Source organism: Citrus clementina, unplaced genomic scaffold (genome assembly GCF_000493195.1).
Source record: "Citrus clementina cultivar Clemenules unplaced genomic scaffold, Citrus_clementina_v1.0 scaffold_8, whole genome shotgun sequence".
Classification (NCBI taxonomy): Eukaryota; Viridiplantae; Streptophyta; class Magnoliopsida; order Sapindales; family Rutaceae; genus Citrus; species Citrus x clementina.
The window spans coordinates 23,840,135-23,908,073 of record NW_006262022.1 but is presented as its reverse complement, the minus strand read 5'-3'; the positions used below and the strand labels follow the sequence as shown (position 1 = coordinate 23,908,073).

The following is a 67,939-nucleotide window of genomic DNA, read 5'->3' as shown; positions in this document are numbered from 1 at the left end:
CAAATTTCCCAAAAGAAAAAGGGGCATTAAAGATCATACCTGAGAACAATAGCAAATAAGAGAAAAGCTTGAAGGAGATTTGAAGGGTCTGCTCTGTATATTATGAGACGGTATCAAATTGGGATTTGGGATATTAATAATAAAAAGAGAATTATGTCAAGAATTCGCATTGATTGTCATTGGCCCCTCACATAGAGAGGCTGAGACGATTCACACTTTCCATGTTTGTGCAGAATTTAAGGGAGGTTTTCAAGACGGCAGACTCCGTTTGACAGAAATGAGAAGACAAATTCGTCGTGCATGTTTGACCCATGCCACGCGCCTTTAATGCGAATGGAGCTATAATTCGGTTACCACTTTTCTTTTTCTCTTTGTTTTTTTGCCGATTCTTTAAGACAAGTCGACGCACACGTTTTGCTGTCTGGAGAGTCGATGGAAAAGGGGTAATAGCATATGAATCCAACAATTTTATAAAATTTCTAGGAGTATTTATGGTAGAATAGCCACGACTAAAAAGTCAAACATATGTAGATTTGACTATATAAGATATAATTGTGCGCCTAACACGATTAACAAGTCAAATAACATATTTTCGCATGAGTTTATATTATGAGTGAAAATCTCAAGCAAAATAAAAATACTATAGGTCACTCTAGAAAATTATTGAAGTTGAGAAAGTAAAGATCCTTTAGAGAGAGAAAATGAGGATTTTCTTTTCTTTTCTTTTTGAGAAATGAATATGTAGAAATATTTTTGTAATTAAAGTGAATAAGGACCCGTTTGGGATTACTTTTGGGAGGTTTAAAAGTGATTTTGAAAATTTAAAAATTAATTTTAGTGTTTGGTGAAAAAAAATCAAAATCACTCTTATTAAAATTAGCCCCTCCTACTACTAATTTTGAATAGTAGGGAGAGAGTAATTTTTAAATTCTGATTTTGAGAATTAATTTTATCATTCAATATAATTCCATAAATATTCTTATAATTATTACATAATCCCAAAATTATCCTTATTCAAATTGGAAAGAAATCAATAATTTAATTTTTTATTATAATTCACGCTTTTCTTTTTAACCTATTTCTTCTTCTATTATTGTTTCTTTTTGAGTTTTTGCAGCTCATTACATTTTTTTTATGTTTATTTGTTGGAGTACCTCGTTATACTTTGATTGATGTTATTTTAATGAAAATTGTAGTTGATTTTTTAATTATCAATTGTTTTAAGATAAAAAAATAAAAGAAATAAAATCAATATAGTATAAATTTTTTCTTTAGTTAAAATTATTGTAATATACAATTAAAAATATTGTATGTACATGTTTTTATATGTGTAAGTAAAATATATCATACATTACGTATATTTTAATCATTTGTTTTCTCTTAGTAGTTTAACAGTAAGATTTTAACAAACACCCATAACTGCTTTCAAAATTGTAGTTGATTTTTTAATTATCAATTGTTTTAAGATAAAAAATAAAAGAAATAAAATCAATATAGTATAAATTTTATCTTTAGTTAAAATTATTATAATACACAATTAAAAATATTGTATGTACATGCTTTTATAAGTGTAAGTAAAATATATACTACGTTACGTATGTTTTAGTTATTTGTTTTCTCATAATAGTTCAATAGTAAGATTTTACCAAACATTCATAACTGCTTTCAAAACTCACAATACTTTTGAAAATAAAACTTATCAAGCACTTAACTGATTCTCTTCACAGTTGATTATTTATACAGTACAATTAACAATAATTATTTTAAAAGTTACAACATTCCCAAACTGACCCTAAGAGATTTTATAAGAATTTTTTAGGGGGTTGGAATAACATCACTCACCTTAATATATGCAACATATATCATAAAATGCAAGGGGTAGTGCCAATGTTACATTTGCTGAAACAAACAGCCGGGCAATATGGATCGTTGGATTTGTAATTTCTCAAATCCAATAGATGGAAAGAGATTTAACACAAAATAAGGTATAGGTACAATGACCAAATGAATAATTTAAACAAAAGATGGGCAACCTGCAGAAAGGGTTCTGAGAAACCAACACTCAAGGGTAATGACTAATGGGTAACAATTTTATAGAGGGAAAAAGATAAGTGATGAGTGTGTACTCCGGGTATGAAAAATAGAAGAGAAAAAAATTAGAGTAATTAGGGATTCAAAAAGCAGAAAAGAAATAGTTGTTCGGTAGAGAATCTCAATTATCATACGATTATCTCAGTTTCCTTATTCAATTTTGTTGATTCACTTAAATTTGGGAATCCTAAAAAATTGCTACTCACCAGAGCCGAACCCAGAGCAACTTGAATTTCATTGAAATTGCAAAAATTTCAAACCTCATCTTGTCAAATTCTCTTGCCCAAATAATTTCCCATACATCATTCATTGTTATGGCTGGTTCCTTTTTTATTTTGACACCTTTAATTGGAAAACTCCCATATTCGACCCTCATGAAAGCTGATCTTAAGAGTATGGGTTAAGGCTATGATTGAAAATCAGTGGAGACGCATATCAAAAGTTAGAAATGGAAAGATGAATGTATGAAATTGGTTTGTTTCTTATGGCGAAAAGAGAAAATGACTTGCAGATGGAAAGAAATGATAGAGAAAAGGGACATAAATTTATGTGAAAAATGTGTCAATGTATTGACTAGTGAAACGGACTTAAACCAGATCATTGATTGTGAAGAAAAGAAAGCTAAGGCCAAAACAAATGAAGATGATAAAAAAAAAGGGAAAAATTTTATTACAGTTTCATTTCTTATTTATAAGTATGATTTTGGAATATGTTCAAAACAATATATTGGAGGTTATTGGTTATATGGTATTTAGGAAATCTAAGTCATGGGTACAATTGATATTTTGAATGCAGTAACTGAAGTAAGATGAAACATAGTTAATAGTTAAGTGGCATATGCAATGTAGTTTAATGTTGTTTACTATATTGTTGTTAACACTGTGATGATAGGGAAATATGTTCAATGATATAACAAAAAATTAATTGAAAAAAAAATTCAAATAAAGAATCAAATTTGCAATTTTCGAAACACTTCCTCATTTCTCAAACCGCAGCTCCTCCTCATTTGTGTAATCACTAGCAAGAGACGAAACCTGTAAACAATTTCTTTTTTCAACCTTTAATCAATAAATTCCAATATAAAACTACGAATATTTCATTGATTATATTAGAGAGGGGCGATGTTGCTTCCTTTAATAAACGGAGCATGAGATAGTGGATTCTAAATTTTTGACAGCCGCATTTCCGTCGGGATGGAAAAACAAATTTTAGGTTCCAAATTTTCATTTGGTTTCTGAAATTTTCACTGACTTTGCCGCTGGCGTTTAACCGGCTATTCTAAAGAATGAGACATTGAGTTTGACTTTGACACTTTGCAACTGGCTTTTCAACCGGTTTGAACAAGCTTTTAATATTGCCCCCCCTTACCGCCACGTGCTCCTTTTACCAAATGTAACATACGCAATGTATTAAAAGCTTGTTCAAACCGGTTTGGCCTCCTTACATTGGTCACGTCATTACTGTTACTTACACCAAATGTAACATAAGCACGCGCAATGCAAGGAGGCCCCTTTGCTTTCATGAAAGACAATAATTGAAACAAAAAAAGGGAGGATTTTGAGCCTTAATGGGCTTGTTTTAGCCCAACTTTAAAACTGGGCAACTCAAAAACTGTCTCTTTTGTTGTTTAATCTTGTTTCCAGAGCTAAAAGTAACAAAGAAAAGAAGCATGTCTTCTGTAATCATTATGATTACTCGGAAGATGTAAGTTTTGAATAAATTATTGTAGATTCTCATAACAACCCATTCAAAGTTTTATAGCTATAAGAACAATAATGTTCAAAATTTCTTGAAAGTCTTTGAATAAAAAATGTCGATGACATCAGGAACTTGTGAACATAATATGTGAACCCAGCATTTCATGTTAGCTTCGAACGACTACACTATACTAATTACTAATGAAGCAAACCCAAACCTTCCTTGTAAGCTAATAATTTCCCTTTGAGTTTGATTGGCATATTTCAATTTCATTACAAGTTCTACTTATTAAATAACCATTCTTTACGTTTTTATTTTAAAGAAATATAATTATCAAAAGCGACCAAAAAAAAAAAGAAAAAAAAGAAGGAAATGTTTATCAATAAAAGTATAAAACATTGAGGGGGAAAAAGGAACCAACAATGTTGACTTAAAGAATGCATCTCGAACAAAAATGAAAAAGAAAGAAAAAAAGATTGAACAATGTTGAATTCAACAATATGTTTATAAAAAAAATAAGGGGAGAATAAGGCATGAGATATATAGAGCAATAGCATTCCAATCCCATCGTTTATACAATATGTTCTTTTATAATAAGCTTTTGTGTTAATGGGTAATTTACGGATTTGTACCGGATTAGCCCCTTAAATAATTGATAATCATTGAAATACTCAAGTTACTTATCTTTATACCTTTTCAATACGTAAGACTGATGTTATATATATCTGCAAAACTCATGTAAAATGAAATGCCACTTATCATGTGAATTTTAAAATTTATCTAATGTTTAGTGAGAATTACATTATATTCTGTTTGGTTTACACAATTTTTTATATTTTCATTAATTAGTTTCCAATACCGGTAATGACTTTCCGATATCGAAAACTAGGGGACTGGTGTTCGGGTTGGATTTTTCTGAAAACTTCGGAAGTATAATCGACTATAATCTACTCAGAACTCATTGTTGTCGAGTTGACCACGTAAGTACAACCTGAGCCTATGTTGGCGACCCGGTTCACGAGTACGACCTGAGATTTATGTGAATGACCTGATTTAAGAATACAACCTTAAACCTATATGAGCGACCAGGAAATTCACCGGTCCAACCTCGAAATTTATTTGTCCGACCAAAGAATTAGCTTGACATAGAAAGCTATTGTTTAAGATAACGTGGCATAATTTCTAGGAAAGTTGTGTGCCACGATCTATTTAAACCATTTCCAACTGATGACCACGTGCAACTGTTGAAGAAAGTGGGCAGAAGTTAAAGGTGGTAACCATCCACGACCATGGGCCTATTTAAGCTGAAAATGGCAACTGAGGAGGGGGTTAGTAAAAATAAACCAAAAACTCTAGAAGTGACCTATCTAAGGGCCTTAAGAGAGCTCACCAGATTTTTAGTTCCTTGATCGAAAAAGTCATTTCTTTTGAACTCATTCACAATTCTTCCCTCTCATTTTTATCTCTTTATACACAATTTCTGACTTAAGCATCGGAGGGTCTGACGCCAGAATCTCATCGGCGTATCCTAACCGTATTTTCTGGTTGATAGGTACAGAAAATTGCGGTCATATTAGCATTTGAGCTTGGATTCGCGCTGTAATTCCTCAAAAGAAACAAATTCAGCTGTTGAGGTCATTTTTTGGCATCAACATATTCCACCTTATTTTTAGATGAATCTCTTAGGTTAATTTTTATTTATATTATAATAGTATTTTGATCATTCGAATACGGTTAACCGATCTCAGCCTCAATAACCTAATTTATAACAAATGAATAAACAATATCTTTGATTGCGAACATTTAGAAGTTAAAGGATTGGGATGTTATTAGCCAAAGAAAAACAATGGACGATGTGGAGTGATAGATACAAGGGCATTTATGGAAGAAAATTATGAGCTAAAGCAGCTGATAAAAGTATTTAAGTCACCTCCGCCACATCGGAGCTGCAGCCGTCACCATCGCTTTGCAGTTCGCTCTGCATCTCCATTTTCTTTTAAAATCATTCAGTAATATAATATATTTTTAAAATTTAAAAAAAAGGCCCTATTGCTAAATATTACTATTAATTCATAAAAAGCAACAGAGACTCAATTTCTCAGGAGGTTTCATTCAATTTCTGCATTTGTTTGCTTCAAAGATATAGAGAGAGTGAAAAATGGAGCCTGCCGTTTTGGACGACATCATAAGTCGTTTATTGGATTTCAAAAACGGTAGGGGAGGAGGCGGCAAACAAGTGCAGCTTAGCGAAAGCGAGATCCGTATGCTCTGTACGGTCTCCAGAGAAATCTTTCTTCAACAGCCTAATCTTCTTGAGCTTGCTGCCCCCATCAAGATCTGCGGTCAGTTTTTGTACTTTTAACTTTTATTGAATTTTTGTGATGTGGGTTTTGATTGTGATGAGAAATTAGTTTGAAAGTTCGTGGCTTTTTTAGGGAATTTTTTTTTTTTTTTTTTGTGGGTTATTTTGAGTATGCGTTGAATTGGGTTTTATTGATTTGGCTCTTTCTTGGGATGGTATATTCCTATGGCTTTCTAGTAATAATCGTATCAAAAATCTTAAATTCAATAAGCGGAGATAATGGGTTAGTTAGAAGATATGAAAACCAGGCTATGTGAAGAGCATTTTGGATCGTTGTTATTGGCCGATGTGTTCATTTGGAATGGTTCAATGGTTATTGTTAAAGTTAGCTCTGTATTAAGTTTGTTTATTGGTATTGGTGTTTCTGTTATATGGCATATTGTTGTCTGTTAATTTGAATTCTGTCACTTGGTCATCTATATATGGTAAATGTATTATTATAACTTACAGCATTATTTATGTGTGTTGAGTTATTCCCCTGATGTTCAACTTGGTTTGTTTAAGCTACTGACCTTTTTTCTTTTTAAATATTTCCATTGTCTCGTTTTAGTCAGTCTGAAGCATGTGCTCTTACTGTTCTCATTAAGTATCCAATCGGATAGATTTAGATTGCTTTGGGAGGCAGGGATGGACTTGTCATTTTATTTAGTGAATCTGATGTATGTTAGTATTGTTACAAGGTGGAACTTGGATCTTCAGATTGTCAAATTGAAGTAGTTTAAATTAATGAGTTCTGAGGTTACTGTTGTTTTTAAAGGATACTATTGTGGTTCCCAAAATGTTGTCCAGAAAGTATTGTGGTCAGTGGTCGGGATAAGTTAATTATTTGGCTATCAGATAAAGTTAACTATCATTAATCTTTGTGTTTCCGTTTTGTATTTTGTGGATTACCAGGTGACATTCATGGGCAATACTCAGATCTTTTGAGGCTCTTTGAATATGGGGGTTTCCCTCCTAAGGCTAATTATTTATTCCTAGGAGACTATGTGGACCGTGGCAAGCAGAGTTTGGAAACAATATGTCTCCTGCTTGCCTATAAAATCAAGTACCCTGAGAACTTTTTTCTTTTAAGAGGAAATCATGAGTGTGCCTCTATTAACCGAATTTACGGATTTTATGATGAATGTAAACGCCGGTTCAATGTGAGACTGTGGAAAATATTTACTGATTGTTTTAACTGCCTTCCTGTGGCTGCTCTCATCGATGACAAGATATTGTGCATGCATGGTGGCCTTTCCCCTGACTTAATTAACTTGGATCAAATTAGGAAGCTACCTCGTCCAACTGATGTTCCAGATTCTGGTTTACTTTGTGATTTACTATGGTCAGATCCTGGCCGAGATGTCAAGGGTTGGGGAATGAATGATCGGGGAGTCTCATACACATTTGGGCCAGATACAGTGGCAGAGTTTTTGTTGAAGAATGATATGGACCTGGTTTGTCGCGCGCATCAGGTTGGCGACAAACTGTTCTCTGTTTAGTTATTTGTCTTTTGAGGAAGCCCTTATATTGATGATACTTTTTCTTTCAGGTTGTTGAGGATGGGTACGAGTTCTTCGCTGACAGACAGCTTGTTACGATATTTTCTGCTCCCAACTATTGCGGGGAATTTGATAACTCTGGTGCAATGATGAGTGTTGATGACAGCTTAATGTGCTCTTTCCAGATCCTTAAGCCTACGGATAAAAAGCCGAGGTTCTCATGAAAATGAGATTATAACTACATTCCCAGTTACCTATTAAAATTGCTAATGTAAGTTTCTTGCTGCTTCGCAAACTGCATTCTAAGATATAATTCCATTAAAAGAGATATACCAAACTACTGAATTTCATTTGTGTAATTGTCCTTAGCATTTGGAATGCTTTTGTAGGAGATGCTTATGAGCAAAACTATTTTCTTCAAAAGCACTTTCTGGAAAAATGCATCCAGTAGGTCATTTGAGAATGGCACCTATCAGGTGCTTCTCTGAAAAGCACTTGGATTGTTCCTCCCAGAAGTTAATATAGTTTCTCCATGCCGTGTAGATAAAGAGAAGCCATCTTATTTATGTGGGCCATTTGGATTCTAGAAAACTTAATAAACTTTTTCAGCTTGCGTGTTTAAGTTTATTATTAACATTCCTGTTTATCAGTCTCATTTTTATGATGGGATAGATCTGCTTAAAGCTGGGCCGTGGAGACTGTATTACATGTACAACTGAAATTTTTTAATATTCATCAGTGTAACTAATCTGTTATTGTTTGCTAATGTCGCCACCTTCCTTGCAGTCCATTTGTGATTTGAGGAAAAGCACTTGAAGATAATCCTGTTTTTGTTTCTCCTTCAATATATGAAGTTGCAGATCATCATGCTCTGTTCAGTGTTGAGGGCGTTAGTGATTTTTTGAAATATTGTGTTAAAGCAGGAGCCTTCCAACTTCAGTCTGGAGCTGAACTATTTCACAGAGGGCCAAGAAAGGCCAGGATGTTCGTTTTTGTTTTTAATTTAAGCTTTCACACGAGATTGTTATGGCCGTTCATATTCCTAAGGTTTTTGTAAATGACGCAACTTGTAGAATATAAAACCCCATTGGATGATTGTCTTATTCAATGCAAGAGTTTCTCTACCTGTCTCCAAATTAGCTTATCGCGTCATATTGGAAGTGTCTGAGGCTGTCTTAAGAGTAGAGTTGAATGAATTAGCAGATGTTTTATGCCATCTCTAGACTACTTAATTTGAATTAAGCCAGTTGAATGCATTTCAGTGGCAGCTAATACATTCACTTACCTTGTAGAGAGCATCTCAATCCCAAATAAACACTGCTTATTGGCTACCCATACCCATTTATCAGAATGAACTATACTTTGATTTCAATGTGTGAAATGCATACTCATATTTCACTCAGAATTTTCAAAGAAATAGTAGATTTTGCACTTAGGTGGCGTTTGTTTTTTTATCTGAAATCTGAATAGACCTGAATTAATCTAAATTCTAAATAGATCTGAATGTCTAAATCTGAATAATATGTTTGTTTTTTTGTCTGAATCTCAAAAAATAAGTATTAAGTTGTTTGTTTTTTTCAACTTAAAAAGCTGAAAATATGTATTTTTATATTTGTATTCTTATTAAATTTGAATGTCAAATAAATAATAAATTAAATACCATAATATTTTAACATTTATAAGTAAAATTATATTCAAGTGAACACATAATTATTTTAAAATTTTAATATATAAAATATCATAAATTTTAAATTTTATCGAATATAATATAAGAAAGAAAAAATATGGATATTTTTATGTGGGGTAAATATTTATGGGTGAGTTTTGGGATAGACATTAAAAATAAATTATAAAGCAGGGATATTTTTGACATTAACAAGTAATTGACTTAATTCAGATTTCTTCATTAAGTAAAAAGTTAAAAAAATTGGCTTATTTTATTAAGTCAAAATTATCTAAAAAGTCTCATTAAGTTATAAAAACAAACACATCTAATTAACTTAATTAATTAAATTAAGTCACTTTAAATCATTAAGTTAAAAAATAAACACCAGCTTAGTCATCGTGTTAACGGCGCTTGAAATGTCAAACTTGGGGCGTCACTACTCAATAGATCCAAATTCTCTTCTGTACTTGGGAACGTCTTACGTAAATGAACCGACCAGCTTTGGTAGCTAGGTTAACGTGGAGGCTAAACCGAGCTACCGTATGCATGTTCATGTGCTTAAGCCAGCTCTGCAACAATGGTTGTTATCTGCACATTTACAAAGTGACAAAGATCTAAAGCCTATTTATACTCTTGTTGTTTATTCCTCCCCATTGCATCAAAACCCGAACAAAAACTTCCTTCACTGGCAATGAGAGAGAAAATGAAGATGCTCGCTGCTTTATCGGTGCAATTTTTGCTGCTACTAGTAGCGGTAGCAAGTGAAAGCAATACCAATACCAATAGCATTCCCCTTGCCTCCATTAGTACTAATGAAGAAGAATCACATTTAGCACACTACCAACCATCACCACCACGAGGGCCAATCTACGGCCATCCTCCGCCTACTCACAGATACCCGCCTCGCTGGAGGCATCATCCTCCACCGTCTCATGGGCCACCAATCAAATATCCACCTCCCTCTCATGGCCATCCTCCACCAACTCAATACCCCCCACCATCTCAATCCCCTCCACCGTCCCATTATCCACCACCCACTCCAAGTTATCCTCCGCCTTCACAGCCACCCCCATCCCGTTATCCTCCACCCACTCCCAGGCATCCTCCGCCTTCGCAACCACCACCAACTCCTAGGTATCCACCACCTTCCCATTATCCTCCACCAACTCCAAGGTATCCACCACCTGCTGTCAGCCCACCACCTTCCCATTACCCTCCGCCAACTCCAAGGTATCCACCACCTTCCCACCCTCGGCCCACTCCAAGGTATCCACCACCTACTGTAAGTCCACCACCTTCCCATTACCCTCCGCCCACTCCAAGGTATCCACCACCTTCCCATTACCCTCCGCCAACTCCAAGGTATCCACCACCTACTGTAAGCCCACCACCTTCCCACCCTCCGCCCACTCCAAGGTATCCACCACCTACTGTAAGCCCACCACCTTCCCATTACCCTCCGCCCACTCCAAGGTGTCCGCCTCCTACTTCAAGCCCACCACCTTCCCATTACCCTCCGCCCACTCCAAGTTATCCACCACCTTCACATTATCCTCCACCCACCCCAAGGTATCCACCACCTTCACAACCACCTCCATCCCATTATCCACCACCCACTCCAAGGTATCCACCGCCTTCTCCTAGGTATCCTCCTCCAGTAACAACTCCAAGATATCCCCCACCAGCTCAAAAGTATCCTCCGCCAGTCCAAAGGCATCCACCGCCGCCTTCTAGGCAATACCCTCCACCAACGAACTACACTGGATCACCGCCTGCATGGAACCCTCCGCCTTATACAAACCTGCTATCACCGGTTGCCGTTTGAGTCTTCGATGGATACCATATAACTGATCAGAATAAACTATATAGACCGATATATAAAGTGTGTATTGTGTATTCTGTAGGGTGTTTGTTGCTAATAATAAGTGAAGAAAACGTACGTTCTGTTTAATCCCTCTTGTTTACTCTTTTTACGTACGTTCCTGCTATCCAACATTTTAAAGCACATGACTTTGAGATAGCATTATGTGATAACATTAATAGCAGTAATTTTCAGATAAAAGAATTAGACACAAGTTTCAGATAAGAGAGTTAGACACAACGATGATTAAAAATGACAACAAACTATTGTGATGGTGTCGAATATTTACTCACTTAATCGGATCAGTTTTCATTTAATATGAGTTGTACAACATACAGTTTTCAATTTAATTTTACCCCAAAAAAAAAAATTGCTTGGGTTTTTTTTTTTTTTAAAAAAAGACGATAATCTGTAATTATTATGATCCCATATGTTGAAGGAGATTTATCCTTCCATCACTATGAAATTAACGGATAAGTGTAGAGAGGAGAGTGTCAATCTTCCTTATTTTGTTGACGAATTATCTTTGTGCCGCCACTGAAAGATCAGCATAATGCCGTGATTTGATTTCTCCAATTAAATACCTTCATGAATTATGATGATCGAACGATTACGAGACGACTAGTAGAGTAATAATCAATTCAGTGTGTAGTTGGTACTTGGTAATTAGCACATATACTTAGCGACACAAATTAAAAAGTATACATTAGCATTGCCAATCCAACTACAATTTCATCAATATGTATATATATATATATATATATACACATAAAAATATAAATTTTAATAAATTAGAGATTATATTTTTTTAATCTGATAGTGGCATCCTCATTTTAACAAAATGAAAATGTGCTCACTAGAGAATTATTATTATTATTATTATTATTATAGCATATTTTTAAAATTAAATACGATTATACAGGATACAAATTGTGATGGCGATCAGGAGGATGGCAAAGAGGGTCCATGCGAGGCATTTGAGCCACAACGGGAGCGGAATTATGACGGCTACAAAAATGGCTGTCACAGCAAATAGAAGCCCGAGTCCCTCGAGCACCTGGGCTGCTATAGGAAATCTTGTACGCGTGAGTTTGCCGAGGAAAAGGAAAGTGAAGGAAAATATGACGGCAAGAGAAAGGAAATGGAACATGAGAGACAGCTGGGATTGAACCTGCAAAGGTTGAAGAGCAATTTCAATGGCCGATGGTAAGCAAAAGCCTATCATTATTATTGCCCAATCTAGGTTTTGCTGATCAGCAGCCGGTGCTTGTTGTGGTGGTAATACAGGTGGGGTAGTTTTGGGCAAGAGTTGTAAGATTTTTGTGAATATTGATGTAAACGAAGCCTTGAAACGATTTACAACGTCCCTTAATATTTAGGTTAGGACTATGTAAAGTATATATGCTTCCTACTTTGTGTATGAGTAACGAGACATTAAGACGGTGAGATTAGCCATGTGTTTAAACTAACAAACTTGTCACTGTACGGGGACTTCATGCAAGACGCCAACTTAAAACCTATAGCTTTTCTGATTCTGGGAAAGTAAGTGTAATAAATAAATAATTTGAAGAGAAAAGCAGAAAGTGGGGATTAATAGTAAAAGTCATCATGAGAGTTGTATATGTTTAAAAAGGGAATGTCTTTCCAAGGGAAAAATAAAGCTGTTGGATTTCATCGTTGAGTTAACTTATTCTCAACTCTTTATAAGTTTAACTTATAATAATATGTAGTTAAGACTTGATTAGTTTTATATTTTTATTGGATAACTATCAATTGTATGTTTCTAGAAAACTAGTGAATAGGTCAGCTCAAGACTAAATTTAAATTCATTATATTTAATCTAATTGTCAATAGATGATAAATAATAAGTTGCATTGTTTGATTTGTTGGTAGGAAATCATAACCTACAAATTTAAGGAAAAAAAAGAAGTAATACTTTGGTCGCTGATTTATTTAGATCTTTGTGAAACTTTCAACAAAGAATATATAGAGAGAATGAATTACTTCCCTTCTTTGTTATAAATTCAATTAATTCAAATAAGCGTCATTAGAGTTTTGATGATGGCCCAATTGATCCCGGACATAATGAATCTCTTGAAGGCCAATAAAATGAACACGTCATATAAAATGCATCCTAATCTCAATTATGTACTTGTAGCTAGGGGTGTTAGCGGATCGGATTTTACGGATTGGATATCAATCCATATCCAATCTACAATTTTACGGATTATAATTTTTCAATCCAATCTAATATACAGATTGATTAAACTCAATTCAAATCCAATCCATGCATCTGCGGATCAGATGCGGATTTGACTCAATCCATATCCAATCTATACGTCTGCGGATTGGATGCGTATTTAACTTAATCCATATCCAATCCACCATTTTATGCATTAGTTTCCGAATTAAAAAATTTTAGTTCTCCCCAATCCATGAACTAATGAAATTTTAAAAAAAATCTAATATAAAAATAATTTTACTACCAATTAAATTTAAAATTGAATAAAATTTAAACAAATTAATTATTTAAATGAAACTAAAATAATACATTCAAAGTTTCAAAATATAACATATCGAGATTAATTGTTCAAATAAAGCTATAATGATACGTTTAAAGTTTCAAAATATAATACACTAAGATTAATTGTTCAAATAAAACTACAATTAATTGAAATGACGAAGTTTCTGAAACCAAACATAGTCTGATCCTTCACCAGGGCTATTGTACTTATCAAAAAGTGGTGATTACGGAGCCGTCAACGATGGGAACCAGGAGAAGTACGGGTGGTGATCTTGAAGGTTTTGATAGTGCAATTGTTTGGTTGGAACCAGTGATTGTGAAGTGGCTCGATGGCTTGCTCTCGTTGGAATCATGCGGTCGACGTCCTTTAAATTGGTGTCGAGAGTGTATCGAACCAGTATTGGCTGTTGCTAGTGCATGTGACGGCGGGGAAGCTTAGAGTTTTTTGTTTGTAAATTGTTAATGACTTGATGTTATGTTACTTTACTTTTAGGTGACTTTACAAATTGTTGGTAACTTGGTATTATGTTACTTTGCTTTTGCTAGTGCGTGTGACTTTACTTTTATTTTGTTTTATAATTTTTACAAGTTATATTTGTATATTTGTATATTTGTATATTTGATTATTTAATTATTTTATATTATTATTGGGTAATGGCTAAGATATGTTATAGTACTTATGTAACTATGTAATGTCACATTTATAATATTCTTTAATTAAATTTATAATATTTTTGTAACTATATATATATATATATATATATATATATTTTTTTTTTTTTTTTGGGGATTCACAGATTTTTACGGATTTACAGAAGTAAATCCATATCCAATCCATGGACTGCGGATTTTTAAATTTTCAATCCATATCCAATCCACGGATCCACGGATCGGATTTATATGGATCGGATTTTTACGGATCAGACGGATTGAGCGGATCGGATTGGATTATGAACACCCCTACTTGTAGCATTATTATTCGCGTTAGTTACTTGTAAAAAAAAAAAGAATGAAAAGAAGATCAATTTAATTGGATTAATGAAATCATAAGCCACAAGTGTACTTTGGAAATATGTACTTGTTTTATAAAGACTTTGTTTGTAATAAGAATTCTTTAGAAATCTGACGGCTAAAGAAAGAGGAGTGTTGGTACCCTAAACGCCGCCGTTTAGTCGCGCCCCAGACCAAAACTTCTTTCATCGCATAAAATAGCCGTGTCGGGGGCGAGTGTGATGACAGAAGGCAGTTCCGAAATTAAAATTATCAGACGGGAAGAGAGAGCAAAGGAAAAGAAAAGATGTTCTTTCACATAGTGCTGGAGCGAAACATGCAGCTGCATCCTCGCCACTTTGGTCGTAATCTTCGTGAACATATCATCTCCAAGCTCATGAAAGATGTTGAGGGCACTTGCAGGTAATTTTCCAATAGCTTTCTTTTTGGAATCTTTTCTTAGAATGATCTGAACAGAATACTACTCTACTTCGATGGATTTTTTGGGTATTCATTGAAAAAACGACAGCCTAATAATAATTATTTGCTCCTTTAAAGTGCTGTTTTATTTTCAAAGCAAACTGTTTTTTTCTTCGATTTGGACTGGTGATTTAATTGCGATGGGTTTTGTGCAGTGGACGGCATGGATTTGTGGTGGCGATAACGAGTGTGGAAAATATCGGGAAGGGCCTGATTCGGGATGGGACAGGGTTCGTGACTTTTCCGGTGAAGTACCAGTGTGTTGTTTTTAGACCCTTTAAAGGGGAAATTTTGGAAGCTGTTGTTTCCATGGTTAACAAGGTACTACTACTACTACTTGTTTCTTGGTCTCTTTAATTATTAATTAGTCATGTTGTTTCTTTCTTTCCCCCCCTTTTTTTCTTAAAAAAAATTAATAATCATTGTACTCCTTGTTTTTGTGTCTGTTTCTTTCAGATGGGGTTTTTCGCTGAAGCTGGACCTGTTCAAATTTTTGTTTCAAATCATGTAAGATCTCTCTACTTCTGATTTTTCACTCAAAGGATGGGCATGCTTTTGTTTAGATCATAAAATCTCTTGATTGCTTTCGAGTTTTTTGTTTTTTTTCTAGGAGACTTAGGTTTTGTAGGGAGGGTTGCATAAATAATCTGTTCTCTTCTTTCTGTGTCTCAACATTCAGTGACTGTTTCTCTGAATTCTATACTCCAGTATGTTAGAGATAAGAAGGCTGAAATTACTTCTCTATTAATACTTTTTGGTGTAGTGTGGTGGTGTTTAAATGTTTCTTGGGATCCAATATGTTTCAGCCTTCCTACTGAAAGTGTAGTCTAAAATTTAAATTTTGTAAATGGTTTAACTGTATTTTCACATATCTAACCTGCCCGTTTGGTTATATAAAAGAAGAAATCCAAGTTTCATCGTCTAAGTTTGCGGCATTCGTTTTTTTGGGATTTAAATTTACATCATTCATTTTGGTTTTATGTGTTTATGATGTAAATAGTAAGTTATGCTTCATTTGGTGTCTTATCAATTACTTTCTTTCATTTGGATTTTTCTCGGCTTATGTGGTTACTTTTTCACAGTTCATTCGGTACAATATGTTCTGACTTTTGATTTGTTGGCATTTCTATTTGTTTTAGTTGATACCGGATGATATGGAGTTCCAGTCAGGAGATATGCCAAATTACACTACCTCAGATGGATCGGTATGCTTCTGTTTTAACTTATTTACAAAAGAAAATATTAAATTTTCTGTTATACAAATATAAGCTTGAAATTGATTTCTTGGGGGGTTTTGCAGGTGAAGATTCAAAAGGATAGTGAGGTTCGGTTAAAGATAATTGGGACTCGAGTTGATGCCACTGAAATTGTATGCCCTTAAATCTCATTTGCCCTGATTATCCAAAATCTTGACTAGTACTTTCCATTTAGTAGCCACTAGCCTTTGCTTCAACCTAAATGTTCATTGTGCATCAGGATCTTCTCTAAGGGTTTATTCATGGCAGTTTTGAGTGCGATTTGGAAGCTTCACCTGACTAAGGAATTGATAAAAACTAATTTAATACCAGCTACGTACATCCTTTCTTAGTACATGGTACTGGGACCTGATTGGCTTCACATCAATGCTACAATTGTGCCAATTTGCATAGGACGAGTAGAAATATTATATATATATACACCTTTCATGTTGATGCCCCTTTACTGCCATGGTGTTGCCTGTTGTGTGTTAGGTTAATATGGTTTGGAAATCCTCTAATGGCTTCTCCCCCCCCCCCCCCCCCCCCCCAAAAAAAAATAATTGACTAATGAATAGGGTTGGCACCTGTATATGCAAGTGGGATAAAAAAAAAAGTCCCATTCCCACCCTTTTATTTTTCTTAGGACAAAAATATATCTCAATCTCGTCCCAAACGGGATCGTGCAGGACCCCATCCCAACAGATTCGTAAGTATTTGAAGTTTTGCACCTGCAGGCGAATGAGCATTATTGGCAATATGTGCAGCCAGAATATGATAATTTAGCTATTCATGCTTGCTGCTTATGTTACTTTTTGGCATATCTTTGCAGTTCTGCATCGGTACCATAAAGGATGATTTCTTGGGAGTGATCAATGATCCTACAACGATCTAGTGAGGGAATAGCTCCAAGATCAACTTCACACATCTCGCTTGCTGTTCCTTGTTGTCTAGTTTTGTAGGCCATTGATCTGCCTTCGAAGTGTTCATTAACGTACTTATTGCTCCGCGAAGAAGATCTTAGCTTTGTGGGTTCATTTAGTGTAACTATGTAGTTGTACAAGATTTACTGAATGTAGTTGTGTTGAAGGTAGTGGCAATTATTTAATGAATTTTTGGTAATTGTTTCTTCTTTTTTAATAAATGTTTTTCAAAGATTAACATTAATTGAAAAACTTAAGTTATTTTGTCTCTATTGTAAAAATTTAAATTTTACATTTTGAGAGTAGAGATTGAATTTTTTTTTAAATATTAAAATATTTAAAATATCTTTTAATTATTTGATTTTTTTATGATATATTTTTAAAAAATTATCTATTAAAATGATTTTATAATTTTTAATAAAAAAATTTTATTGATAATTAAATAACTAAAATTTTTGAATGAGTTCTGTTTGTAAAAATTTTATTAATAAAAATTTTATTTAAATAAAATATACTTGAAAAGTTGTACCAATTGCAAACATACTAAGTTGAACGGAAAATGTTACTTACCCCGAGTCAAATCCCGAAATTAATCCAAATAACATCGTTTGAACTTTTTTGTTTTTTTGTTTTCAATCTCATTAAAACGACGTCGTTTTAACTTAGTTAAGGCTAAAATCGCCTTCTCTTCCTCTTCATCTCACAACCTTTGGCGTTGTATTCCCCTTCCACTTCGTTTCATAGTTCACAACCACCACCATTGACAACCACCACCGACAGACAATGGCAGATACCATCACACATACCTAGCCATCGGCACCACCGCCATCGACAGCCATCACGCCTGGCAGCCACCATCACACGTACCCAGCCATCATCACCACCACCAACAGCCATCGTAGCAAAAAAAAAATTATTTATAAACAATAATTCTTTTCAGCCACAATCCCTGCAATCTCTCTACTGGTTTTGGAAAAGGAAAAAAATATGTGCTTTGAGAGCATTATCTTTGGATTTTTTTAACTAAAAAATGATTGTGTTCAGGGACCAAAATTTGTGATGCATTGTTTTTAGAAACATATTTGGAGGAATGAGAGGGGGCTGTGAAGGAAGATAACAGTGCTCTGTACTTGAGAAGAAAAAGGAACGAAATGAAAAGAGAGAGAGAAACGAAGAAGTTGGTGTTTAATTTTAAAATGAAAAAAAATTAATTGTCAAAACGGCGTCGTTTTACAATCTTCGTGGCTTGACCCGGGGCAAATAGCAGAACTCAAGTTGAACACTGAAACTCGAATGTAAAAAAATTAAACTCTAAACATTGAAAAAAATAATGCATAATATCAATGTCTGAGCCCGGGTTCGAACCGGGGACCTCTAGTGTGTGAGACTAGCGTGATGACCAACTACACCACCCAGACGGTGACGAGCAACGTTTTGAAGTTGAACTTTAAAACTATGTAATTGAAAGACAGCAAGCACTCCAGTAAACAAATCTCTGTATTTGTTGTCATTTCCGTGCAAAAATTGAAGAATTGCAGAGAAAAACACCAAAACAGAGGACAAATAATTCTCTGCAATTCGTCAATTCTCTTACCATGGACGCCCGTCATGCATCTTTAGGTCGACGAACGGTACTAATCACATCATCACCTCGGGACCCAGTTTCTCATTCTCTTCATTTGTTTTAAATTTCATAGCTTTGATAAAATCTCACGTGATTTTTTTTTTTTTTAATGTTCCCGGTGAATTAGTTGGAAGATATTCGTCAAAAACGAGCCGCAGAGCGACTCAGCAAGACTTCCTCTGCAGATCTCATTAAATCTTCCTCAATTCCTATCAACGGTTTCTCTCTGTCTCTCTCTCTTTTAATTTCCAGTTATCCTTTTATTTTTATTTGTTTATTGAAGTGTTATTCTTCCTATTTATGTATAGATGCCTCTGGAATGACAAAATCAGAGAGCGCGAATCGACTCTCCGAGGTAAAGCTTTATTTATTTATTTTTTGGATTCGCAATTATTTCCGCTAATTTTGATTCTCATATATGTTGATTATTGGCTTAGACCGATGTTAGTGGCCTATTATCTCAACTAAAAGACTTTCAAAAGAAGAATGCAGAATTGGAAGAGAAAAACAGCATTTTGTCTTCGAAGGTATTATTATTGTATCTGTTTTTGTTGGAATTATGAGTAAAGGAGACTTTTTGGTGTTGTTACTATTGCTAAAAGATTTTTTATGTTCTCTATCCAGCTTCAAGTGAAGGAAGTTGAGAGTGAAACCCTACAGACGAGGATTAATGAGTTGGTTAGTGAGCTTGACCTTGATATCTTGTTGCATCCGGTTGCATTGTGTGTGTTATTATTGGAGTTGTTATTTGTGCACGAGCAAATTGCACTTTTCCTTGAATGGTGAATTTTTTTTTTTTATTGGAGTAATGATGTTTTATGGAAATGAATTAATCAAAATTGTTTTCATTGAATTTTCTGCTTCAATCTTTCAATTTGAAGCATAGGAGGAATGACTTGGGAGAAATATTTTGTTGTGTATGACTGGTTTATGAAGCTTTTCTGTATTGATACTTCGTATAATGTAGTGTGAGAAATGTAATGGAACATTCTAGAATGTGATGGAAGCATTCCGGATTATTGTTATAGCATTTTTCTTCTCTCTGTTTGAATTCTTCTTGAAGTCAGATAAACTATCCCTTTTTCACTGTCATTGCGTTTGACATGCATTGCGTGAAATTTTTGAAATAATCTTGTAGCCGGGTTCTGCCAATTTATTTGTTTGTTTTACATGTGGTAAATTGTAGGAGCAAAACACTGTCCCATCTTTGAGAAAAGCTCTCAAGGATGTTGCAATGGAGAAAGACGCAGCTGTCGTTGCACGGGTATACTCTATCTGAACATTATTGTTGTGGTTTCACATCACATTTTCATTTCATTTCTTTTTGTTCATCACCAACAAAGTCTTATATTTTAGTGTAGGAGGATCTTTCAGCTCAACTTCGCACGCTTAAGAAGCGTCTGAAGGAAGCAGAAGAAGAGCAATATCGAGTATGCAAATAATTACTGTTTCTTATATAGGATGCTTCTGTAGCTTTTATTCTCACTTTTACCTTTTGTCTAGGCTGAAGAAGACGCTGCAGCCTTGAGAGCGGAACTAAACTCATTACAGCAACAAGCAATGGATGGTTCTCTTGGTGGAATATCATCTATGGGAATTTCACCAGATCACGTCCAAACCTTAGAAAAGGAGTTGGCTACTTTAAAATCTCAACTACAGGTTAGAGTGTGTATCCTGGTTTCTTTTGCTTTTTTCTACTGAGGCTTTTGTTTATAGAATCTCATGGTAATTGAAATTTATAGCAAGAGTCACAGTTGAGGCAGCAAGAACGAAAACAGTTGACAGAAGAGCAGGCCCGGATTTCTGTGCTTATGTCTGAAAAGCAGGAATTGGAAGAGAAACTTGTGATGTTCTCTAGAAAAGCCTCAGGTATTACTTATAAAAGTTTTCTAGTTTTTCTGGATTCCTTTGCCAATTGCACTTTTTCTATAGGCGTTGATTGTTCACATGCTGATTGCTAAGTATATCTCTCTTTTCTTTTGGTTTCCCCTGTAGTTGCAATTGCAAAGGTTGTTCCTCAAACTCTTAGATTAATAGACCCTTTGACATGTTAAATTTTTCTGCTGTGGCCTTGTACAGTATTTTAATTTTTTTGGGGTTCATTTTAAGTCTTTGATCTGCCCTTTGCTTGCAGAAGAAGTCTCAAATGCAGCAGCTTCAAAAGCATTTTCAGTGGTAAGATATCTTTTTTGAAGGCCAATGTACATTGTTTTTTCTCTTATAGTTTATTAATTACATATGTTGGTGAATAGTTTGCCAGCATCTCAACTTCATCTCCTCATTTCTGTTATTTCTTAATTTACTGGTTATGCTTGATGCCTTCTTCTGCACTGCTAGAAGATGTTAAGTGACTTGCATTTCAGAGGTTTCATGTTCTGTGGTAATGATCCATTATATTCAGTTTCCAATTGTTTCCTATCTTTCAGGAAGACAAGGAAAAACTTGAAAAGCAATTGCATGATATGGCTGTTGTGGTTGAAAGACTTGAAAGTAGTAGGCAAAAGCTTCTAATGGAGGTGTAGTCATTGCTTGCATGGTTATCTTTGTACATTCAAGTAAAATATTTTAGTAAATCTATTCTTAAGCATAGTAACTAATTTTTATTTGTTTGACAGATTGATAACCAATCTTCAGAGATTGAGAGGCTATTTGAGGAGAATTCTAGTCTCTCATCTTATTATCAAGAGTCCATGGGCATAGCGAAGCACTGGGAGAATCAGGTAATTATCTGTAGTTAAGGTTTGTTAGAATTAGCTTATGCATTTTGGATTCTAGCAACAAATTTTCACTTCACGTACGTATCAAAAAGTCAATTGTGGCATGCCAGTTTTCCCATCAGTTAATAATATCATATTTTAACTTACACAAAAATATCCTTAGAAGTTGCTATTCTGCCTGAGCTCAATTCATCTGTCGGTCGGTTGAGACATTACACTTCATCGTCGCTGGGGGTGTTTAGAATCCGATCCATCTGGTCTGCAAAAATCCCATCAATAAAAATCCAACATGTGGATTGGATTGGATTGAAACTTTTAAAATCTGCAGTTGGTGGATTGGATATGTATTTGCAAAAGCAAATCCTTAGAATTCCGTGAATCTGCAAGATAAAGTTAAAATTTAGTTGGAGGTGGACATTGACAGCAATCATTCAAGCTTTCAATTTCAACTTTTGTGTTGATTTAATTCTAAAATTTTAGTTAATTTTCATGTATTAATCTAAAAACTTCAGGATTTTTTGATTTCATTGTGTTAAAGTTTGAAATTTTGAATGACATCTTTAGACGAAAGAGTAGTCTTTCAGGATTGGCTGTTGTGTCACTACCTCCCACCTATCCTACACGCAAGATGAAACCACATTAGTTCAGTATTTTCTCCACCTATCCTACGTGGAAGTTGAAACTATATTACTTTAGTATTTCTGTAGCTTTATTTAAGAGAGAATAGGGAATAAGGCTAAAATGGTATATGGCTTTCAAATTCTTTTTGTTTGAAACGTATGTCAATTGAATTGTTAGATGCTGGATGAGGGCATAAAGACCCTATTAACATAGTGTTCCTGAATACATTTAAACTATTGATTTATTTAGATCTTGTTTAATTTTGAATTTGATTGGTAGTAAATTATTTCTGTATTATATTATTTTGTGGATTGGATAGCAAGAAAAATTTTTAATCCACATCAAATCCGCAATACGGTGGACTAGATGTGAATTATGTCTAATCTGCATCTGATCCGTAGATGTATGAATTGGATTTAAATTAATTTTACAAGTCCTTAGATTGGATTGGATTGGATTGCAAATTTGTGGAATGGATATGGATTGGTGTCCAATTTACAGAATCCAATCTGTGAACACCCCTACTTGTTGCCATCAAATAATGCATCAGAGCTATATGCCCGATCTGGCTAAACTGAAGTTAATTAAGTCATCTTTCTTTCAGCTAGAGATGATCATTGTTTCTGCATATGCTATATTCATCCAGTTCTGTGGAAGTTGGCATTGTTTCTATTAGTAATTGCAATGTCTATGAAAGTACTTATATCTAATACTCTGCCTGGCTTGTGATTTTCCAGGTGAAAGACTGTCTTAAGCAAAATGAAGAACTTCGAGGAATTTTAGAAAAGTTAAGAACAGAACAGGCTAGTTTCATGTCTATGAATGACAAGGATATCCTGAGAGACTTCTCAGAACCATCTAAAGATGCTGTCAGCCAGAATGGTTCAGAAACACATAAAAATGAATTCCTATCCCTTAAGGTTAGTTTATTACAGTAGGAGGTTTTGTTCTTCTTGAAAGGAGTTTCAGATATTCCATTAGCATTCTGTTCATATTCACCATGAAAAACTCAAATCGTAATTCATTGATTTTTTTTAGAACAATAGTGCATGTATTTATCATACCATTCTTTATTGTTGTTGTCTTTGTTATAGGGTCAACTTGCAAAAGAAACGGGCAGAGCAGAGGCGCTATCAGCTCAGGTTCTGCAACTCTCAGCCCAACTTCAACAAACAACACAAGCTTATAATGGTCTTGTACGCCTGTAAGATCTACAACCTGATCATTGTTGTTCCCCCCACCCCGCCCTTCTCTTTCTGTCCCCCTTGCTTTTTATCAATTTGCAAAAAGTTAGTGTTGCTCGAGCTGATTTTATTCAAATGCTTGCAGTTATAAACCAGTGCTACGGAATATTGAAAGCAGTCTAATCAAAATGAAGCAAGATGGTTCCGTTACCGTACAATGATCAAAGAGGGAAGGGATGCATCAACCCCTTTCATTGATACCTTTTTGCAACGAGCAGATGCAATGTGTAACATGCTTAAATTTGTTTAGGCATTCTTAATTCAAAATTAAATGAAAATTGAGCTGCTTTTGTATTGCTTGAATTACGGCTTCACATCAAACCCAATTTGAGAACAGTTGCTGCAACTTGACTCGTAAATAGAAACTAGTGGTGTATGGCATTTCTCTGTTTGTAACACAAACTTTTTTAACATAATATAAGAATCATCACTCGTAAGGCTAATGGAGTGGAGTTTGGGATTTGATCGTATGGGCTGGGTCACATGCACCACGACGCTATATTAATACAACGAAATGATGCCATCTGCCGGCTTATTCGGAGCAAGAGCAACCCAGAAAGTAGGAAGGGTTTCAGTTAAATTATGGGTTATATCATCCTTGCTTTAGCGTGTTAGGGTATTATCGTAATTTACTAAGAGATCGTCGATTATCGTTGCAAAATACATCTTCATATGCATGATGAGAGGTAATTGACAATTGTTAATTTATTAGTGGATGGCGTCCAACCCTCCGTGATACATGCTTTGTGATTCTTCTTCAATGAAATCAATCTTCTATAAACAACTTTTCTAAGGAATCTATTACTTTATTACTCGTTTAAACTAAGCCTATGCCATGGATCTTAGCTTTATTTTAGTGTTAAATTAAATATTAAACATGTGACCCAGACGTTTGGTGTTTTGTTTATGCTGGCTTGCAATCATTGGTTAATGCATTGATGGAAACCAATAGTGAGGAAGTTTAAAGCAAGCAATTGGGGCCGGTGAGAGGAAGTGAAGATCACAAAAGAAAAGGTCTTTAGAACTGTTAATAATGCTTAGAAACTAAGCAACAGTTCTTACGATTAATTAAAGATTGTTGAGCTCTTTTTTTAGGGGTTGCTTACTTAAAGAGTTAAGGATGTGAGTGTTACTGAGAGAGAAGTGAGCAATGAAGGGCAAGAGCTTTTGTTTTTGCATTCCTGGCAATAAGAAGAAGGATACAGGGGATGAAGAGGAATCGCAGAAACCTTCAGATTCCCCTCGGAAGAATGGCAAACGGGGGAAGAGCAGAGGAGATGTTGCCAAAGCTCCTGGTGATGATCACAGTGAACCCAGTCATCGTGGGACTGGCAATAGTGCTAATGATGCTGGTGCAGGTGTTGCAATGATGGGTGCTGTCCATGGCCATGCTGCTGCCATGGAAGGCGGTGGTTGCGGGAGTTCTCATGGTGGTGGGGGTGGTGATGGTGCCTGATACGTTGATGCTTTTTCATGCTCTACTATTACTAATTATGAATTGTTTGTACATTTTTGTTTATTAAAAGGAGGAGGATCTTTTACGATATATATAGAGGTTCTTGTTCACTGTGTGAAATTGTGGAGTATGAAGACTGAAGTGGAATTTATAAGCTGATCGCGAAGCTTGATGATGATCAGCATCCATTAAATTTGGCATTGTGTATAACAACAATGGATTTGGGTTTTGTTTTCTTGTACTTATTTCTTAAATCAATGATTTGAATTGAGATTGAAGTTCTCTTTTCCTCACTCAATCCTTTTCTTAAACATCTATAAAAAAATTAAAAAAATATATATTAACAGCTCAAGATTTATATTTACGTAAGTGCCATGAAAAGATATCAATGATGATCGGATTGAAGAAACATCTAATATTTGTGATTTCAAACGTTTGAGCTTTTGTTGTGTAAAACGTTAGCCACTACTAATTTTAACAAAGAAGTGCGTTACAAGAAATGATTTAAGATGTGTTTTCTTTAAAAATTCTCTAACATTATATATTCAAAAGAAAAAAAAAATGCACCTTTTGATATTTACATTTATTATATTATAATTACAAATCCCACTACCTCGAGTTTCTTTTCAAATTGACACATATAGAAGTTATAATTGATACAAACTATGTAAGTATAGTTCCCATTAACAATTATCTCATTATGAAAAAATAATAAGATAAGGATTTTTGAATGATGTTGTATGAATTTTTACAATATTGATAATGAGATCATTATAGAACTTTGATTTATATGTTTTAATCTCTACCATTGATTTAATTTAATGGATAAATGACTAATTACTTAATGATTAATGGATAATATTCGAGTTCACTGACATGATTTTAATATCTATAATTTGACAAATATTTTCTAAATCACTAACAAAATAAAAAGTTAAATATGTAAATATATTAATTAATTTAGATGTGTAAATAACAGGTATGAATTATTCAATCTTTAACGACACATGCTAATTAAATTCTTTTGTCATTTATAATTGGAACAATATAATTTTGTTGAAAAGGAGATAATAATAAGAGGATAAACTAAGATTGAGATGTGTTAATATTAAATAATATTTTTTAAAAGAAAATATAGAAGTTTCAATAGATTATGCTTACTTCTTTTTTATTATTTAATCTTTTTTAAACAATGCAGTAAGTTTAAATTTTAAGTAATTGAAATTCAAATACTATCCTAACTAACTTTTAATTTTGTGAATTGTTAATTAAATCTAACTGTAAATATTTATACCATTATGGATGCTGTAATTGAAAAAAAAAAAAAACTGAAATGCGAATATGCCATTAGTCAAAAGAAATAAAAATTCATGTCACTGAGTTTTAGAAAAATCAGAAATTGAAGACATAATTATGTACCGAAATGAAAAACATTATAAATTCTGTCCTCACATATGGTTAGGTTACATTAAAATACATTAAAAAAAAAACTGAAAAAGGTTATTTCACAAATAAACGAAATAAACGACACCGTTTGAGTTACAGACACTCACACCGCCTATAGCCCATCTTTTTTAACTTTCACAAAAAATCGAAATCGCAAACCCTAAAACGCTTTGTCTCGCATCCTCTCCAACGCTTGTGTTTTTCTTAATCTGATTCATTCGAAAAAGATGTCGGTTTCGACTCAAAATCCGACCCAACCAAAGCTCCGTTGGAGCGAACTGGACGAAGAAGACGGCGAGGATTTGGACTTCCTGCTGCCGCCTAAACAAGTGATCGGCCCCGACGAGAACGGAGTCAAGAAAGTTATTGAATACAAGTTTAACGATGACGGCAATAAGGTCAAAATAACCACCACCACGCGCGTGCGCAAGCTCGCTAACGCTCGTCTCAGCAAACGCGCGCTGGAGAGGAGAAACTGGGCCAAGTTCGGCGACGCCGTTCGCGAAGACGTCGGTAGCAGACTTACCATGGTCTCCACCGAAGAGATCTTGCTGGAACGGCCTAGGGCTCCTGGTCTGTACACACCTATTTTCGTAGTTATATATATCAATTTACGTCGTTTTAATAACTTTATCTAGGTTTTTTTTTTTTTAATGTTTCAATTAGAATTGGTCGATAGAGAAGATAATTTTTTTTGCTAGGGAAGTTTATATTTCTAACCCAAATATCTAACATTTATTTTAGAATAAACGGATTTGAACATGAAAGTTGCCAAGCCTTACCTTACTTATTGGAAATTAACCTTGTGAAATATGATAAAGGGCTATTTCTGTGTTGTTAAAATGTGATTGTGAAATAATTAAGGATCCCTGGAGTGACTTTGTGGGTTTTCGTTGATCGTCTTAGGGAGGCTCACTTCATATATCTTCAAAATGCTGCTTTTCCAGCACAGGCATGGTCAATTTAGCTCAAGTTTAAAGTGCTGTGGATTTTCTTTGATAATTGTCCCTTTGGCTGCATTACCGCATCTTGTTTCTAGATCATTTTTTGTTACTTTTGTTTTGTAATCTTGTTCACATGTTTCTCTTTTTTTGTTGATAATCATCTTATTGTAGAGACGTAAAATAGCACATACAGTATGGTCTGGTTTCTATGTGTAGTTTAGAGTGGATGTCACTGATTCCAGGGTGTACATGCTGGTGGCTTTAGATTTTGAAATGTAACCGCACAACTTCCATTCAGTATCTCATGAAATTCTGACATCCGTCATTCATTTTGCATTTTTTTTAAAGGTATCAGATCATATTGGAGTCAGGTTGATGTAAATAATTCCCATTGTAGAACTATAGAATCCTGTCAAGAGTGGTTTGGGCTTGTAGTTTGTTTCCAGCCTGGTGCATATGACTGTCTTTCTGATGTCATTATATGGACTTAAATTGACATCACTGCATTTGTCTTGAGTCATTTCAACTCTTACTATTGTTTCACATAGACACTATACCTAAAGTAGTTTGTAATACATTGTGTTTTGTTGATCACAGTGACCCTTATTGTTTTGACCTTCTAATGAATCGGTAACAGGTAGCAAACCAGAAGAGACAAAGGCTGCAGGAGATTCCTTGGCGCAACTTGGGAAAGGTGGTGCTGTTCTCATGGTGTGTAGGACTTGTGGTAAGAAGGGTGATCACTGGACGTCAAGGTGCCCTTTCAAGGATCTTGCTGCTCCAGCTGAGACATTCATTGATAAACCAGCTGCATCAGAGACTGCAGCTGCTGCTGCTGGCGTGACCAAGGGAACATATGTTCCTCCTGGCATGAGAGCAGGGGCGGAGAGAACTGGAACCGATATGAGACGCAGGAATGATGAGAACTCTGTTAGGGTCACCAACCTATCGGAGGACACTCGGGAACCTGACTTGCTTGAGCTCTTCCGACCTTTTGGTGCTGTTAGCCGAGTTTATGTTGCTGTTGATCAGAAGACTGGCATAAGCAGAGGTTTTGGTTTTGTGAACTTTGTGAACAAGGAAGATGCTCAGAGAGCTATCAACAAACTGAATGGCTATGGTTATGACAATCTCATCCTCAGAGTTGAATGGGCCACTCCAAGGACTAACTAGATCGATCTATTTATCCTTAAGCTTTAACGGGATACAATATCAATTTTGTGTATTATTTTATACTATCTTAAGTTTTGAATGATCTTGGAGTGTTTTGTTGAGAGACAATGGTTTTCCTACAAGTACTTTGTATTCGAGATGATTTAATTTATGCCGTAGGTTCAATGTTTTTCAATGTTATTTGATTTCTAATAAGATACCAGGCAACACTTATGTTTCCTTGCACGCATCATCCTGTCTTCGTACAAACACAATGAAATTGCACTGATGGTGATGGTGGTGGTGATGGTGATGGTGCAAAGGCTGGGAATAAGAAATCAAAATGAATTGCATCAGTTAAAATACAAATAAGGAAGAAAATATGCTATAAAATATTTAAGATTTTTTAACAATACATATGTACATATGTAAAATTTTTTAAAATAAATTTTAAACTTAAGACTTTGTTAAACGTCTTAAGTCTGAAAATTTTAATTTTTTTTTTCAAATTTATGTTTTTGATTTTTGTAATTTATGTTTGATTTTTAGATACTTATATCTGAATATAAAAATAAAGTTCCGTGACTTTTATTTAACTAAAAAAAAAAGAAATAAATATTATGTCTCAAAATATCCTTATTAAATAATAAATATACATATTCCCCATATTATAAAACCATATTCCCCAAGTTCTGTGAATGAAGCTCCGATCACAAACCAAAATTCAAAATTGTGCATGTACATGCGCAGATGATTTTAGGAAATAGATATACTATTTTGTAGATACAATAAAATCGAAACCAAGAAAATTTTCAGTAATTAAGTAAATATTAATTAATTGAATTATAAATTATAATATAATAAGTTGACACATAGTGGAGTTTGAAAAAATTATTAGTCATTCAAGGTTTTGCCAATTTAAATTTCAGCCAAATTCAAATACATTTAAATTTCAGACTAGAAAACAAATGCCACCTCGTTATTTTTAATTAGTCAAACGAGGGCAAATTCATAATTTAGTTAAGCCATAAAAAAATGTTGTCTTCCTCAGTGGCTTCGCCACTGAATTGCATTTACTCCGGATAAAAATTTCACTAATTAAAACCCGAAACCTCCCCCACGATCCCACTGATTTTCTCAAATTTCTTTGAGTGTTTTTATGCACACACAAACCATTTCACCGAAAACTCCAAAGACAACCCATTAATTAAAAAACTCCGAAAACAACGTGAGTATTTAAATTAGGCAAGGCAAATGGTACAATTGATAAGGACCCATATGGGTCAAATGAACAAGCAATAACATGATTAGCCAGTGGGATCAGATTCACAAGATTTGAGATTCTTGCATTTTGGGGTTAAAAATTAATAAAGAAAATGGTCAAGACTCAGGCCACGTGAAAACATCATGCACCATAACATCTCATGCATTTGTTAGTACTGCCTGTTCGAGCAAAGACAACATTCTGGTCAAAAAAGGTTGAGTTCATTGGCTAAAAAAGAAAGAAAAGCCACGACAATGAAAGCCACGACAGGTAATCTGTTAAAGAGTATACGTGTCATATTTTATTACTAGTTATATATATATTTCAATTTTTTTAAGGTTGATTTATTAATTTGTGTAATAATATTATACAAGAGGGCCCAAACTAAGCCCAGATTCCTTTCGACAGACTGTCTAATCCGGTGGGTGGCCCTTGTTGCTTCTCAATAAAACTTCCACTCCTCCAGTCTTACTCTCCATTGACAAAAAAGCATTTGAATTACTCAGCCACATTTGCTGTCTCTGCCAGGGATCGAGTTTCATGGCTTCGATCATTGAATCTGGTTGGAGGGTATTGGTTTTGTCGCTCTTTCATTCAATCTTTTCCCTCAAGATTTGATTTTTCCTTTTTCACTGCCCATTGGTGTTTGTGGATCTGTTTGTGCGTTTAATTGCTTATTTGTTATAAAATGATAGTAATAATAATAATAATAATAATTTTTTTCATTGGTTTCTGTGATTTTCTTTTGTTTCAAGCTCTTGCTTATTGAAAGACAGTGACTTTAGAATGTGTGTTTCAGTACTTGTTTGATTCTTGATGTTGATGGCGGGGTTAAGTGGTTAGATTACAATGACTCGCGTATTGGGTATTGAGCTGATTAGACTAGTGACTTGTGAAATCGAATCACCATTAGTTAGATCTTTGTTTATTGCAAATAGTTGTTTGGGCAATTCATGACAACTGAGCAATCACAAGAAGATCAAGAATTTCTAGTTAATCCTTTTGTTATTGCCGGTGTGCATGGCTGCATGTGTAGAATTTATTGCTAGTTGAAATTATAATTTACTCTTCTTAGATGAGAAAAAGGGTTATGTGTGATTTAGCAGCTTGGTACTTTTGGTATTGATTGATTTTCGTCGAATTTCTTTAGTGTGATTATGTTCTTCTCCATTTCTCAGTACTGTTTATCGTCTTGAGTTATATTATAATTCTTGCAACTCTGTCTTTGTCTATGACGCAGTATCTCATCACACATTTCAGCGATTTTCAACTGGCGTGTCTAGGAAGTTTCTTTCTTCATGAAAGCATCTTTTTCTTAGCTGGACTTCCTTTTATATATCTTGAGAGGGCAGGATGGCTGAGCAAGTACAAAATTCAGGTTTTGTTCTTTCTTTTTTGCTGTTCGAATTAGTGGTGTCTCATTTCTTATTATGTTTGTCAAGTATATGAAAGCAAGACATTGTAATAATTAATAAAACAATTAAAAAAAAATTGAACTGTCACGGTACTCTTTAGCTAGCTTATGTGATGACAGCACCACTGACTTTAGGCCACTAAAAATAGTGTAGGTATCACTTTTTTTTTTCAATTAAACTCATGTTACAACTTGTTTGATGCTTGCTTCTTTGTTAAATGGCTAACCTGCTTATGTTAGAGATCTTCGCATAGGTAATGTACCTCTCTTTTTTTTTTTTTTAATGCTCTTACTAATTTCTACTTCTATTCAGACAAAAAATAATAGTCCTGCAGCCCAGGAGAAATGCATTACTCGGCTACTGCTGTATCACTTTGGTGTGAATTTACCTGTCATGATTTTCTCCTATCCTGTCTTCAAATACATGGGGATGCAAAGTAGTCTTCCTCTGCCGTCCTGGTATTTTCAGGTTCTTTATGCACTAAAGCTTTTTTCATTTAGATATTAAAGAATTAGATATAATTTTGGTTGTAGATTTTTATCAATTCCTCTGCGCACATGAATGAATTTCATCTTTTGTAAAGGTTACTTAGCTTGATCCTACTTTTGGTTCTGCAGGAAAGTGGTTCTATCACAGATAATATTCTACTTCATCCTGGAAGATTTTGTTTTCTACTGGGGACATCGCATACTACACACGAAATGGTTGTACAAACACGTTCACAGTGTCCATCATGAGTAAGACTGTGTATTAAGTACTTTTGTCTGGGCTAACATCTGTGCAATATCATTTGCCTGGTCTTTCTTGCAAGAACTTGTATGTGTTTTCTTATCTGTATGCAGATATGCAACACCATTTGGGCTCACATCTGAATATGCTCACCCTGCTGAAATACTGTTCCTTGGCTTTGCTACCATTGTCGGTCCTGCCATCACTGGGCCCCATTTGATGACTCTCTGGTTGTGGATGGTGCTCAGAGTATTGGAGACTGTTGAGGCACATTGTGGTTACCATTTCCCATGGAGCCTCTCAAACTTTATACCTTTGTATGGGGGGTGAGTTTGTAAAATTTCTCTAGATAGTCTTGTTGAGCTTGGTTATTTTGTTCAATGGTTTTTTCTCATCTGTTCCTGAAATATTTGTTTCATAAATCTCCAGTGCTGATTTTCATGACTATCATCATCGTTTGCTCTATACCAAATCTGGCAATTATTCATCAACTTTTGTTTACATGGACTGGTGAGTTTTTGGGATACATTGTTTTGATCATATGTATATTTCTCTTGTGTTGCTAGAGTGCCTTCTGCAACTATTTAAGTGTAATAGGATCACTTTTTTTCTCTCTCAGGTTATCTTCATAGGTCATGCTTTTAAATTCTATGGCCATGCCTGGTTTTCGAATTTTCTGAGGTTGATATATTTTGGTTAGTTGACGTCATAGGAATAATTAAATTTTCTTTCAAAGTTTAGTCAAATGAATCTGTTGCCGGAGCATCCTAGATTTGACTTGATGTTCCACCTGCTCGTTTGAGGCATGACCTTCCAATAATAAAGTGATATAGCAAGGTAGAGTTCATATGCCTACAAAAAAAATATTTAAAGGCTAAGAATTGTCAAATTTGATTAGTTGTGAAGTTGCAGTTGAGCATAAGAGACTTTTAGCGTCTTCTCGTACACCACAAAAGAAGATTGATGTTTGTTGTCGTGTTGCTTGTGTTATTTTCACCCCTAATGTGGGTATGGCCATGGGTACTCATACAGAGAATGGACGTTAATTGTATTTAGTCCTTATTTGAGAGAAAACTCATCAATTTAGTTAAAGTTCTGGTTGTACTTGATGAGGTATATAGAAAGATACTTGTTATTAGATTTTATTATGATGTCTTTGGTCTCCTCAATAAGAATGTCTTTCACAGCTGCCTACCCTTTGTTTTAGATACATTACCTTGCCAAGAATCTGATGCTTTTTATTGTCACATACTTATTCTCCATATCTTGCTTGCTTTTCCATTTTTTCTTTTCTTTGGTAGATGTTTCTTATTGTGAATTTTCTTTTCTCTTTGGTAAAAGTTGCTTAAAGGCATTACCTGTCCAACAATCAGACTGTCTGAATTAAAGTTTGAAGATCAAGCTTTGTTTGACATAGTAATAAAATTTCTGAAAACAGGAAATCATTTCTTTATTGGTATTTTTATAAAAATGGAAGGGGCATTAAGATAATAATGCGTGGAACTATGCTCTGACGATCCTTTTGTACATTCTTTCAGGATATTTGGTACTGATAAGGGTTATAGAAAGCTGAAAGCACTAAAGAGTTTTGGAATTGAAGATGACCCCAAGCAGATGTAACGGTAGAAAATTCTTTTTTTGGTTAGATTCAAAATTAGAAAATCGGGTTCCTGGCTAAAGGGCATCTTGGAAAAGGTTTTGTCTGTCCCTGCCTCATCTTGTGTGAAACCACCTTTTAGTTGTTTCTTGCTGTTAATGTTTTCAGCTTGTAGTAGTCTGTAATCATCGGAAAGATTTCTTTGGATATATTTTTTTAATACCTTCTTGTTTCTTTCGTTAGTGTGAAATTCCTGTGCTATATTTTCAACAAATGGGGTTATGCTGTAGATCCTTTTAAACTCCCTTGATTTCTTAATGATTTTAAGCCGTGAACTCAATGCTGTTTAACATATCCGGGACTTGCTGTACCCACTGAATTTTTATTATTATTATGACTAATGAGGAGGATGATAATCATCGTCATCATCCATACAAAAGCATGTTCCGTAGAAATTGCAAACTTATTATATAATTAATTGCCTGATGATGCAAAAAGGGAAAAGCAATAGAGATTACAACTTAGACCTGTCATTCTAATATTTCTTTATTGAGGGTGATAAGAGCATCATTCTGTCGGTTTCCAGCTAGATAGTGCATATCGCTCAAGTTTTCCATCAATATTGTGATGTTGTGAAAGAGAGAAATGAGTTGATTGATGTGCAGTTTCTACAAACTTGTCACTGCAACCGCAAAAGAGTTTAGATTTTGGACTGGAGCTGGGTAACTGATGCCCAAGTGTAGGAGGACAAATTATATGCATTCCTCCAATGCAATGATTGTGTTCTAATGTTCTTGTAGCATATTATAGTTAAAAAGATTTTTTTTTTTTTTTTGTTACTTCGCAATTTGGGTACAACAGAGATATATCTGGCTTATATTCCGTTTGGGATTGAGCTAAACCAAAGAGTTTGCTAAATATTAATTGTTGTAATTAAAAAGATTATTTTATTTTATTTTATTCTTTTATTATAAAAAAATTTATTATATCTTTATAAATTTTGTTAACTTTAATATTTAAAAATTATATTTATTATATGTGATTATTATTTTTTTTTCACAATAACAATAACCTAAGAACTACAGTATTGTAATACTAAAGTGGAACTACAAAATATGAAGATAAGAGACAGGTGTTATTTCCAGAGGTTGGGTGTAGACCAAGACCACGGAGCAGTCACCCCAGTTGCGAGTTTTGTTGGAACTAACAACAATTTCACTGGAGACACGTAGAAGACATTCATTTACTTTTTCTTTTTAGGTCATGCGCACGCACGAAGGGACATTTCTTGCAGCAAAAAAAAAAAAAACACATGCAAAAAATCAAACCACATTAATAATAATAAACAGAAAGCTTGACATTTGACACACGCAAAGAGATACCACCATATCCTTTGTAATTCTCTTAAATCCAATAAGCAAGACACAGGTATTGATTCTGGATATCAATCCGTCAAAGTCTCACCGAACAAAATTTTCAGGAATACTGTTTTGAACGGACACTAGAACTAGAATCAAACCAACTTTTTTTTTTTGGTTTTCCAAAGTACACCTGTATATGCCTGGTTAGAGCTTAAAAGCATTCCTCTGTCCCTCGTGATCGTGTTTTGGCGTCCTTCCTCCTTTCATTCCCACCAAATCTCTCTTGACCCCACCCACCCACAACCATGCACGAGTCATTTCCTCCCTCCTCCAACAGTTTCTTCGAATATTGAAACGTGATTTTCTAGTTGAACTCTCTCTCTTTTTCAATTTGAGAATTGAGAGGAGGTGTTCTTATTTTTCTTTAATGGACTCTCGTCACGCAATGTGGACGCACGCACAGAAAACTTCAAAGGTAACTACCAAACAGAATTCTGTTTCCGCCGACGCCAAAACATCACTCACCGGCAGCCTGCACGTAATCTTGACGGGCTAAGGATGCATTTAACTCTTATATCTGCAAAATTATATTTTCACCCATAAAATAAAAAAATTCATTATATCTCATTTAAATTATTATTTAAAATTTATATTTAAATCATATTATTAATTTTTATTTTATAATTATAATTTTCTTAATATTATTAACCTTTAATTCATAATTATATATTTTTTTTACGTGAGTTCCGAAGACCTAAATTTTGGATAGGTGCCTCATCTTTTCTGAATTTTTTATTTTCCATTTTCAACTCACGTGAAAAACCCGTTTCGAACATTGGAGTCATCATCATCATCTTTCTGAATTATGTTCAAACAAATAGAGCGTGCATTTGATAAGTACGGGAAAGCAGAAGCTCCTATGCACAGGTTCTATCAACATTATAATATAATATAATATAATAATATAATAATAATCATATTCCCTTCTCACTTGAACGAAATAAAACATCATCTGTTATAAAAAAAAAAAAAAAAAAACCAGCAAAACCACAAGCTTTGTGATTTTGCCATTTTCGTTTCTTCCATTTTTTCGAGTCACTTCCAAACACAACAACCAATTAATTAACCTTAAACGGAAAGGGCCACACATGTAGAAACCAAGAGCTGTCACTACGTGGCCGCTTTTCTGAGATCCACCACAACCACGCTCACGTTATCCGTACTGTGCCTGGCCAATGCCAGCTTCGTCAGCAACAACGACGCGTCCGAGCAACACTTGTCCGTCGTCTCACCGCTTCCGTTGTTATTACTAACATCCGGTACAGCACCCGGAGCGGCCGCCAGGGGCGCCCGCCCTTTTCCACGCAGGCACATACGCGCTACCCCACATGCCGTCTCGTTTGACACCACGTCCCACAGACCGTCCGTTGCTAGTATTAGGCAGTCGTCCGCCGCCGTCCGATCCACGACCGTCACCTCCGGTTCACAGGTGACATAAGGCTTCAAGTAGTTGTCGCCTATCGCTCTGGACATGGCCAAAACCCCAAGGACACGCGGCCCGTCCCAGTAGATTACCCTCCCTCCCGCTTCCTGGATCCGGTTCAATTCGTCCGGTCGGTCCGGCTGCATACACCGAAACCACCAAATGAAATTGAGTCAACTTTTGAATTCTATTAATTTAATTTTCATCTCCTCAGAAAAAGAAAAAAGAAAAAGAAAAACACCACAATAGCAACCTTGTGATCAGACGACAACGGTAGAGCCTTGCCGTTACGACACAAAACGGCTCTCGAGTCACCGCAGTTGGCAATCACTATTTTATCTGGGGTTACTATGGCGACAACAGCAGTAGACCCAACGGCATCGCATTCAGGCGTTTGAAGCTCACACCTACAGGTGGCTTTCACCACCCCTTCGTTAAACTCATTCACCTCCTTGTCCATACGCGTGAAGCTTCGCTCCAACGCCCCTCTACATCCCGCTACATCCGTTCCCTTGTTTCTCTCCAGTTCTTCCTTCACCAACTCATGCAACCTTTCCCTACATCTCATCGCCACCTTCAATAAATATGAAATAAAAAATGAGTTCAGAAAAGTGATCAACATTCACCCAAAAAAAAAAAAACAATAATAAAATAAATGAAAAAAAAAAGATTTTCAACTTTGCAAAGTGAATTACAATTATTTTTTTTGGGGGTTTCGATTTTGAACTTACATGAGAGCAGCCGTGGCCATCGTAAACGCCGAAGTAGTGCAATTCATCAGCGGCAGTTTCGAAATTTTGGCGAAAAAACGACGGGTGAACAGCTACTGCATCTTCCATGTCTCTTCTTCTTCCACAAACAGAAGAGACGCCGTATTTAGGATTCGAGTTTGGATCCAGTGAAGCAGTTGTTAAGGGTAACGTGCTCAAAGACTCACTCGGTAAAACCACATCTTTTCTTTTCGATCGTCCATTTTCTATCTTCGTCTGTTGTTGCTCTTGCATTTCGCCTTCGTCTGAAACGCAGTTCTCCAGCGCGTTTTCCCAGTCACGAGAAAACGACGTCGGATAAGCCTCTAGCTTCTGCCGTTTTAGTCTCTCATTTTCCTCAGTATCCGAGGGGATCACGCCTGAAACGAACTTGAACCGTCTGATCTCCATTCGCCTACGCCTCGCCGTACGTGAGCTTGTCTCGCACGACGTCGTTGCCTCACTCTCGCTCACCACTCCACAGCAGATCTCCGCCATCACACTCTTTAATGTCAAGGAAGTTCGTAACGAAATTCAAGATTCTCTTTATGTTTTGTCTTGCGAGCTTAATTTGTTAGCAAAAATGGTTTCGTTTTTTAATGAATCACGCTATATTATTGATCGACATGAGAAAATGAAAATGGAACGGGTAAAAGAGAATGTTTGCGCGCTCAAGAGGAGTCTTTAAAAGAGAACCCATGGGGTTTGAGAAGAAGGGAAAAGCCTTTTACGTAGGGTCCTGCTAATGAGGTGGTTGGTTGCTTTTGTTGTGCCGTTTCATGCTTCTTTCGGGCAGCCTGCCCCAATTCCGTCACGGGGCTGACCGAACAGGTGCTAGTGTGCGTGACGCAGTGCGTCTCTGCCTAAATCGACACATCTCAGCCGTTGGCTTGCTGCTGCTAGCATTTCTGCCTCCGTTAAGATCCAACACGTGTATCTATTAATCTGGTGGGGACAAACGTGGCCCTATGGGACAGAAACAACGAGATAAGAGAGCCTTCCTTTTTCTGACACGCATATGGTCCTGGTCCACCTCTAAGGCGTCGTTTCGGTTTGAATGATAAAAACTTTTTAAAATTTTTCCTTCTTCTTTTTTCTTTATTTATTAATTTTCACTTTCTCGTTGATAACACGTGTCCCTGCATCGTGAAATACGAGAATTAAGCCAAGATTATTTTTTTTCTTTTTCCTTTTATTTTTAATTTTAAGTTGAAGGCTCCAACTTTATTCGGCTTGGCTTGGGTGTTGTGGTCCAATCAAATGCTAGTACGTATCACTTATGATGTTGAAACGTGGGTCCACCTGTCAACGTCGTTGACACCCAAGGAATATCTAGGCACCCCATTTCTTCCATCCTCAAACACGTGTAAAAATCACACTGCACTTCCCTCCACCCGGGACCCCTTCCCGTTTGTTAAAGTGTTAAACCGACCCCACATGATTTGTAAATTCATGGTTTGGCCCCAGTATTGTTCACATAAATTCCTGAACAACCCTTAATCGTACTCAAATTGTTTAAATAAGGTTGGCAGCAAACACAATCACCAAACTGGATTCGTATATGAACGTGGAGGGCAACGATTGGACAACGTGCTAATGACAGATACGAATACTGGGGCGTCGGGACCACTTGACCCCCCCTAAAGCCTAAAGGCTAAAGAGAATAGGGCTCCACGCGCTATGATCTGGCTGGCAGGCAATTGTACTACTATATATGGTGCGTGAAGTTGACAAGAGGATAAAGTGAAGTGACACGTGCCAGACAAGGCAATCACGAGAGTAACCCTAGTTAGAGCAGTAAGTGAACTAGGGTTAAGTACTGAAGTTAGGTCATCTTCGTCTTACAAAGTACAAAAACTGGGGTCCCGGGCGTTGGTTTTCATTTTTCCTCCTTTCCTAGGCGAACAATATTGCGGGAAAACCAGAACGAAAAGATTAAGTAACGGAACCCGAAGCGGGGACACGCCGATAGATCACATGGGTTAATGAAGGACACGTGGCTGGGAAGGGTGGCGTGAGGTTACGTGGCGGAAGGAAGAGGACACGTTGAGAGAGTAACAGTGTGGCAGTGACTCGTGTTCAGTGTATAGGCATTACGTGGGTGAAGTTGATTTTGCATGAGCCATAATTTACATGGCGTGAAGTCTCCTTTAACCTTTAGGCCTTTCACTCTGAATAACATTTGGCTAAATGCATGTAATGAACAACAACGACAATATGTCTTGGGCTCTGGATGAGTGACACTTGTTGGGGATACGGCTGTGTTTTGGCTCTGCATGCGTGAAGGGACACCCTAGCAGATTTTTGGGTTTTGCGTTTAGGGTTAATAAAATCCTAACTTGGGTTTGTAGGAATAACTATTGTAAGTGTCTTTGTTTTTTCCCCCCCCCCCCCCCCCTCCTCTCTCTCTCTATCTCGGGAATGAAATTAATGCAAGTTAAGAGGCTAGAAATGACACGTTTTACGCAAGCAAAATGATGATGGGGCACGATATGATATTTGGTTAGAACGTGAGATGTATCCAAGAACTTCAATTATTCAGCCATGGTTTGTTGCCTGTTGGATAATGGATGTGAGAGCTTGAGAGAGACTGCTCAACTTTATTTCCTTGAACTAGTGCTCAAATAACTAATGATTCATTGGAAAAAAACAATACTATCAATTTGTGTTTCAATCTTTGAGTAAAATGCACACAGCATATTGATAAGATACTATTGATGGTACAATAAAATCGATGCGGTAGTTTTAACATGCAAAATAAGAGAAATTTTAGAATACATTTAATCTACCGTATCAGTCATATAATAAATAAATAATATTATAATATAGGTATATTTATTTTATAAATTATCGTATAAGTAAAAATTATATTAAATTAAATTATATATATCATGCATACATCAATTGATTGTTACGAAATATTTTAAAATTTCTCACAAAATAGAGATCTTTTTTAAAATTTGTTTTCTTTCTCCTAATACGTACAATAACGTTTATTTAAATGGCATCACTCATAGGTTTCTGCGGTACAATTTTTAATTATATTATGTATTTATATAGCGGCAAATCCCGATGATATGAGTTCTTATTATTTTAATAAATTAAAAAAACGCCGTGCGATGTAGATGAAAGTTTGAAAGGAATGTTAGTGAAGCTCGCTCTTGAAATTATTAATTAATTAACTAAATTTGGAGGTATGTACATAAGTCAACTTTTTTAACCAATTAATTTTTATGGTTTATATTTTATAATCATCCGGTGAAACCTTGCCGTTTAATTGAATCAGCTAGCTCTTCGTGGTGGTAGATTGTTTAATTTGTCGATTTGGATCGATTATTCAAGATTGATCAACAATATATATCCATTCACGCATGTGTTGGCTTCTTGTTTGAGGGAGGCAAAATGTTGTTGATTCTTATTAAGTGGCAATTAAAAGAACGTTGTTGGATAAGGATTGGTTTGATTTGATTTGATTTGATTTTTAATAAGAAAATAAAAAAAAAAACTAAACGACCCTCAATTTTCTTAACTAATATTAATTAATTAATCACTCGGTCCACTTAATTTCGTGAATATTTTAATGCACGTCTCTCTTACCTTTCCATTAGTCAATCAACCAAAATTCGTACCAATTTTAGTATTCTGAATGACCCATTCTTTGTTTTCGTGTATGAATAAGGAGAAAGAAATTAGGTTCAGTGAAGTTAATTACCAAAAACAATGATAGCTTATTTTAATTGATTGAATATAGAATATAATTTCAAGAAGTGCCAACAATCATATTATTTCCTTTTCCAATAATATTTTATTGGGGTGCAAGCAACAGGGCGTTGTGTTTGGTACGCTTCTCCATCTAACAAAAATTTTAGTAACCATGTGTGCATTTAAGAGTAGTGACAACAAGAATTGATTAGGTCAAAGATTCTCGCTAAGTTATGCATTATCACCCATCCAACCTTTCATTAGACAGTATCAATTAATTAATTAATTAATTTAATAAATTCTGGCGTTTTGAGATGATTTCATCACCAGTAATTGTTGTAATTTGTAAAATATTAGTTTATTTAAGAGTGTGGTGAAGTAATTGGACTGTCAAAATATTATAATTGTAATAATAAATTATAATTACATAATTTAAGTGAGAAAAACCTGTAGTGCAACTGTACTACCGTGCCACAACTATATCTAGCCATTACATATTAGTGAACCCCACCCATTTAAGTATATCTAATGACTGAATATAGTTATAACATGATACCACGATTATACCGTAGCATAACCCATTTATTTGTGTAATTCATTAAACTCCATAATTTAATTAAACAATCACCGTCACAAATTAATAAATTTTTTCATGTACATGCCACCAAAATTTCAGAATTTAATTATGGAGTTTAATCTTTTAAACAGGGTAGGGTCGCTTGCTTTTGGAAGAAAGTGTCATAATTATACGCAACAAATAGTTATCATTGTGGATGTACACGTGCCCCAGCCGACTGATCTTCTTCAACGAATTTACGGTTACGAGTTCAATCTGTAATACTAAAGTGGCCGTCACTGTTTCAGCCTCCAATTTTTTATACGGAGTTAGGCAGATAATCTGCGTTTTCAATGATGATAGTTGAATGAGTAATTTTTTTGTCCCTTCCATCTGACATTTTCTCTCAAGTGACATACTAAAAAAAATAATTTTTAATATGTTAAAATTTATTTATTTTATATTTTAATAACATTTTCATTTTAATAAAATTATGGTATCTTCACCGGCCGGAACAAACACCCTCTTTCCATGCACTAATAAATTATGTGGTTTAATCCACAATTTAATTGTCTTTAATATGCCACATGATTTTATAGTGCATTCAAACCTGATTATTAAACCATAGTTTAATAATGTGTCTGCACTAAGAAAAAGAAAAATTAAGGTGCCCACACTAGAGAACTATTTTCTCTCTCTATGTAAATATAATATTTACTTCAATGATCAAGCATATGTTTCTCAAATAAGAAAAAGCCACAGAGATATGAAATGGGGTCAAGTGAGATATGAAATGGGGTCAAGTGAATGCACTCATCAAATAAAATATAACAATTAGGCCAATTTTTAGAAAGTATATAAGACTTCAATATATTATGCTAGGAATTAGCGCACACTGCCTAATACCCTTTTTAAGCTCTTAAAAAATCCCACTCTTTTTTTTTCCACATATCTCTCTCTCCCTCTTTTTTTTTTTAAAAAAATAAAATTATAAGAAACAACACAAAGTTACAATAGAATTTCAATTAAATATCCCTATCATTTCGAATAAATTTTGTAAACATATTTTTATCACAATAAAATTATCGTTATTAGATAATTTTTTTCTTCATTGTTTCAAATTTTTTTTTTTTTGATTTTATCAAGAAAATTAATAATATCGTATATTAGGATATAAATATAACGGACGAGTTCTGAAATAATTTCAAAGCCCAGACAGAGATGAAGCCCTTTACGGGCCTTCATTAGGAATTATATTGGGCTATGCTGTGATATTGTTCGCAAGATATTGGGCATCTTGAGTTATTCAAACTTCATCAACGTAGTAGTCAGTCATCCAAGTAATTAATTAGATCCGGTTTGATTTAATCATTTTGTACATTTAAGTAGCTGCTAGAGCCAAACCGTCAAATTGTTGGGTAAACACTTGCAGCTTGACTTTGACAACGCAACTGATTATTTGAAATCCAAATAAAATGAGGAATTAAATTTTGTTTTTAGTAATGGAGCGGTGACTTTGAAGCCTTTGCAGTGAGCTCCGCTTCAGTCCTAGCACATGTGCGCACAATTTCGCCTAGCTCTCCGTATTCCTCCATTTGTCCATCTCTCTTTGATTGATCTGTTCAACAGATATAAATTTTAAACCTTATTTATCATGTCTGGCCACAATAATTCATTTGCTATATACATCATCTTCATTTGGGACGTATATCTTCTGCTTTATTTACCTCTGCTATGATAGTTTATGCATTTAGCCTATATATTTTGACTTGCACTATTCTTTTACAGATAATTGATTTAATTCCTTTGGTTTTGGCATTTATTTAGTCAGAGATTTCACCATCTATCTAAAATTTATAGTAGTTGCTGATTGTAAGAGTTTTGAATACTAAAAGAAAAGCACCTATACCTAACAAGATTAGGTGAATATCCAAAATGGTGGTCATTTTATTTCTATCTTTCTACACATAGCTGAAGAATGTAAAATATTCTTCAAGAGTCTCATGTCCTAGAAGTGCATGATAAATACCGCCAAAGCCCAATACTGCAGAGGAAATGAAGTGAAGTACTCCAGATGCAAAGTATGGTAAGGTGTCTATGACTTTCCCACCAAGACCTACCCCCAAGTACTCCAGATACAAAGTATAGAAAGACGTCTATAACTTCTCCATTGGGAAGAAAATTTAAATTATTGTGAGAGTTTGAACCACTTTCTTCACACTTATGAGAGGTTGGCTAATTCATATAATTAATAAAAATAATCTCTGAGTATATTTAGGAGCTAATAATCAATACTGATGATGTAAAGTTGTAAAATTGCGTTCCAGTTATGAATGAACAAATGACAAACAAGCAATATTCACCACAAAAGAAGATACAGAGCCATTGGATTTATCATTGCTAAACAGATCAAGAAAAATTACAGATAAAAAATTTATGAGTGCAAGTGGGATAAAATTAAAAATTGCCCCTTTTTTTTTTTAGCTAGCTAAGCTGTTTGAAACTGTAAGTCATGATCAGGTGATTGGGAAGAAAAATCCATTCACTGCAAATTCTCCATCCACACAAATAGTCTGGCCAGTTATGTAGGAGGCTGCAGTCATGCATAGAAATGCTGCCAAAGAAGACACCTCCTTTGGCTCTGCAATGCGTGCCATTGGTGTTCGACGTTTAATTTCCTCCAAGCATTTCTCATTAGATAGATGCTGGGAACATTTCAAACAATCCAATTTTGGTTTTATTTGTTGTTTCAACTAAGACTTAGATATATATAGTTAACAGAATGAATTAAGCGCAAGTGGTATATATTAGTTCTTATATATTCAGCTAAGGGAGTTCAACCAAGGCGCGACAGAATTAACTTCCAGTATATAATCCACAGCTATCGTCAGTGGCGGAACTAAATGCAAATAAAAAAATAAATTAAGAAAAATAAGAAAATATATTGAAAACGTATTATTAAATGTGAATTTTATGTTTGCCCACTTGTTTTTACATTAATTATAGCCTTCTGAATTTTATGATTTATCCATTGCAGCCTCCTCTTCAATTTTGAGATTTTATGTTATAGCCTAGTCAGGTATATAATGTTACCATTTAGGCGCCCCCAAAACCAAAATCCTTTAATAATTAATGATCAGGTTTGAATGAATAAATTAAGGTTGACATACAAGGATGTTTCGTTTGCCATTGAACAGAGAGGAGACTTGTTTCATAAGCTTCTCTCTTTCTGCTCGAGATGATGCATCACAGACTGAACCGGTGACCTTGAAGCCTTTGGTTTTCCATTCACGTAAACATTCATTGAGCTCTGCTTCATTCCTGGCACATGTATGCACAATTCCTCCGAGCACTCCGAATTCCTCCACAACAACATGCCTGTTTATTTGTTGATTATTCAAAAGAATTAGGAACAATCAAGTGAGAAATTCAACAAGAACGATATGCGTACCCGAGTCCTTTGGTTCCACCAGTAACAAGAGCTGTCATGCCCTGAAGACTCCATCTATCTTGCCGGTCGTGGTCATATGCCTGTACCACACATTAATTGGTGTTGAGATGCTTAATCAACAGCAGCAGATCAATGGCTGAGATTCACTTGACTAGGATTGATGAGCTGGATAGCTGAGCTGGACAAATTAGTTAGATTGTTATTGTTTAGCTTAGCTTAACCAATAGTTATTTGACAGCTGTTACAGAGGTTGTTACTTCTGTTAATCAGCAATATAAGTTGATGAAAGCTTGAATGTAAGTGTGTGATTTGAGATTAATAAAATTCTCTTATTCAGTTTATCTTTTCTTTCTTCCTTCGTCACTTTCCTGCTAGCCAAACAGATTGTATGCTTAAGGTTTGTGAATTCTAACTTGGTATCAGAGCTAGATGGCATCATCAAGCTTAAATCAAACCACAACTGTTTCCTATACCTTTCCTACACCAATTAAGCTCGACAGATCAAATTATTTGATCTGGAAAATGCAAGTATTGGCATCCATTCAGGGAAATGGATTAGAAGGATATATTGATGGTTTAATCACAGCACCATACACAGATCAGAGGATTCCGAACTCTGAGTTTGTGATGTGGAAGCGAACTGATCAGCAGTTGCTAGGTTGGCTACTCTCTTCCATGACTGAGAGTGTTCTCGGAATTGTTCTTGGATGCAAAACTTCCTTTGAAGTTTGGAAAGCTCTGGAAAAACTTTCTAGCTCACAAAACAAAACCAGAGCATTGCAACTGAAGAATCAAATGATGTTGACAAAGAAGAACGATTTGAGTGTTTATGACTATTTTCACAAAATGAAAGGCATATCAGATAACATGGCAGCAGCATGAGCACCAATGAGTGACTATGACTTTATGATGAGTGTGTTAGGAGGAATTGGTTCAGAATTCAATCCTGTAGCAGTTTTGATCACAAGAAGAGGATTAGATCTCGATTTATCAGAATCACTCTTTATGTTAATGACACATGAGGGAATGTTAGAACAACAAGCTTTAGCTGAAACTATGGATGCAAATCTGGCGTTTGCTGCAAATTTTGTTCAGAAAGGGAACAATAATAAGAAAGGTTTTGGAACATACAACTCAAGATCTGGTTTTAATCAAGATGCATCAAGATCTGAAAATTCTGGATACATGATGCAAGGAAATTTTAGAGGGAATCAAGGTGGAAATTTCTATCGAGGAAGGAAAGGTGGAAGAGGAAATAACATGCATGGAGGAAGATCTTGGAATCAAGGTGAGAGAACTCAAATGCCTGGTCATGTGCCTGGTCATTTTTCACAGCCATATCAACCTAGATGCCAAGTGTGCTTCATCATAGGACACACTGCTGCTACCTGCAAGGATAGGTTCAACAAGGATTTCATTCCAGTCACAAGGTATCCACATCACAATCAAGTTTTCAATCAAGGCTACAGTCAAAGAAATATGTCAGCTTATATGGCAACACCAGAAGCAGTAATGGATGATGACTGGTACCTGGATAGTGGAGCAACTCACCACCTAACCAATGATCTCAATAACCTCAGCATCAGTGAGCCTTATGAAGGTAATGAAAAGCTTTTAATTGGTAATGGACATGGCCTTACTATTTCTCATATAGGAAGCACTCATTTAGCAGTTGGAAATCATAGATTATTGCTCAAAAATCTTTTATTTGTGCCACACATCACCAAAAATCTTTTAAGCATTTCTAAGCTTACTTCTGATAATTCCTTGATCATTGAATTTTGTGGAAATACTTGCTTTCTCAAGGACAAGAAGAAGATGACAGTTTTGCTGGAGGGTGTAGCTATGAAGGGTCTGTATAAGCTGAAACTTGAGCCTGGAAGTAAAACTCATCAAGCTTTATTTTCAACTGTAAATAAAGAGTCATGTTTTGTTCCTATGTCTATGGTGTCACATTGCTCAGATGATTTGTAGTCTTGTTCTTTTTCAAATATTCAAGCTAAAGTTGTTCAAAAATCCTCTCAACAGTGTCTGTTGTCTCATTCCAGTAGAGTTTCCAGTACTTCAATAAATATCCTACATAGGCAACTTGGTTATCCTAGTTCAAAAGTCTTGAAACATGTACTTACCAGTTGTAAACATTTGCAGTTAAGCAATAAAATTCAAATTCCTGATTTTTGTGATGCCTGCCAATATGGCAAAGTTCATAAACTGCATTTTGGAGCAACTGAACACACAACAACCATCCTCTACTCAAGTTTCACTGCCACATCACCCAATGATTACAAGAGCCAAAGCAGGTGTATTTAAGCCAAAATTTCATGCCTATTCATATGTTCTTGGAGAACAAGAGCCTGCCACAGTTTCTCAAGCTCTTTCAGATTCCAAATGGAAAGCAGCCATGCAGGCAGAGTATAATGCACTTATGGAAAATAAGACTTGGATTCTTGTACCAGCTTCTCAAGCTACTAAAATTGTTGGGTGTAAATGGGTTTTTCGCATTAAGTATAATGCAGATGGTTCTGTTTCTAAGTATAAAGCACGGCTGGTGGCAAAAGGGTTTCATCAAACACCTGATATTGACTACTTTGAGACCTTTAGTCCAGTAGTTAAACAGTCAACTGTGAGAATTATCCTTAGTCTTGCTGTGATGAAGGGCTGGAAAATAAGACAAATCGACATCAACAATGCTTTCCTTAATGGAGAGCTCAATGAAGATGTCTACATGTTTCAACCTGAGGGTTTTGTTCAGTCTCCATCTGGTCATGTTTGTCAGTTGCATAAGGCTCTTTACGGTTTGAAACAGGCTCCTAGAGCCTGGTTTGACAGGCTAAGGAAAGCACTGTTGCAGTGGGGGTTTCAGAACTCCAAAGCAGACTCATCTTTGTTCATCAAACATGAACTTGGAGGTATTGTGGCTGTGTTAGTATATGTAGATGATATATTAATTACTGGTGATAACAATACAGTAATTGAAACATTTATCCAATACCTTGGAGATACCTTTGCTTTAAAAGATCTTGGTGAGTTCAGTTACTTCCTTGGTATTGAGGTTACACATGATGCAAAGGGTAGCTTACATCTTTCACAGGCAAAATATGTAAGAGATTTGCTTACAAGAACTGATATGGAAAATTGTAGAGAAAGTGATACTCCAATGAGTACAGGACAGAAACTAAGAAGAGCAGGGAATGATGATAACTTGATTTTTAATGTCACTGAGTATAGAAGCATAATAGGTGCTTTACAGTATTTGGTACTTACAAGACCAGAACTTGCCTTTTCAGTTAATAAGTTGAGCCAATTTCTTGCTGCACCAACTGAGAAACACTGGGTTGCTTGTAAGAAAATTCTAAGATACTTAAAGGCAACTGAAGATTATGGATTGATGTTTAAAGCAGGAGATGGAATTAGTCTGACAGCATATACAGATGCAGATTGGGCGTGTGATGTGGATGACAGAAAGTCAGTTGGAGCATATTGTGTATATCTTGGGCAGAATCTGGTTTCATGGTCCTCCAAGAAGCAACAAACTGTAGCAAGGTCTAGCATAGAGTCAGAGTATAGAGCATTGTCAACAGCTTGTGCAGAAATTGTTTGGATTCAAGCTTTACTTGGAGAGCTTAAACTGAAGTGTAGCCAAATACCAATAATCTGGTGTGACAACAATGGTGCAGCTGCACTAGCAACAAATCCAGTATATCATGCCAAAACCAAGCACATAGAGTTGGATGTGCATTTCATAAGGGAAAAGGTAACGGGCAAACAAGTGGAGATCAAGTATGTACCAAGTGAGTGGAATATTGCAGATGTGCTTACAAAGCCTATGGCTTACTCTTTTTTTAATTACTATAGAGACAAGCTTAATGTTGTTCCACGACCATTAAGCTTGAGAAGGGGTGTTGAGATGCTTAATCAACAGCAGCAGATCAATGGCTGAGATTCACTTGACTATGATTGATGAGCTGGATAGCTGAGCTGGACAAATTAGTTAGATTGTTATTGTTTAGCTTAGCTTAACCAATAGTTATTTAACAGCTATTACAGAGGTTGTTACTTCTGTTAATCAGTAATATAAGTTGATGAAAGCTTGAATGTAACTGTGTGATTTGAGATTAATAAAATTCTCTTATTCAGTTTATCTTTTCTTTCTTCCTTCGTCACTTTCCTGCTAGCCAAACAGATTGTATGCTTAAGGTTTGTGAATTCTAACTATTGGAAAGCAAGTGATTAACGATGGTGTGGTGTGAGCAGCTAGCCAGCGAATGCCCAGCGGTACTCGTAGAGGATGCGATTTCAATTAGGGAGAAGACTCAAGTCACTGCTCACGGAATCATGATGCGTGGGTCAAACGATAAGTAGCTCGCTAATATCAAATCTAAGGATAAAACAAATCCTGGAAGTGATGTTTGGTGAATTTGGACCATAAGCTTACTTAGCGTGATCTCCACCACAATGATATTATTGTGGTGGCCATCGGTGGCTGCCACAGGAATTTAATTTAGGGGTAGTGTTTGGGTGATTAAAAGAGCATCAGCCGTGCATGTCCCCGTTACCTGGTCGAGGATGGGTTCCCTCGGCTACTGGGCCATGAGCAGATTTCTGGTGGAAGACACTCTCTGGGGTACACTTGATGACCTTGGCTAATGGGCCATGAGCAGATTTTTGGTGGAAAACACTCTCTGGGGTACGCCTAATGACCGACCAGGGACCTGTCACTTAAAAAAGTGGGCACAATCCCACGTTAACGCGGCGGTTATGCCACACCTCGAACCGTTTGCGGAAACATGATAATCAATGCACGGTTTTCGCGGTCCATGAGGATTCATGATCATCGAAGTATGGGAGACATGGGGGAAGGTTCTAGAGCCAAGGGGCGGCTGCCTATAAAACTGGGAAAAATATATAAAAGAAAGGACAAGAAAAGAAAAAGAGGGGGAAACTCTGTCAATTTGATTTCAGAATTCAACTCCAAAGAAACCTTCTAAAACACTTTTCTTTTATTCAGCGATTATTAACTTGCACAAATCTAAAATCCAACGTTTTTCTCGAAACCCCACATACTGACTTAAGTATTGGAGAGTTTTCGCCGAAAAAACCACCGGCACCCCTAATTTGTTTCTGTAAACATAGGTTACGAAGAAAAAATGAGGTTGATTAAAGTCGTTGGATTTGATTAATTGGGGAGAGCGTCAAAAGTGCGGTGTTCCAATCAGAGTTAGTGTAATTGTTGATGAGACAACCTAGTCAACCATAAGACGACCAGATTGCAGCATCAATAGGTAGCTTAATACCTCCACGGTAGCTTTGTTTAGACATGAAACAGTCATAAAATGTTTAATCAGTGCTTTCAACAGTTAAGAAATTATAGCCGAGTTTATCCAACAGTTGTTTTCATGAAAATCTGGATTGCAAGCTAAGCGTGCCTGCAAGTTGCTTGGTCCATATAATTAATTGGGTTTTTAATTTTTATGTTTTTTATATGCATAAATTTGGTTAAGCCATGCAGTTGTAAAATGTTTGATAAACAACGCGTATTGGTTTGGAAGTTAAAGATGTTTACTTAGCTTAACTTCATAGCTAACTTTAACAAAGGTAATGTCATATATAGCATATGTCATTTGCTCAACCGAAATCAAATAGGAGTTTGAAATTCGATTTATTAATGGAAACGTTTATAGCTTCCCGATGGTAGCGGCATACACATACATATATTTATTGGTCGAAACCAAATATTGCATTATGCGTATATAGTTACGTTCTTGGGAAGAAGAAGCCATTCACAGTCAGTCCTCCATCAACACAAATAGTCTGGCCGGTTATATAGGAGGCTGCTGGCATGCATAAAAATGCTACCAATGAAGACACCTCATCTGGCTCTCCTGTGCGTTCCATTGGCGTACGACACTTTATTTCCTCCAAGAATTTCTCATCGGATAGATACTGGGGAACATATCAAACAATCCAATTTTAATTTATTGTTTCAACAAAGACAGTGCGCGAATTGAATTCACAAAATTAATTAAGCCGCGATATAGTTCCTACAGGTTCAACTAAGGGAGTTCTGATGAACCAAGGCGCAACAGAATTAGTCCTTATGTTGTCTCTTGCCCATTCACATGCCAAATTCTTTGCAAGTTGATTCATAGCTCCTGCAAGTACTTAAATCCAGTTATGCTAACTTGGGATAGTCATTAGTTTACAATACATGTATATGCTGAAGTTACTTTAAATACCTTTTGTAGCAGCATATATGCTATTTCCAGTATTTAAGGATACCACGCCGGCAATCGAAGACATGAGAATAATATTTCCTGCACCTGAAGCTTTCAACAGAGGATGCGCAAGTTGGGACAAGTGGTAAGCAGACTCAAAATTGGTTGCCATGAGAACTGAGAAATCTTCAGCTGTGTACTCTACAGTCGGTTTTCTTATACTTGTCCCAACGTTGTTTATCTACGGTCACGTACAGTCATATATAACTCAGGAATCTGATAGTTAGTTAATAATAAAATGGATTTGGAAAATGAACAACATACAAGGATGTTGAGTTTCCCATTGAACAGAGTGGAGACTTTGTCCATCAGCATCTCTCGCTCTCCTCTAGATGATGCATCGCAAATTGAACCGGTGACTTTGAAACCTTTCATTTTCCACTCGCGTAAACATTCATCGAGATCTGCTTCGTTCCTGGCACATGTATGCACAATCGCACCGAGCTCTGCAAGTTCCTCCACAACAGCATGCCTGATGGGCAATATATGATCACATATCAATTTGGTAACTAACTAATCATTGTAAAGAAACACAACAAGTGAGGAGAAGAACCCAAGTCCTTTGGTTCCTCCGGTGACAAGAGCTGTCTTGCCCTCAAGAGTCCATCTACTTTGCCCTCGACAGCCATTTGTCTGAGCCATTTTTTTTTTTTTTTCTAATTCTATTGTTGCTGTTGTTTGTCTCAGATACTATTGAAAGGTTATATACAGCTGATCATGTGACTTGCAGGTTGCAGCAGAAGGTACTAGCTAGCTAGTAGCCAGTAGAAGATGGATGCAAATCCAAATGCTCCGAGTGGGGGAAAAGACAGCATATAAAACAAGGCCGACACCGTAGCCACAAAATCATGACCATGGAATGATAAGACCCTCGGCAACACTCAAATTCCATATATAGGACAAAAGATTGAGGATGTACTTGGTCTGAAAGCTACGTGCACATCCAAGTTAAGTTAGTCTCTTATGCAAATCAACACGTGGCCGTAGATTAAGGCTTCACAAGTTCTATTCACAAATTAAACTTGATAAATTATGGTGATCATTAATTTGATTAGTTTCATAGAATGGTAACGCAAATATTACGCAAACTTTTCCTTTATTAAGTGACACAAATTTCTTTTCAATAGAACAAGAAGGAATGTATACATTATGATCCGTCAAAACAAGCAGAAAATTGGGCTTTTAGCTGTTTCTGAATCAGCTGAAGAAGAATCCGTTGACAGTGAATCCTCCATCAATACAAACAGTCTGGCCAGTTATGTAAGAGGCTGCAGGCATACAAAGAAATGCCACCAGTGAAGACACCTCCTTCGGCTCCCCAAGGCGTCCCATTGGAGTTCGAGACTTCACTTCGTCCACGAATTTCCCATTACCAAGAAGCTGCAAGCAAGAGGAATATTTATCAAGTAGTTTAGTAATTGTTCCTGGATTGCACAGCAACGTTGATGCTCTAACTAGCCGGTAAAGTGGTAGCTCTTAGTTCTTACAGGTTCAGTAAAGGGAGTTCTGATGTACCAAGGAGCGACAGAATTGGTCCTTATGTTGTCTTTTGCCCACTCACATGCCAAATTTTTTGCAAGTTGATTCATTGCTCCTGCAGTTAAATAAAAACGATCATCAGTTCAATTAAAACGCAGTTATATATGCTTTGCACTTAAAATAAACGGGATTAAGTAATCTAATTACCTTTAGTAGCTGAATAGACGGTTCCAACGTTTGCTGATACAATGCCTAGTGCTGAAGACATGAGAACAATGCTTGCTGCCCCAGAAGCTCTCAACAGAGGATGTGCAAGTTGACATAAGTGGAAGGCAGACTCGAAATTTGTAGACATTACTAATGAAAAATCTTCAGCGTTGTACTCGAGAGTTGGCTTTAGTACACTTGTTCCAACATTGTTTACCTACGTATATGGTAAAATAGTTGAGCATAATTTTACAATTTATACACAATTTATTAAGTAAATATGCAGAGTTCAGGAATCTAACAAAAACAAAATTGAATTGGATTTTTGGAGGCATACAAAGATGTTAAGTTTGCCATTAAACAGAGAGGAGACTGTGTTGATTAGCGTCTGTCTTTGAGGTCGAGACGATACATCACAGACTGAACCGGTGACTTTCAAACCTTTCATCTGCAGGTGATGTATACATTCATTAAGCTCTGTTTCAGTCCTAGAGCATGTATGCACAGTGGCGCCTAGCATTGACAGTTCCTCTACAACAGCAAGCCTGATGACGATAATTAACGAATATATTAGACGCATTATTATACTGATATGGGATTAATTAGATCATCGCATGTATGCCTCTCAATAGAAATAAAAGAAGAAAAAGAACAAAGGCAAATTAATTGAAGATACCCGAGTCCTTTGGTGCCACCAGTAACAAGAGCTGTCATGCCCTGAAGACTCCATCTGTTTTGCCTGCTATGGCTCTCTGTCTGCTGAGGCTGAGCCATTCTGATCTCTGCTCTGTCTCTTCCTCTTCTAGTATTGCTGGCCACTATTATATTGCCTTAGTTTTGCTTAGCCGGCTGCGAAGGTTACGCATATGCATATATATGATATGAGGCAAATCAAAAGGCAGCAACAAGTTGCGCAGTCGATGAAGACCATGGCACTGATTAAATTGTCAGATAAATTAATGATAAGAATGTATATGGGCTTGATGCAATCAAGTTGTCGTGAAAACGCGGCGCCGACAGTACGTAAACTTTCAAAGAATGGCTATAATGTCAGCGGAAGTTGGTGATCATTTGAAGTTCGTGTAATAGACGACATGTACATCTATATAAACCGTGATTGGTCTTCGGAGGCGGCCATGCATATGAAAGCTCGATGCACGAGCACGACCCCACCATATATAGAAATTAGAATGAATGGTTTTAATCTCTCCAGAGATAAAGCCGGCATTTCATCATCACACCCAATTGTTCCACAGGAGCCACCGCCATCAAATATGAGAAATTAAAAAATATATCTAAGATAGCACGTCAGTTACACAACAAACTATTAAAATTATGACATGTGTATATTTATTTTACAGAATAAAAATATAATTAGTGGTTATATAAAATTCAACTGCACATATCACGCATACATTAATTAGTTATATTAATTTTAATGTATTTTAGAATTCTTTTGCTAAATATCATTTTTCGTATGTACATACATATATTTGCACAGTTTAACCCATTTTTCATATGTGTGTATATATATATACACACTCACATATAATATGAATAATATATTAAAAATAAGTTTAATTTACCTAAATCAAAATATAAATAATACAATATCTATTATGAGTAAGTACTTTTAGAAAGTCAGAAGGGTCAATAAAAAAAATATCGGAAAATAATTCTTATTAATCATTGGTAATTGCAAATCGTGTCGTCATATGTAATTGGACATGTACAGTAGTTAACAAAAATCCGTTGACTTTTATATCGTTTGAGTTGATTCGCAAATTCTTTTCTGCCACGTATTAATTGTAATTATACAGCTCACAGTTGACAAATACCAAAGTCTTCCTGACGGAATTGGTATCTAACATTATGAGAAATTTCTAGTAACTGCAATTTTGCTTTATTTTACTTTTATATGAGATGGTTGCCTTTGTTTTGGCATTGGTTCTTTGTAATCAGTGTGATTTAATTTCATCATCGAATCTGTCAAAAAAATTTGTAATCACTTAATGCTTGGATTCCTTTCGTATGTGATTGGAAATTCCATTAATTTTGTAAAGGCTAATTACAAAAATTGGGAACAATCTCTGAAATATAGGAGCTAATCAAAACTGATACCTGTAAAATAGAATTGAATAACGAAATGCAAAAAGGAGCAATGAATTTATTATTATCCTGGCTAAACTTGTCGAGATTTTACTGAACTAGAGAGCACTTAGCTAGAGATAAATAAAATTTTACCACCGCAAATGGGACTCCATTTTTCCTTAACAACTTGAGCTAGCTGCTTGTAAGCGATCGCGATCAGGTGCTTGGGAGGAAGAAGCCATTCACTGTAAATCCTCCGTCAACACAAATAGTCTGACCGGTTATCTAAGAGGCTGCCGGCATGCACAGAAAGGCTATCAGAGAAGAAACCTCCTCTTTCTCCCCAGGCTGTCCCATTGGAGTTCGAGACTTGAGTTGGTGCAAAAATTCCCCGTTTACCAGATGCTGCAAGCAATAAGGGGCCAAAACATTATATTAAAGAATCCAGTTTCTTATTAAGAATTGTCAATAATATCAAAACCATTCCCTAATGGGAAATGTGAATTGAGACTATTAGACTTGGAAATGGACAAGTGGAAAGCTGAGTCGAAATTGGTTGTTATTACAAATGAAAAATCTTCAGCATTGTACTCCAATGTTGGCTTTTTGCACACTTGTTCCCACGTTATTTACCTAGCGTACAGTTCAGTATGTAAATCAAATAATATCTATGTACATATGAATTTGAATAATATAATATCGAAAATTAACTAATCTCAACCACCGTTCGCTGTGCGTCTATCGCCACCGCCTATTTCAATCAAGTCCTTATTAAAAGGGTTGACCCAAACACGATTCATTTAAGAATCGTGTCAACATATTGAGACCCTAACCAGACATGAAAAATAAATGGGTTAGGGATGGCAATGTGACATATATGAGTTGGATATACTATCATCGAGATGTACATCCATATCTATAATAAAAATCAAGATTTTTATCTGCTCCAGAACAGTCATGAATCCATGTTTTTCGCTTCATATCCAGATCCAATATATATATATATATATCTGCTCCAAACCTGAAAAAAAATTAAAATTCAAATCTACTCTAAATTCGTCATGAATTCTAAAACTCAACAATAAAATATCAATATTTTTTTAGAGTAAAAAATAAAGACTAAAATGTATTGGTAACAATTAAATTATATAATTTATCTAAAAAATATAATGTATATTGTAGCTTATACTTTTACACCAAAACAAGCAAATAAGAAAAATAATAAAATATCCTTTAAAAGTAATTGCAGGATTAAGATCAATCTAATATTCTACTATCTCGTTCATCATTCTAATATCCGCGGCACACCCATCATCATTCCTACAAAATTAGATATGACATATAAATTAAATATGATTTATATTCAATACTTTATTATTTTTATTATGACCATATTTGATAAATATATGAATAACTATATTCCTTAAAAAATATTTGGCCAATATAATAAAATACATCACCAGACGTTAGTGCTTGGTTTGCAATTTGAATATTGTATATACATGCTGTGGGGATGGCTGACCTTTAAATTTATAAAAATAACCTTTAAGTTTTAAGATTTTTAAATACATGATAAATACCACTAATATATTATAAATAAAATTTATTGTCATTTATAACTACACAATTGTTAAGAAATTTTTAAAATAAAATAAAATTAAAAAATGAGTGGATATGGATATGAATTTAGATATTAAGACGTATCTAGACTTGCTTCAGATCCGTCTTAGATCTGTACATTGATATTCAAATCCAATCCAAATCTGATTCGATTGAATTTGGATCACATGGATCTTGGGTTAGATCCAATCCATTGCTATCATTAAAATAAATTACCTAATAACCTATTTAATATATCTATATATTTAACAAAATTTACAACAAATATTTGCACATTATTATATATATGACCAAAATATAACACATTTGCAATATTAAAGTTTTAATTATATATATGTAAATAATAATATATATCAATATTATAAAATATATAAGTCTACCAATATTTCACACATTTAAACTATTGAAGTTCTAAATCTATATAAAATTTTATGAATGAAACACTATTTATATGTTCATTCTTTGAGAGAGAGAGAGAGAGAGAGAGAGAGAGAGAGAGAACTATGATCTCAATATTTTGAGTTTTGATGACAACAACCTACACATTGATTTATAATAAAAAAATATAATCGTGTCATTGATCGGATAAATGAGTCAAGAACTTTAACTCTAACCCGACACGAAAAAATTGTGTCGACCCGAACCAATCCCATTTAATAATCGTGTCAAATTTGACGACTCATACCTATTTATTTGTGTCATATTCGTGTTAGGTAATCAGGTCGTGTCAAATTTTACCAACTCTAGCTAGTACAACCATCTAGGCACTTGGTGCACTAGAATTATAAACTTGGCCATTTTTGGGTGCCAAAATTTGAAAAAGATTTCTTAATGGAGAGTAAAATATTAAATTGTTAAAATTTATAGTGTCAAATCTTAAAAAAAAAAAAGGAACACTTTGTGTGTTAAACAATTCATTAACTAATTTACATATACAATTTACTGCAACAAACCTAAATACAGTAGAATCTCTAAAAATTAATGCTCGATAAATTTATAATCTCTATTATATAATAAATTTTCACCACCGTTCGTTGTGCATCTATCGCCACCGCCTATTTCAATCGAGTCCTTATTGTCCAGCCCTTGTTTATGACCATCACGTACCGTTGATCTAGTTGTGTAACCAAATATGTACTCTGTGAGATCGCTTTTCATTTGGAGTATAAAGGAAAAGTTTATAGCGAGCAGGCTCGAGTCTTAAAGTTCTTGCAAATATTGAAAACTTGAATCGCCAAGGTTTTTTGAATTGCACTTTCCAAAGGGTCTTAAAAAATGCTTTCAAAAACCTTTTTCTATTACAAAATTTGATTAGTTTTTTATTTAAAGGTTTTCTATCTTTTATACGGCTTATTTGATCCATTTTGACCATGTTACGAAAGGAATTGCAGGTTTTTTTAAAAATAGATTTATCTCTTCATTTCATGTTTATTAAGTGAAAAAAAAAACTTAAAAAAGGAAATGGAAAAAATAAACAGGTTATAAAAAAGGAATAAGATTCTCTCATAATCTGAACTCTATTGAACATTTAAAAATCTTCTTCCATGTGTCTTTTAATGATAATATATGGGTAAAATTTAACTTATTTTACTTTTTTATTTATTAACTACCAATCAACAATTAAATTATTTACTCAAAATATGATCAGATCATGAGAAAATTTTGATCCTATAAAAAAATGGTTTATGAGTGTATACATTTTATGATTCCTTTTATAAAATTATTTATTTACATTAAAATAAAAAAAAATTGGTTTAAACATTTACAAAGTATAAGGTTAGTTTTGTAAATATGAAATGATAATAAGCCGAAAAAGAAAAAGGAAGCAAGGGCATCAGCCCACCTGTCTCCACTCTTCATTTTCCTTACTCGATTTGTTGTCTCTTCTCTTGAATTTGAAGATCTATTTCTTCATTGGCACCCCCCCCCCCCACCCCCACCACACACACACACACACACACACACACACAACACACAAAAAGATCAGCGCTCTCACCCAAAATTTTCCGGACAAGCTTCACTTCCCTTAGCTACGGCGGGGACAAGGTCTCGAATAGCCACACTCACCTCACCGCTAATTTGACCGTCAACTTCGTATTTTGTTCAGCTTCCTGTTTCTGGATCTAATTGTAATGAATTGATTTTGTTGATTAGATTGTAAACGAATTTAAATGAATCCACTCAATCCTTTAATAAATAATTTAATTTTATACAGAAACGAATTAAAGGGAATGAATTCAAGGATATTAGAATATTTGGAACCGATTTATTGAAGATTCAGTACGAATTCAATTCGTGATTTTAACGGAATAAAGCGACAACACTTGATAGAAGGGAAATAAAATGGAATAAAGCGACAACACTCGATAAAAGGGAAATAAACGACAATCCACAAGATGAGTCAAAAATCGAAAGAGATACATGCTGGCGGTTTATTAGGGCCTGAGAAATCACAACACTAAGTTATCAGATTCGAAGATTTCAGAGAAGTGGACAAAATAAATCAGGTACTTGGGAAGAAGAATCCATTCACTGTAAATCCTCCGTCAGCGGAAATTGTCTGACCAGTTATATAAGAGGCTGCAGGCATGCATAAAAATGCTACCAATGAAGATATCTCATTTGGCTTCCCTGTGCGTCTCATTGGAGTTCGACCCTCGACTTCCTTTAAAAATGCCTCATCATTCAGAAACTGCAAATTTATAAGAGGGCATCCTCAATCATATAATAACTTGGGACAAAAACACACTTTCATTTTTCTTATTAATTTTTTTAACTAATTAATAAGAAAAATGAAACTGCATACATATATATAACATTGAGAATCAGAGTGAATAAAATAGTTCTCACAGATTCAGTTAAAGGAGTCGCGACGAACCAAGGTGTGACAGAATTGGTCCTAATATTGTCTTGAGCCCACTCGCATGCCAAAATCCTCGCAAGATGGTTCATGGCTCCTGTGATTAACATATAACCAGCTGGGGTTAGAGAAAGTTCAAGTTTAATATTAAAGACAAGTCGTAATGCCATAGAGCCTCCCAGTCACGGGGTTCAAAGACAAGACTAGAGCTGATGATATGATGTTGAAAAATGTTGTCACGGGTCACCTTTCGTAGCTCCATATATGGATCCAGCGTCAACAACTGACACCACCCCACAAACAGAAGACATTAGAACAATACTTGCTGCCCCCGAAGCTTTCAAAAGAGGATGTGCAAGTTGGCACAGATTGTAAGCAGACTCAAAATTGGTAGCCATGAGAAACGAGAAATCTTCTGCTGTGTACTCCACAGTCGCCTTTCTTATAGTCGTCCCGACGTTGTTTATCTAGAGAGAGTCACATCGCATACATACATAGACATAGTGATAAGTGATATGGATCGTGTTAATTAAGTGGTTAGCTAGTAAAGCAAATTAAAACTCACTGCACCACGGGATTAATTATAACAACAATTAATTAATATGCAATGTAATTAACACCATATATGAATCATACGAGAATGTTAAGTTTTCCATCGAACAGAGAGGAGACTTGGTTTATAAGCTTTTCCCGTTCAATTCGAGATGATACATCGCACACTGAACCGGTGAGTTTGAAGCCTTTGGTTTTCCAGTCACGTATGCATTCACTAAGATCTGCTTCATTCCTAGAGCATGTATGCACAGCGGCACCAAGCTCAGCCAGTTCCTCCACTACAGCATGACTAGTCAATGCACCAATAACAGAAACAAAAATATGAGCACATGCAGGCAATATTAATAGGAAAGGAATGCATATAAGAGCTAGCTAGAGAGATCAGAATCGATTAAGAACCCTAGTCCTTTGGTTCCACCAGTTACAAGCGCAGTCATTCCGTGGACAGTCCATCTCTGATTGGGCCTACCATTGCCGTTCGTCGGAGGCGCCATTCGAAATAAAGGTGATAAGAGTTAAGTGAACTTCACACACAACTTCAACTTTAAATTTAACGTTTAAGCTAGTTAAATAGGTTGGACATTAGTTCATCCTTTTATAATGGACTTGCAGGAATCTTTAATTTACTGCCAATTATTATTTATAGAGTTTCATGAAATATTCGGTTGGATAAAAGCTCATTTTATCTATATTTTGAGTTAATATTTATTTAATTTTTATATTTTTAAAAATATTTAAAAATATATATATCATTAAAATGGCATTCTTATTGATATTTTTTATTATTTTTGTACAATAATATTTTTTTAAAAAAATATTATTAAAAAAAATTAAATTATTAATTTAATTTTATATATATAAATTTTTGTGAAAACTCGTACATAGGTTTAACAGTATATGTGTAGTGTATCTGTACTGCACTTAATTATTTACTTCGATAACAGACAAGGGGAGAAACAGTGCCGCCAGCGATGCCTACCAACTAAAAAGCAGCGGCGGAGAGGCTATGGCTTTTGGTTTTTAGATTTCTAATTATTATGTCAAAGATTAACAAAGAGTAATAATTTTTAATAAATTATCACTATGAAATTTTCCCATCTCAAAAGAAACACGTGTCTAATTAATTATTATCTCAACATGCATAGTTAATAATTATGCACCTGAAACAATTCTACCTACGTAAGTGCGTGTCGTCACCGGTTCAGTGAGGAAGATGGAAATTAAAGTGAGTTACGTCAAAATTCAGATTTTTTTAAATAAAAAAAATTATCCAAACTGATAAATATCGAGCAGACACCATTTGATTGATTATAGATAAAGATCAATTATGAAAATAAAAAGGTCACTAGATTTAGTGCAGATAAGATAAGGTGAGATCTGCATGCCGTAATCCAAATTGGAAGATTTTATTGGATCCAATCCTTTTGACAGAATCCAATAACAGCAAAATTAAGGGCATCCTTCCAGCAAGGCGATATTAAGATTACTATATATTCTAATGAAAATTGTTCGTTTCTTTTGATTATTTTGTTGATGTTGAAATTTGATCGTCTTTTATCCGATTAAATTGTTCTACCAATATTTATATGGTCAATAGAGAAGATATTGCCCTCTTCCTGCTTCAGTAATTGTTCGAGCTCCTGATATTGGAATCACCATTTTTCTTCTTTTTAATTTTGCGTTCACAGAAACAGATCAGAGACGCCAATAAATTTGCCGGCGTAAACCCTCTGATACTTAAATTAGTACAAGATGTTTACGGAAAAACTGTATGATTTGTGTTGTACAGATTAGTTGCAATATTTTCAATACGAAATATCTCAAGGATTTGGATATAAGAATTTCTGATAATAATTTGGTAGAATTTCCTATTTTCTCTCAATTTTTGTGTCCCCTTCTTCATCGGTCTCTTGGTTTTTTATAGTCGTCATCCCACGTTTTCTGAGTATTCTTCATGCCCCCCATTTTCGGGTGATGATAGACCCTCATGGGTCTCCAACCACCGAATCGTGAGTAAACGTGGGATGTGAAATACTAACTAGGCAATCCAAGAGGGGGGGTGAATTGGAATTTTAAAAAATAAGCTAAGCAAACCACACACATATCCAATCTAATGCCTTAATAAATGAGCAAGGGAAGAGAAAGCAAACTCAAGGATTTTTACGTGGTTCGGCAATCCCTGCCTACGTCCACGCCTCCAAGCACACCGGGCTTGAGGATTTCACTATCCAAGCCTTTCCAAGGCTTCAAACGTTTACAATTGACTTCAAGGTGTCAATGAACCTTTACAACAAGAGATTATCTCTCCAATCTCTTCACTCCAAGTGTTTCTCACACTTGTACACTCACAATTTGATGAGAAATGAAAAATACAACAATGAATCTCTCTTTAAGGGTGGATATACAAATTGAAGAACAAAGATGATTTAATGAATGATGATTCACGAAGTTGAAGCTCAATATATGTTGTGTGCACTTGTTCTTGCTTGCTTGGATTACCAAAAATGAATTGGTTTTGTGTTTATATAGTTTGAGCTCAAAAACTAGCTGTTATGCACATTTTGGTCGTAACCGGATTGCCGGTTATGGACATCCGGAATTCCGCTTAATGTTACCGTTACAACCACAATTTTGAATTTCTGAACATCCGGATTGTCGCTTTATCACATCCGGATTTCCGCTTATGCTCAGTAGCTTATTGCCCAACAACCGGATTTCCGTTTGACAGGATCCGGATTTCCGCTTTCAATTCGGATAGATTCTGCCTAAAATCCGGACTTCCGTTTGTCAGAATCCGGATTGCCACTTGTTACAGTGACACCTACAGTGAACTATTTTTCAAAATTATAGTTTGATCCCAAAACTTTATCAAACTGTACTACGACCCAAAATGTTATGAAACTTTACAAATAGGTCCAATTTCAGAATTTCTAAGTAATGCTTTGTTAATCCCAAAACTTTCTGAAATTATGATATAGCCAAAAATGCTATGACACTTTTCAAATAAGTCCTTTACCAAAATTTCAAGCAATACTTGTTTATTTCAAAGTTTTTAAAATTCTTTCAATTAAACCATAAACTTTGAAAAACAACCAATTTTATAAAATCATTTTTCCATTAAATATGAAAAATTTATAATGTGAAAATAATGATTTATTTAAAAAGAATAAAAACAATCAATTTCATAAAATTATTTTTCCATTAAATATAAAACCTTTATAATGTAAAAATAATGATTTATTTAAAAAGAATATTAAATAATTTGGGCTTAAAAGATTAATCATTCTTAATCTTATTTTTTATCATCAAAATCAATATTATGGAAACATATATGTTAACAGGATGTCATGTTCTCCCCAGCGGTTCGGGGCATGGCGAAACTGTTGCGATTTCGTGTCTTCTTTATTTGGGTGATGAGTATCTGGTTGGTGCTCGTTTCTAGTTGGCACATGCCCGTACATTATATTTTACCAGGACTCTGTTCGTGCCATTCAGCTAAGGAGATTCGCCTCAGGGTGAGAGATGAGGACATGGCCGAGCTGGTACTTTTCATTACTCAACACCAGTCCCCCAGTTTCTGGTTTTGCGAGTGAAATGAGTTGAGATTAGAAACTAAGAATTGGATCTGGCTAATCTCGGGAAACATTCCTCTGGTCCTTGTGTTATTGTGATGGCCCCGAGGTGACGTCTCTTGTTTAAAGAGTTCTCGGTCCGAGTATGGGCCTTCGTGAGCGTGTCCAATATGCAGCTGGGCTGACATCTCATCATGCCGTCTTGATTACCGTGACGGACCCGAGATAATTTCTTCTGTTTAGAGGGTTTCTGGCCTGAGTATGGGCTTTCGTGAGCGTATCCAATACACAGCTGGGCTGACATCTCATCATGCATTTTTAATGGCCAATGACGTGTCACTTTTTGCACTTTCGTATTTGAAATTTGAAACGGCGGCTTATCTATCCTTGATATGCGGCGATTGAGATGACATCCGCGTAACTTAAACGCCTCCGTTCCCTATTTCGTCTTAAATCCCTAAATTGGAACTGCCATTGCATTTCGTTATCTATCATTCTACTGTAAGCCAACTCCTTCTTTGGACCTTAATCATACTTTCGGCATCGGAGACTTCTGTTTGCTGGGCTCTTTCTCCGTCACGGCAACGCTACCAGTGTCGATCTATTCCAGGTATCGCCGTTAACTTCTTCTCTGGTTGTTATTGTTTGGGTTTTGTATTATCCATTTTGTACCAATATACTTGGATTTGTTGTGCTTTCCCTTTTAAAATTTCGCTATGTCAAACCGAAGAGGAAAATTAATTGTAGATGAGAGTGACTAAGAGGTAGAGGATTCGTACCCCAACCTGTTAGGACCCACTGATCCATTATACCCTTCTCGCAGTGTAGGCCCCTCCTAATAGGGATACCCCTGAGTACCCTCGTCCCAAGACCATTTTGTCTTCCCCTGATTTTGAACCTATGGGAAACCGTGGTGTACCAGCGTTGGGTTCTGGTGAAAATCACGGTTTTGAGGGGGCTGGGGTCCCTGATGAAGAGGGTGATGGTGAGAAGAGTAGTTCCGAGCCGAGCCGAGTCGACCCTCTAAGAAGAGATACCTTGGTCATAGGATGGAGGCAGATGCTTACCTCATTGACTATATTACTTGTGCCACCATCCACACTGACCTGCTCAAGCTAAGAAATCTTTATAGTATCCCTGATGACGTCCTCCTTGTTATCCCTGGGAAAGGTGATGTCCACAGTCGGCCGCCTAAGGGATATGTGACAATGCATTTGGAGAGTTTCAAGTTAGGGGCTTAGTTGCCCTTTCAACCTTATTTTGCTAGGATATTGGGTGGCATGCATCTTGCTCCAGGTCAACTTCACCTGAACGGATAGAGGGTTCTTTCGGCCTTGTATGTGCTATGGGAAAGGTGTGGACTCGGAGAGCCTTCCCTCATGGAGGTAAAACATTTGTATCAGCTGAGGAGCAGTCCAAAGGAAGCAGTCTGGTACTACTTCATGTCAAGCTCTACGAAGAGGAAGCCTATCACCGGCTTTCCTTCCTCGTGTAAAAACTGGAAGAACAAATTTTTCTTTACTGGGGGAAATTGGTGTCCAACGATTTATTTAATTGGTGGTAATATTCACCTTTCAATGCGTTTTATCACCCCAGGTCGTTTATTTTTCTGTACACTTTACGTCTCTGGTCGTCACTTATTTGGTGGTCGTTTATTCACCTTGTTTATTCTTTCAAAGTCGTGGGGCTTGATCAAGAAACTTGACGACGATCCGCTGCTCAAGGTGGAAACTGTTCTAGTGAATGCGTCTACCTGTCAAGATCTCCTGTCGTCAAAAAATCTTGTTGGGTCGCGCTTAGTGGACGTAGCTGCCGGGATGGATAACAAGATTCTTAGCGCTATGTCAAAGAAACGTGCTCGGGGGTCAGGTAGCTCTAACAATCCCCCTCTCCCCTGAAGAAAGCCAATGTTAGTTCTTCTAAGGCTCCTGCTCCTGCTCTGCTCCCTCCTCCACCTTGAAAGAATGGCGGGGAGAAGGTTTACGACAAGAGTCCTGAGGTCAGCGCTCAATCTAGAGATCGATCCTCTCCTCTTCCGCCTCAGGATCAAGGTGACTATTTGACCCCGTACCAGAGGGACTATGGCAAGTCAGTGGGACCCAAAATAGTCAAGGATATTGAGAGCATGAATCTTAGCAAATTGACTAGTTCTATTCAGAGGGTCTCTTTTAAGCTGGTTACTTTGGTTTCTTGCTACAAGAACAGGTCCACGCGCCATGAGGGGAGGCTTGAAGCGGACAACCAAGACTTGAAGAAAAAGGCTAAGTCCGCTGATCGCTCGAGGGAGAAGCTGCATGATCTGCATAAGCAGATCATTGACCTAGAGGAGAAAGTGGCCATTGTTGAGTCCAACTTTTCCAAGCTCGAGAGCGAGTTAGGTGACTTAAAGTCTGATCTCCAGGCTGCACAAAGTGAGCGAGATACTTTGAAGACGGCTTACGAGGAGCAAATCAAGTCCTTGAACGAGCAGGTAGCCGAGCTGAAGGGCAAATCTGCTGAGGTGGATGACCAGCTGGATGTAGAGTATAACTCTGGGCTCGCCTTTTACTACAAGTGCATCATGTTTGTGTTTAAGGAAGAATATCCAGCGCTTAACATGAGCAAGCTGGAGGCGAGAGTGCAGAAGTATATGGCCGAGTCAGATCAGGGGGAGAAGGACCAGGGGGATCAGGACTAGGTCGAGGCTCTTTCAGGTGAGGAGTAGGAGAAGACAGCATGGGATCATGCTTTAGGAACAGGTCAGGGGTCAACACCTACTCCTCCAGAAGTTGCTGGTCCTTCTTCTTCCGAGATTGCTGATCCTCCTTCTACTGAGGTTGCTGAGCTTCACAATCCATAACCTTGTTTTCTATGTAAATTCTGGATTTTTGTTTGTTTGCAAACGTTTGAGTGGTTATAAACCTTTGATGCTTTCCAATTGCTTTCTTGCCATAGTTATGCTTATGGGTTGTTTCTGTAAATTACCTTGAAAAATATGTCTACTTTTCTTTGAGTGATCGAGGAGAAATAGACGATTTCTTGCCTTAACGATTTCATAGAATTTTGCCTGCTGATCCTTCAAATGACCGAGCAGGAGTTGACACATGTTTGCCTTAGTAAAATTTTATAGAATTCGCCTGCTGGTCCTTTAGGCGACCAAGCAGGAATAGACACATGTTTTGAAATGCAAGTTATGCAACCCAAGAGGGGGGGTGAATTGAGATTTTAAAATTTATGCAATACGATTCACACAACAATTTAATCTATTGCCTTAATCAAATAAAAAACAATAAATTCAATAAATGCAAGTTATGCAACCCAAGAGGGGGGGTGAATTGAGATTTTAAAATTTATGCAATACGATTCGCACAACAATTTAATCTATTGCCTTAATCAAATCAAAAACAATAAATTCAATTAAGCACAATATTAAAAGAGTAAGGGAAGAGAATAAACACAAGGATTTTTACGTGGTTAGGCTATCCCCGCCTACGTTCACGCCTCTAAGCTCACCCGGCTTGAGGATTTCACTATCCAAGCCTCCCAAGGCTTCAAATGTTTACAATTAACTTCCAAGGTGTCAATGAACCTTTACAACAAGAGATTATCTCCCCAATCTCTTCACCACAAGTGTTTCTCACACTTATACACTCACAATTTGATGAGAAATGAAAATCACAATAATGAAACTCTCTTTAAGAGTGGATAACAAATTATAACTCAATAATGATTTAATAAATGATGATTTGCGAAATGGAAGCTCAATATATGTTATATGATCTTATTTTTGCTTGCATTAGTTCTTAAAATGAAGTTTGAGTTGAGTTTTTATAGTTAAAGCCTGAAAACTAACCGTTATAGGCAAATTCTCGCGCCCAAGCGGTTAGCCGCTTGATTTATCCGGCTAGCCGCTCATGAACAGTGATATTACCGTTATTTTTTAATTTTGCTACATAATATTGTTCACTAAAATTACATTTTGGCCCAAAACGTTCTATAATTATACTATAACCCAAAACGTCATAAAACTTTATAAATAGGTCCAATTTCAAAATTTTTTAAGAATAGTTGTCTTTCCCAAACTTTTTAAAATTATGATATGACCCCAAAGATTTTATTATTTCGCACAAAGGTCATTTTCAACATAATACCCATATTTTTCAAAGTTCTCAAAACCTTTCACTTTAGTCCAAAATATTCATAAATTATAGTATGACCCAAAACATTTCAAATATTTATAAAAACGTCCAACTCTGAAATTTAATAATAATACTTATTAAAATCAAAGATTTCAAAACTTAGCATTGAAGTCCAAATTACTCAAATTCATAAAATACTTTACTTTATAAAAATAAAACCTTTTAGTTTATGAAAAATATTTAATTAAATTAATCTCTTGAGCTTCTCAAATGCTAAATCATACATCAATTAAATCATACCGACTTTACAAGAATTTATCGCACTAATTTATTCGTTTAG

General features: G+C 35.6%; 11 protein-coding genes and 1 non-coding gene across 17 annotated transcripts in view; 5 read left to right on the top strand and 7 right to left on the bottom strand.

The window, feature by feature from the left end:
- LOC18035016 (metal tolerance protein B) overlaps positions 1-413 on the bottom strand; it is a 2,836-nt gene extending 2,423 nt beyond the window's left edge. For 2 of the 3 annotated variants that reach the window (XM_024178798.1, XM_024178799.1), the window contains exon 1: positions 40-413. The gene's annotated coding sequence lies outside the window, so the exon portion shown is untranslated. The remainder of the gene's footprint in view (positions 1-39) is intronic. The other variant, XM_006424864.2, reaches the window with a different exon arrangement.
- A 5,298-nt stretch (positions 414-5,711) lies between these two features.
- On the top strand, positions 5,712-8,756 carry LOC18034236 (serine/threonine-protein phosphatase PP1 isozyme 2). Of its 2 annotated transcripts, none has more exons than XM_006424862.2 (4): positions 5,712-6,131; positions 7,046-7,605; positions 7,683-7,903; positions 8,419-8,756. In XM_006424862.2, the coding sequence occupies exons 1-3, from the start codon at positions 5,948-5,950 to the stop codon at positions 7,854-7,856; spliced, it is 918 nt and encodes a 305-aa protein (XP_006424925.1). In that variant the 5' UTR covers positions 5,712-5,947; the 3' UTR covers positions 7,857-7,903; positions 8,419-8,756. The 2 variants fall into 2 exon arrangements, with proteins under 2 accessions (XP_006424925.1, XP_024034902.1); XM_024179134.1 differs by lacking the exon at positions 8,419-8,756 and adding an exon at positions 8,022-8,411.
- Positions 8,757-14,914: 6,158 nt separating this feature from the next.
- Positions 14,915-17,510, top strand: LOC18035668 (DNA-directed RNA polymerase II subunit RPB7). Its single transcript, XM_006424857.2, has 6 exons — positions 14,915-15,096; positions 15,309-15,474; positions 15,610-15,660; positions 16,293-16,358; positions 16,454-16,522; positions 17,221-17,510. The coding sequence occupies exons 1-6, from the start codon at positions 14,981-14,983 to the stop codon at positions 17,281-17,283; spliced, it is 531 nt and encodes a 176-aa protein (XP_006424920.1). The 5' UTR covers positions 14,915-14,980; the 3' UTR covers positions 17,284-17,510.
- Positions 17,511-18,655: 1,145 nt separating this feature from the next.
- Positions 18,656-18,729, bottom strand: TRNAV-CAC. Its single transcript has one exon. It is a non-coding gene; the product is annotated as a tRNA-Val (tRNA).
- A 52-nt stretch (positions 18,730-18,781) lies between these two features.
- LOC18033671 (myosin-14) lies at positions 18,782-23,975 on the top strand. 2 transcript variants are annotated; one of them, XM_024178910.1, is made up of 15 exons: positions 18,782-18,942; positions 19,063-19,153; positions 19,244-19,290; positions 19,373-19,462; positions 19,560-19,613; positions 20,122-20,199; positions 20,297-20,365; positions 20,439-20,600; positions 20,678-20,804; positions 21,070-21,110; positions 21,362-21,451; positions 21,551-21,655; positions 23,011-23,193; positions 23,368-23,477; positions 23,603-23,975. In XM_024178910.1, exons 1-15 carry the CDS (start codon positions 18,907-18,909, stop codon positions 23,676-23,678), a joined length of 1,359 nt encoding a protein of 452 aa, XP_024034678.1. In that variant the 5' UTR covers positions 18,782-18,906; the 3' UTR covers positions 23,679-23,975. The 2 variants fall into 2 exon arrangements, with proteins under 2 accessions (XP_024034678.1, XP_006424919.1); XM_006424856.2 differs by having other exon boundaries at positions 20,439-20,594; positions 23,603-23,974.
- A 2,533-nt stretch (positions 23,976-26,508) lies between these two features.
- On the top strand, positions 26,509-28,716 carry LOC18034823 (eukaryotic translation initiation factor 3 subunit G). Its single transcript, XM_006424853.2, has 2 exons — positions 26,509-26,992; positions 28,001-28,716. The coding sequence occupies exons 1-2, from the start codon at positions 26,647-26,649 to the stop codon at positions 28,534-28,536; spliced, it is 882 nt and encodes a 293-aa protein (XP_006424916.1). The 5' UTR covers positions 26,509-26,646; the 3' UTR covers positions 28,537-28,716.
- A 1,464-nt stretch (positions 28,717-30,180) lies between these two features.
- Positions 30,181-33,883, top strand: LOC18034677 (methylsterol monooxygenase 2-2). Of its 2 annotated transcripts, none has more exons than XM_024178909.1 (7): positions 30,181-30,341; positions 31,020-31,157; positions 31,507-31,652; positions 31,812-31,931; positions 32,037-32,249; positions 32,353-32,433; positions 33,462-33,883. In XM_024178909.1, the coding sequence occupies exons 3-7, from the start codon at positions 31,588-31,590 to the stop codon at positions 33,541-33,543; spliced, it is 561 nt and encodes a 186-aa protein (XP_024034677.1). In that variant the 5' UTR covers positions 30,181-30,341; positions 31,020-31,157; positions 31,507-31,587; the 3' UTR covers positions 33,544-33,883. The 2 variants fall into 2 exon arrangements, with proteins under 2 accessions (XP_024034677.1, XP_006424914.1); XM_006424851.2 differs by having other exon boundaries at positions 30,247-30,349.
- A 1,966-nt stretch (positions 33,884-35,849) lies between these two features.
- On the bottom strand, positions 35,850-37,836 carry LOC18034994 (probable protein phosphatase 2C 24). Its single transcript, XM_006424848.2, has 3 exons — positions 37,096-37,836; positions 36,618-36,938; positions 35,850-36,504 (listed from the first exon to the last, which is right to left on the bottom strand). The coding sequence occupies exons 1-3, from the start codon at positions 37,609-37,611 to the stop codon at positions 36,052-36,054; spliced, it is 1,290 nt and encodes a 429-aa protein (XP_006424911.1). The 5' UTR covers positions 37,612-37,836; the 3' UTR covers positions 35,850-36,051.
- Positions 37,837-43,887: 6,051 nt separating this feature from the next.
- LOC18034999 (tropinone reductase homolog At2g29170) lies at positions 43,888-44,914 on the bottom strand (the record flags this gene model as incomplete). The annotated part of the gene is made up of 3 exons (XM_024179933.1): positions 43,888-44,076; positions 44,542-44,749; positions 44,823-44,914. Coding segments are annotated over 3 exons (489 nt in total), but the record flags the coding sequence as incomplete, so codon positions are not given.
- A 5,662-nt stretch (positions 44,915-50,576) lies between these two features.
- On the bottom strand, positions 50,577-51,739 carry LOC18035346 (tropinone reductase homolog At2g29170). The gene is made up of 5 exons (XM_006424846.1): positions 51,651-51,739; positions 51,362-51,569; positions 51,059-51,278; positions 50,868-50,974; positions 50,577-50,765 (listed from the first exon to the last, which is right to left on the bottom strand). Exons 1-5 carry the CDS (start codon positions 51,737-51,739, stop codon positions 50,577-50,579), a joined length of 813 nt encoding a protein of 270 aa, XP_006424909.1.
- A 456-nt stretch (positions 51,740-52,195) lies between these two features.
- On the bottom strand, positions 52,196-53,622 carry LOC18034137 (tropinone reductase homolog At2g29290). The gene is made up of 5 exons (XM_006424845.2): positions 53,460-53,622; positions 53,121-53,328; positions 52,784-53,000; positions 52,585-52,691; positions 52,196-52,477 (listed from the first exon to the last, which is right to left on the bottom strand). The coding sequence occupies exons 1-5, from the start codon at positions 53,555-53,557 to the stop codon at positions 52,295-52,297; spliced, it is 813 nt and encodes a 270-aa protein (XP_006424908.1). The 5' UTR covers positions 53,558-53,622; the 3' UTR covers positions 52,196-52,294.
- Positions 53,623-58,838: 5,216 nt separating this feature from the next.
- On the bottom strand, positions 58,839-60,437 carry LOC18035377 (tropinone reductase homolog At2g29170). The gene is made up of 5 exons (XM_006424844.2): positions 60,309-60,437; positions 59,991-60,198; positions 59,602-59,821; positions 59,345-59,451; positions 58,839-59,186 (listed from the first exon to the last, which is right to left on the bottom strand). Exons 1-5 carry the CDS (start codon positions 60,401-60,403, stop codon positions 58,998-59,000), a joined length of 819 nt encoding a protein of 272 aa, XP_006424907.1. The 5' UTR covers positions 60,404-60,437; the 3' UTR covers positions 58,839-58,997.
- Between the last annotated feature and the right edge of the window lie 7,502 nt (positions 60,438-67,939).

What these genes read in the sequence shown, in the direction of transcription:
- LOC18034236 (XM_006424862.2), top strand. Translation starts at nt 5,948, where the DNA reads ATGGAGCCTGCCGTTTTGGACGACATCATAAGTCGTTTATTGGATTTC. An exon ending in TGCCCCCATCAAGATCTGCG is followed by an intron (nt 6,132 to 7,045) that starts GTCAGTTTTTGT and finishes GTGGATTACCAG; the next exon opens with GTGACATTCATGGGCAATAC. An exon ending in TGGTTTGTCGCGCGCATCAG is followed by an intron (nt 7,606 to 7,682) that starts GTTGGCGACAAA and finishes TTTTTCTTTCAG; the next exon opens with GTTGTTGAGGATGGGTACGA.
- LOC18035668 (XM_006424857.2), top strand. Translation starts at nt 14,981, where the DNA reads ATGTTCTTTCACATAGTGCTGGAGCGAAACATGCAGCTGCATCCTCGC. An exon ending in TTGTTTCCATGGTTAACAAG is followed by an intron (nt 15,475 to 15,609) that starts GTACTACTACTA and finishes TGTTTCTTTCAG; the next exon opens with ATGGGGTTTTTCGCTGAAGC. An exon ending in ACACTACCTCAGATGGATCG is followed by an intron (nt 16,359 to 16,453) that starts GTATGCTTCTGT and finishes GGGGTTTTGCAG; the next exon opens with GTGAAGATTCAAAAGGATAG.
- LOC18033671 (XM_024178910.1), top strand. Translation starts at nt 18,907, where the DNA reads ATGGACGCCCGTCATGCATCTTTAGGTCGACGAACG. An exon ending in TTCCTCAATTCCTATCAACG is followed by an intron (nt 19,154 to 19,243) that starts GTTTCTCTCTGT and finishes ATTTATGTATAG; the next exon opens with ATGCCTCTGGAATGACAAAA. An exon ending in ACAGCATTTTGTCTTCGAAG is followed by an intron (nt 19,463 to 19,559) that starts GTATTATTATTG and finishes TTCTCTATCCAG; the next exon opens with CTTCAAGTGAAGGAAGTTGA.
- LOC18034823 (XM_006424853.2), top strand. Translation starts at nt 26,647, where the DNA reads ATGTCGGTTTCGACTCAAAATCCGACCCAACCAAAGCTCCGTTGGAGC. An exon ending in GGAACGGCCTAGGGCTCCTG is followed by an intron (nt 26,993 to 28,000) that starts GTCTGTACACAC and finishes AATCGGTAACAG; the next exon opens with GTAGCAAACCAGAAGAGACA.
- LOC18034677 (XM_006424851.2), top strand. Translation starts at nt 30,320, where the DNA reads ATGGCTTCGATCATTGAATCTGGTTGGAGG. An exon ending in TGAGCAAGTACAAAATTCAG is followed by an intron (nt 31,158 to 31,506) that starts GTTTTGTTCTTT and finishes ACTTCTATTCAG; the next exon opens with ACAAAAAATAATAGTCCTGC. An exon ending in TTTATACCTTTGTATGGGGG is followed by an intron (nt 32,250 to 32,352) that starts GTGAGTTTGTAA and finishes ATAAATCTCCAG; the next exon opens with TGCTGATTTTCATGACTATC.
- LOC18034994 (XM_006424848.2), bottom strand. Translation starts at nt 37,611, where the DNA reads ATGGCGGAGATCTGCTGTGGAGTGGTGAGCGAGAGTGAGGCAACGACG. An exon ending in ATGGCCACGGCTGCTCTCAT is followed by an intron (nt 36,939 to 37,095) that starts GTAAGTTCAAAA and finishes TATTTATTGAAG; the next exon opens with GTGGCGATGAGATGTAGGGA. An exon ending in CGTTGTCGTCTGATCACAAG is followed by an intron (nt 36,505 to 36,617) that starts GTTGCTATTGTG and finishes CGGTGTATGCAG; the next exon opens with CCGGACCGACCGGACGAATT.
- LOC18035346 (XM_006424846.1), bottom strand. Translation starts at nt 51,739, where the DNA reads ATGGCTCAGACAAATGGCTGTCGAGGGCAAAGTAGATGGACTCTTGAG. An exon ending in GGAGGAACCAAAGGACTTGG is followed by an intron (nt 51,570 to 51,650) that starts GTTCTTCTCCTC and finishes ATTGCCCATCAG; the next exon opens with GCATGCTGTTGTGGAGGAAC. An exon ending in ATGGGAAACTCAACATCCTT is followed by an intron (nt 51,279 to 51,361) that starts GTATGTTGTTCA and finishes ACGTGACCGTAG; the next exon opens with ATAAACAACGTTGGGACAAG.
- LOC18034137 (XM_006424845.2), bottom strand. Translation starts at nt 53,557, where the DNA reads ATGGCTCAGCCTCAGCAGACAGAGAGCCATAGCAGGCAAAACAGATGG. An exon ending in ATGGCAAACTTAACATCTTT is followed by an intron (nt 53,001 to 53,120) that starts GTATGCCTCCAA and finishes CCATATACGTAG; the next exon opens with GTAAACAATGTTGGAACAAG. An exon ending in CGTCTATTCAGCTACTAAAG is followed by an intron (nt 52,692 to 52,783) that starts GTAATTAGATTA and finishes ATTTAACTGCAG; the next exon opens with GAGCAATGAATCAACTTGCA.
- LOC18035377 (XM_006424844.2), bottom strand. Translation starts at nt 60,403, where the DNA reads ATGGCGCCTCCGACGAACGGCAATGGTAGGCCCAATCAGAGATGGACT. An exon ending in ATGGAAAACTTAACATTCTC is followed by an intron (nt 59,822 to 59,990) that starts GTATGATTCATA and finishes GACTCTCTCTAG; the next exon opens with ATAAACAACGTCGGGACGAC. An exon ending in CGACTCCTTTAACTGAATCT is followed by an intron (nt 59,187 to 59,344) that starts GTGAGAACTATT and finishes ATAAATTTGCAG; the next exon opens with TTTCTGAATGATGAGGCATT.